The following is a 71,606-nucleotide window of genomic DNA, read 5'->3' on the forward strand; positions in this document are numbered from 1 at the left end:
ATGACCCCCGGAAGGGATAGCATGACTCTTAGGTGATGAGTGGAGCGGTAGGAAGAAAAGGAGCCTTACAGTCATGGGGGAATCTCATCCCGAGAGGTCAAAGTCATGAGGGACCACTATTATCCAGATGAACTCAGTTGTTTGTGACTTCAAAAGCATTTAAATACAACAGTAGACTCTCTCAGAGAACCTTTTGTGACCCGGGCCCTTTGTGCCGAGGTCTGGAGGGTGACTGGTTTCACTCAGAGCCGTGACAGGTCTGGTGCTCAGAGACGTATAAGCGTCTAATGTTACCCGAGCAGCTCCGGTATTAGGGCCTGATGACGAGCGAGAAAAACAGCGAGGCCGCTTCATTTACCTCTAACAAAAACACAAATAAGAATGAGCGGAGGGACACAACGGTTAAACAGTCTTCAATCTGGACTCCTGTTATTGGAAAATAATAGCTTTGTGAAAAGGAAGTAATCTAGAGGGCCTTTAATCAATTTCTGCTAGATGAGCGATCGGGATGAAAGCTCTGGGATGGGGTCGCCAGCTCCAGACATTGTGGGCTGGTTGGTGTAAAGGAAGGATGGGCTTTAATTTGTCTTTTCAGGGTGTCCAGGCATCTTTAAAGGCTTAATTGTTACCATAGACAGCCTTGATGCCATGTGTTTGCGGAAATGGTTTCAAGGCCTGCTGTGGTAAAATCACTGACCACTGACTAAACGGTGAGCGCTGTATAGGTTAAAAGCCCATTCCAGTGCCATTACGCAAATATTTCATCAGGTTCCAGTTTCTGTGTAACATTACCCATCCAGGCTGAATGTGGCTGAAGAAAAAAGCATCTGTGAAATTTTGGATCGATGTGTTTAATTGTTAACTTTAACTTTAAACATTATGCTGTGAAAAGGTTTGCAATTCATTTTGCTTTCTTCGTTTGGTAATGCAACAAAAAACGGCAGAACAAAAATGCATCTGACTCCCCGAGGATGATCATCTAATCGCTCAATCCTCTCTTGTTGCATCCACAACTAATGAAAGTCTAAGAAGTCACTTTATGCGCGATCCCGCAAGGTCCAGGGTCAGATAAACACGCTTTGTCGCGCATTGTTTGGTGAGACATCATTTCTTCCTTGTGGTTATGATGTAAACTCCCATTGTGGGATTTGGACTGAGAGGGGAAACTCAGCCTGGGTTTTGTTCAGAACACAGAAGAGCGGTAATCCCTGCACCTGAGGCCATTTTCAGGGAGGTTCCTGTAAGCCGAGAGCGATCCCAGAACATCTCAGATGAGCTGCTACAATACAGGCCTGCCATCTTGAGATCCATTACCAGAGCCGGCTCTGACAGGAATGTCAAGAATTCCGATGCTCTTTCACTTGAAGAAAAAAGGAAAAGCTGATAAGTCCATTGTTGTCTAAGTTTTATTTGCAATTCCACTGGCGGGAACTGAATATGTCTGCAGGCGTTTCTGATGACCTCCATTAAGTGACGTGATACGTCAGGTCAAAGCAATGCTTTGTAGTGAATATTTCCACATATTTCAAATAAAAAGCAAATAATTCTTATTATATTCCTGTGGCTGTTACTGAGATTGTCTACAAATGTTGTGCACATTTAAAATAAAAACCTGATAATTTATTTTTATTTCTAATGTTCACTGTCAGGACCTATAAACATTTCTGACAAAAACTATGATGCAATGTGGTAAGTCACCATAATTGAGAAGCAATCATTAGCAAATGTCCAAATTTTAAGTATAAAGCTAATAATTCTATTATAATGTACTTTTTTATAATCAATGCCAGAAATTAGGATTATTGAGATGCTTTTCAATAAGAATTTCAACATATATTTTAATGAAAAAGCTACTAATTCCTAATTTCTGCACTTCCAGTTGTGGAAACCTCAAATATCTGCAAACTTCATGCAACTCAAATGCGATGTGATAATTCAGTGAAATTGAGAAGAAATAATTACCAAATGATTTGTAGTGAATATTTCAAGTAAAAACCTGATGATCTCATAATTTCTTATGTTTTGTCTTTTTATTTCAACTGTCAGGAACTAACGTGTACAAATGGTAATGACGAAGACCATGATGCAACACAGCAAGTCACCATAACTGAGAAGCAATCATAAGCAAATGGTTTTACTTAAGTAAAAAGGTAATAATTATATTATTATGCACGTTTTTATATTTCATTTGCAGTAAGTGCAGCTTTTACATAGGTTTCTGACTAAATGCATGTGTGAAAGCCATAACTTAGGGTTATTGAGAAACAATAATTTGCTTTTCAATGAGTAATTCAACTTATATTTGAATGAAAAAGCTGATAATTGCTCATTTAAAAAAAAATCTTCAGCTCCAAAATGCAACATAATAATTCAGTGTAATTGATAAGAAATCATTAATAAATGATTTTTTGTGATTATTTCAACATATTTGAAGTGAAACGCTGATAAATTTTGCATTACAAACATTTGTGATTCCAGTGGCAGTAACTGCAAGTGTCTGTAAACGTTTCTGACAAACTGCATTCGAACGTAATAGAGAAGTAATCATTAGCAAATGCTTTGTATTGAATATTTCAGCGTATAAAGAATCGGGAAGATAAAATCATTTCCTCTCCTCCTGCCAAAGATAACATCACATCAACGGAATATACCATATCCATATTTCTTCTTAAAAGGACAGCAGAAGGGTACGTGAATAATAAAGTGAAATTGCGCCAAGAGGTGCTAAATCGTTTGTGATAGGTTCAACTAGAGGACACCTGTGAGTTTTGTTCCTCGCGAGCGCACTTCAAAGTTCTCCAGGCGGGCTTTAGGCAGGCTAAATGTGTCTACCTGATGGACGTGCATTCAAGGAACAGATGAAAACAGTAGCTTCTCTGTGTATTTGAGCAGCATGTCATGATGATCCCTAATGCGACAGTAATTGCTCCTTGATGCCTGGCTTGCCAGCACAGAGCAGGACCTTTCTCCCATGAGTCAGAGAGAAAAGACTCCGAAATTGGAATGTCAACGGGATAATCCTCATGTTGTTGCTGATGGATCCTCTTGACCTTTGACTGCCAAATATAAGGTGGAGTGAATATTTTACAAACAGCTTATGTTAACGATGCTTGCCTTTAATGAGAAATGAAACCTTTTAACATGTTTCAGGCTGCGCGTAAACACAAAGGAGGTGTTGCCGGAGGCGTTCAGCTCTTTTGAAGATGACCGCAGATGAGTTCGGCATGCCATCCAACAGAAAAATGTGGGGAGTCTTGCTATAGGGCGGCCTGAAGCATGTGGAGAACACTTGAATATATATATATCAGAGTATTTAATCAGAAAACAGTGTGGGATGTGGATCTTTCAATGGTCTGAATTCCTTCTCCATGTGTGAGAAATCTGCCCTCCACAACCTGCAGTTCAAAACTCTCAACGGTAACAAATGTCTGTGGATTAGTAGGCTGTAACCATGGCTATAGGAACAGGAAGGAACTAACTCCAAAAGCACTAGAAACTTCTAAACTTACACGGGCATGGCGGACATTCAACTGACACTCGATAAAGTGTGCGAAACATTCAAATATTTACTTTTATTCCTAGCTCGGAAACAAATTGACCATAGAAGCGTAAATTGCAATCCGTAAATCTTGTTTCCTGTCACTTCTTGCCTCAAGCATTGCATCTAACTTAAACAGTTTACTGTTGGTTTCTAAATGTCAAAACTCTAGCATCAAGAACAAATTAACAGTAAGCTATTCACCTTCCCAATTGAAATGTACACCTCCAAAATAAAACGTAAATAGTGGCATTTGCCAAGGCAAGCAAGTGACTGCAGGTTTTGCATGTTAAAGTAAAAGCAATAATATTTTCGGTTACACTTTATTTCGATGGTCCACTTTAGACATTCTACTAACTATAAGTAACTTTGCAACTACATGTCAACTACAAGTCATTAAAATTTTAGTAGACTGTTAAGGCCCATTTACACCAAGGATGCTAACTATAAAGATAATGATAAAGATATATTTCTCAATATTAATGAATAGAGTTCTCACCACAGCTATAACGATAACGGCACAGAGAAACGATATCGAACATTTAAAGCGGCAGACAAGCACACGATATCATCCACTGGTGTGAACGCTAATATTGTTATCTTTATAGTTATCGTTCTTGGTGTGAACAGGCCTTTAGGTTAGGGTTGGGGTTAGTAGAATAAGTTAACATGTAGTTGCAAAGTTACTTATATATAGTCAGTAGAATGTCTTTTGGGAGCATCACAATAAAGTGATAGCAGATATTAAGCACACAGTCTACTAATACTCTAAGGAGATTTAGTTGACATGTATTATTTTATAGTTAGTAGAATGTCTAAAGTGGACCATCGAAATAAAGTGTTACCAAATTTAACTACTAAGCAATGCGAACAAAAATAATTTGGAGCAGGATATTAAGGGGGCATCTAATAGCTATTCTGAAAATCTGTTTTTTTATTTATTAATCAGACAAAAAACAAATATTGTTTTTACAGCATTTATTACCTTTGATAATGTTAGTTAATAAAATGTTCATGTTCATGTTAGTTCAAATTTCATGAACTAATGTTAACAAATGAAACCTTATTGTAAAGTGTTACCAGTTTTAAACAGTTGATGTTGCAGCCCTACAGGATATTCTACCAAAAAAAAAAAAAAAAAACTATTTACCGCATTTCTTGAGGATCTATCTCTGTGCTGAGAGGAGCCCTCCAAAGTGATCTATATTTCAGCATGCACGGAGGGCTCTGGAAAGCCATGCCAAAAAATGTCAGGAGCTTGTCAGCAATTCTTCTGATTTGTCATCAGCCTTATCAGATTTTGCAGTGCATCTCCTTCCTGAGTGTGAATGGAAAAATGGAATTCATTCATTCAACATTGGAAACTGTATGGCCGCTTCGCTTCTGTGTGTCTTTGACTCTGGATAAACAGAAATGGATTTTGAAAAATGCCAGATCTCTTCCAGATGGTTTCACACAACACCTCGCCTTGCCGTTTCAGCCCTGTGTCTAAGATCGCGACTCAGTGTGGCACTGTGTGCGTGGTGTCCCTTGAGACATGTACAATAACAAATCATTTTTCACAACGATCTTTTGTTTACTTGCTACTGAGATATATGCGAACTACAACAAACAATTACAAACCATCTGAACATTAACTCATTTGTCATGGTGTTTAAACAAATATGTTGGCTTATTTACTGTCACTATGAGAAGTTAACCACAAAATTAGCATTATGTCATTTTTGGTTTGTTTGTTTGTTTGTCGTTCCAAATCCCTTCTTTCTTCCGTGGAATGTTCTGTTTGCTTTTTTTCTATGAAATTGGTTTGCAAACTTCTAAACGAATACAAAACACCCATAAAATTATCCTGAAAGTTGTTTATATGACTTTGTGTTTTCATTAACAAATCCATATTTTGAATCAGATCTTCAGTGAATCAGTTGATTATTATTATTATCATCACGAATGAATCTGGTTCTCCAGTTCAATTCACTGATTTATTGATCCATTTGCAATGGTTCTCAAGTTAACAAACCACTGGAGGGAAAGATTGTCAATTGTTCAGTCTGTTCCTCTTCCATATTACATAAGAATATTTGCCAAATTTGCATGTATGCATTTGTCAGATGTTTTTATCCAAAGCATTCAAATAATACATTTTATTAGTTCATGTATTCCTTGCGAATCAAAACCTTGCTATCTCCATCCTCTACTATTTGAGCTTCAGAAATACTTGTGTGCAAGTGGAATGGAAAGTCCTTAAACTTTAGTCCTCATTCAATGGGACAGTTTTGTAATTGCATGACCATTCTTCAAAAGATCTCCTTTTGTGTTCCACAGACTAACATCATACGGGTTAGGAACAACACGAGGGTGAGTAAATGATGACAGAATTCTCTTTAAATAAAACTAAACCTTCATCTTTTTGTATCACACAAGTTTGTGCCCAGATATAATCTTTGCAAGTGGCTCTTGTACGTTTTTGTCTCCGTGTAAAGTCTGAACCGTTTGCTGCAGTCACCACAGAGCTCTGCTAAAGCTGCGGTTTGAGCCAGACTGCTCTGGGACAGGAAATGTCTGAGCATCACTGGATGAGGGTTCGAACCTGCTGGGCTAAGCAGTCCAGAAGTATGAACTGTCTTCACTGCCTTTCCTCACTTCAGGAGCAAGTTAAAAAGGCTCTGGATTTATGATTTAGCACCGTAAGAATGTGCACATGTGTAAAAACAGGAATATTTATGTTCGCGTATAGCCGTGAAGTGATGTGTGACTGCTATATAAAGGCTTTGTTCGTTCACAACTGTAGCCATGTCAAGATAACATCACTAGTCTGGTCTTTTTTTTCCAACACAGTTTCACTGCTGCACCAAGAGTTTGGTGTAAAGCACGCAATTGGCGAAAGAAAAAAAGCCACTTTACTGAAGATTTTAATTATGGGGAAGCAGCAGCTCTTTTAAATCAATGGAAGCGGTATTATTTGCAAGCGTTTAAAGCAAAGCATGTTTCTATCCGACATGCAGTGCAACATGGAATATGGGAAACATGTGCCACCAGAGCTGCGCTCACGTGCACAGACGGCATTACACGAATTCCTTCCTAATTGTACATTTGACATCTTTCAAAGCCGAAGAAGTGGCAGTCCAGCAACAAGGAATCTGGGGATAAGGCGATATACGGACCACATCCGTCCCGCTTCTCCCGTGGGCTATTTAAAAGTACAGTAGGCTGTATTTTCCGCTGCAAAGCCAAGCACCCACCCTTCCGTCCTTGCACCATATTGGAAACAGATGCCGTTGGATGCAAGGCCCGGCTAATTTAAGTGGACAGGCCAGATGGAGGAGAATGATTGCACACTACCCCCTGTTGGCTTTCATTTCGTAAGGTTTCAGAAACATGGCAGAGGTCTGCAGAGAGGCAGTGAAGAATTGTTTTACTATTGAATGTTTTAGCCCCGTATAGCACTGGATCCAGCGTGGGTAGACCATTTCCTAAATTAGACAGTCACACGTACAGGCTTTCAAGCATTTAGAGACTAGCATGCAGATATGGAGAGAAAAGTTCCTGTTTTTCTATTCAAATAAATTGAAGTATAACCCACTAGTTATAGTGTGTATGTTATCACAGTTGTGTCTGCCAAACTTTTAGTTGGTAGGAATGTTTAAAAAAAGCATTAGTAACTAAAACTTTTAACAACAATTAGAACGTGTAGAAAGTTGTGTACGTATGGCCCGGTTTCACAGACAGGGCTTAAGCCAGGATTAGTCCTTAGTTCAATTGACCGTTCGCAAAGACCCGCCCCCTTTAGTTACTGTTGCTATGTCCGACAAGCGACGCTGCTCTCACGCCACACACCATGTTTTCACAGACCAGGTTACTTTTGGGATACTTTTGATATGAAACAAAGCCTCAACTTCCAAATGTGGTAATTTTTTAAAGAAATTTAAACAATAAATAGCGTTTTGTGGCTCTTTGATGTGTCTGACAGCTCGCTGTAGAGCCTCAGTTAAAGCTGCTCGTGAACCGATCATCTCTTCCTTCTAGTTAATTTATAGCATCAAATAAACATCAATGAACATAAGAAGAAATGTTGTTTTAACCGCGGAAAGACGTCAGTACTCGTCAGTTTTCAAGTTCAAAATCCACCAACATTAATCTTCTAACTCTCTTGACTGCTTTGTCGGACAAAAATGGCGGATGGTGGATTATGATTGGTCAGATCACCTGTCAGTCAAACTCCTTGCAAAGGGTCAATTAAGACATTTAAGTACCTTTTACAAACGTGCCTTCAAAAAAAAACAAAAAACATCACTGCATCTTAAAGGACAAGTTCGGTATTTTACACTTAAAGCCCTGTTTACAGATCGTATCTGATGAAATAGAACGGTTAAGATTAAAATTTGTACACATGCTGCTGTCCCGAGAATTTTAGGTTTATTTCGCTTCCCCCCACCACCCCCACAATGGTTGTCTATATGCACTGGAAGATTCCGTCCTAAAAACACATTAAACTTTCGTTTACAAAGACGTGAAACTCACCGAGTGGTCAGGGGGTGTTCACTGATATGTTCCATCAAAAATCGCTGCAAAAGATGCATTCCAACAGGTTTTATCGTAGTTTTTGTCCAACTCCATTGACTCCATTGTGAGACCGCAGCACCTTTACGGTATTACTCCGCCGCTTCTTCTTCTGCTTCTTCTGTGTATTCAATGAAATGCCCGTGGTTTGCTTGCAATTGGCAAAGGTGCATTATCGCCACCAACTGGGCTGGAGTGTCTATTATTCAAGCTCTCAACGGAAGAATCACGGGTGTGACGCGTTTGGCAAAATAGGTCCGCAAAATAGGTCCACAAAAGCGAAATAAACCTAAAATTCTCGGGACAGGAGCATGTGTCCAAATTTTAATCTTAACCGTTCTATTTCATCAGATACGATCTGTAAACAGGGCTTTAAGTGTAAAATACCGAACTTGTCCTTTACGAACTTGACAAAACAGTGGCACTAACAAATAAGACATGTCAGTGCAAGTTGCTTTCGGTCAAAACTAAACATGCATTTTAGTCTGGGACTAGACTTAAGCCTTGTCTGTGAAACTGGGGGTAAATGTTCTTATGTGACTTTGTTTTGCATATGAAGCCATATTGCAATAATCTGTCATCTCTTTGTTTTTTCTCTTGCAGATGTGGTGTTGGCGATTTCATTTAACGAAATTATTCATTTTTTAAAGCATTCACTGATGCAACACTAATGAAAATGTATTTTTCTCCTTTTCGCTGCAAATCAGCACACAGACTATTTGGATCGCAATCTTCTTGCAGGCTATCATTTTCAAATTCAGTCTCGCGTGTTTAGTTGTAAAACGTAGTTTGCGAACCAGACAGAAGTTGTCGGCCATTCTTTCTTTTGTAAAGTCATGCGAGAAAGTCGCTGATCCATCGTGCAGTGTGAACACACCAGCAACTGAATGTTACCCCAGATAGTCATGCAGTGTGAAATGAACCGTGACCCGACTACTTTGAAAATCGTGCAGTGTGAACTCGGCATGAGATTGTCTTGAGACTTTAACTTTTTCCCCGCCATTGACAATAACTTTTCGTCATTGATGAGACAAGCTGCAGTGAAGAGAAAGGTTTATTAGTGAATAATAAGTTGTGTGTATAATATATATATATATATATATATATATATAGGCTAGTACTACCATTCAAAATTTTGGGATCAGTAATATTCTTTTAAAGAAAATGATAAAGAATTTTATTTAAATTGATAAATAATTGTACTCGGCAAGGATGCATTAAATCAAACAAAAGTGTCAGCAAATACATTTATAATGTTACAAAAGATTTCTGTTTTAAATAAACACTATTTATGAATTTCTATTTATCAAAAAAAATTGCAAAAAATGTATAATTTTCCACATAAATATTAAGCAGCACAGCTGTTTTCAACATTGATAATAATAAATGTTTATTGAGCAGCAAATCATCATATTAGAGTGATTTCTGAAGGATCGTGTGACACTGAAGACTGGAGTAATGATGCTTAAAATTAAGCTTTGATCACAGGATTAAATTGCATTTGAAAATATATTAAAAATAATATTTCACAATATTACGGCATTCAATTCATTCGGATCAAATAAATGCGTCCTTGGTGAGCAAAAGAGAATAAAAAAAATTAAATAAATACTGACCTCAATATTAGACAGATATTCTAGACAGAATGTATTGAAATATAGTGGCATTGACTACTTTTATGGTGCTTTCCCCCCCTTTTTTTGAGCTTTCAGCCTGAATCCCCATTCGCTTTTGTGATATAAAAAAGAATAGCTGCAAAATATCTTTGTTTATATTCCACAGATGAAAGAAAGTTTTCCTTTTGCGTTGAACGATTGCTTCATGGGTTTTGTAATCTAAATATTAAACTCATCTAGCTGAAATTCAGTCTAGTGACCGAGCATGTATCATCATACGCGTGGTTGTACTATGTAATTTGTGCTTGTGTGTGCGAGATAGAGACAGTTAGCTCACTCGGTGAGGTCTGTGGAATAATTGTACGGTGTGCGCACATGCCAACGTCACTACAGCAAACATTTGCTCGCTTAATTCTATCGTAACCTGAGCCGGGCTTTATTTTCACTACAGGCCAGTAATATTTACTTAGCCAAGCCTGATCCGTGCACACAAGTGATCTCAACTGTTTCCTAAGCCATGTTGACATGTTTGACTTGAATTAAATCTGTGGCTGTAAATAAGAAATCTAGAGGGGTTCATCGCTAATCGAGAGCAGAGGCACATTGTAAAACTCAAGTGAGACACAAATAATGAGTGTGGGAATGTCGGGATGGCATAAATCAGTTTTAACTAGAAAGGACTGCACTGCTTAGAGTATGTAACCCGTAATTCTCAACATCAGCCCTCTGTGCACTACATTTGCACAATGCCTTCTTTACACAGTAAATGTGTTTTAGCTTAAAGTAATTAATTAGACTCATTTAAACTGGTCGCCATACGGCACTAAATGAGAATTCCGGAAACCAACAGGTTCAGTGCACTTTTTGGCTTGTCCATTTACTCTCTCTGTCTCCTGTGACTCTGTGCTCACGAGGGTTATAACGTTTTGACTATTTTTCAATTAAAAGATTTCCTGCATCATAAATCGATGAACTTTAGCTTAAAAACAATGAAAAAGTCCCTAATACCTCTAAGATTAAAAAAAGTCACCCCAGATAAAAAATTGGAACAACCATAATAACAAACGTTACTGCTTATAAGTAGCACTTCCTAAAACACTTTAGAACTGTTTAGAATTTTCTGGAATTTTCTAGTTCTGTTGAGGACTTTCTGGAACTTTCTAGTTCTGTTGAGGACTTTCTGGAACTTTCTAGTTCTGTTGAGAACTTTCTGGAATTTTCTATAACTCTTTTTCTAACAATCCAAATCTTGGTATACGCATATATATAGGAGAGAGGGGCAGAGAGGGAGCTTTATGAGCAAACAACTCAACTTGATACTTTTTAATATTTGTTTCAGTAGCATATAATGTCGCACAAGATAAGTGATACTAGAAGAACAAGGCTATCTGATCCAATAATCTAGTGAGATTTAAGCAATCACATAGAAGAAGAGGAAGTGTGCCTTTAGAAGAATCTTCACTTGAAGAAAAGTGCAGAATGCCACTCCAGATGCAAATTATTGGACGTTGCTGCCTTAAATTTTTAAGTACAATCAACTTGGACGTTTAAGTCATTTCAACTTAAATTACATTAAACTGACTTAAAAAAAATGTATATGCATAATAAATATAAAGTTCAAAATGCCCAAAACTATTTTTTTTTAATTTTGGGGTGACCTTTTTTAAAAGATATTGAAATGAAAGTTGGGTAATACTTTATTTAAGGTGACGTAGTTACATGTTACTACATGTACTTACTATAGTAATAACTGTAAATTATGCATAATTACAAATAATTAACCCTAAACCAAACCCTATAAATCTATAGTGAGTGCATGTAGTTAATTAATATTAGTACTTATTTGAGTAAGTACAATGTAACTAGGTAAAATAAAGTGTAACCGGAAGTTAATTTCTTTGTTTTTAGGCAAAACATTTTTGAATTAAAGGAACATGAAGTTGTTAAAAAGTTATAACCCCTGTGCTCACGCTTCATCCTGCTGTGGAAACTAACTTGGGCATCAAAACTCAAGTTCATATGGAATGACCTCGCAGAGAGGCCCTCCTGGCGTTCGTAATTATTAAAATAACATTTTCAAAGAATAATCTGCTGGGTTCGCAGGAAGAGCGTCTTTAAAGGCGAGAAGAGAAAATTAAAAGGCTGATGTGCAGATGGAGTGGCATCCATCACCCCTCTGAACTCTCAGGTTAAGAAGTTGTTTTGTTATCTCCCGCTCGCCCTTTGGGTGTGATTAAGCCTTGTTTTCCCTGTCCGCCTCGTGTACTTGCGCTTAAATGTCAAACTATGGCAGGAATGCTGGAGCAGAGAGGTCAAATGAGGTCATACGGAGGATGTAAACAACAATGTTTTCTTTTCTTTTTTCTTAATGGACTGATCCACTTAGGGAAAGAGCGCACCGCGAGCGTAGCTTGATCCCACTGGCCTCAGTGTGTGGATTCCTAGCAGGGATTTAGGTTTTAGATCGCAATCGGACCCGACCTGAGTTTTAACACTGGCTAGGGAAGGATCTAATCATCTGCACAATAGATTCTCTATTTGACACGCTGATGCCGCTGAGTGCCTGATCAAACTATAATAAACTGAGTAATTGGTCGAGTCCAGAGAAAAGGTCGTCTGTTTGATATACTGCCCCTTTCTTTATGATGAAATATTCCTGCTGGTGTTCCTGTAGGAATTTGAACACAAGTGTTAACGTTGTGCTTTTCAACTAGAAAACAAAAGATCATAAGCATTGGACATGGTTTGAATTAGCATAAATGTAAGAGGACACTTCTCCCATGGGAGTTTGCTTTAACGGCGCATATTTAGGGTCTTTAGGCTGAGCCTTGACATTTGATATTTTGGTCAAGTCCACATTCCCTGTAAGGTTTACCAAACCATAAAATAATGTCCATAGGGAGACAGAAACTATGTGAGTCTTTAGCCGAAATTGTGGCTAAACTCTGGCTGCACACCAGCTGTACAGCAACACCTGGTGTTGTGCTGGAGAAACGCAGTTGGGAAACATTTTAGGGCATTTCTGTAGTTTAAAATGTCACATGGTTAACTTTAAGTTTTTTATATGTGAATCCTGTAAACAGTCTGTCTGTTTCTCTGAAACTAATAATCTTCTCTTTATGACCACAATATGTGCCATGGGATGTCTCTCTCTCATCAGTGCATGGTATTGCATGATTACCATATTCATATACCATGGTATTTGCATGGGACTCCAATGTACTTCAAAGAATGCTATGGTGCATGACAAAAAAAAATCAAAAAAAAAATCAGGGCAAATCCATCATAGCATATTAGTATGCAAAGTCTGACCTCTGCTGGACAGATGAACTGAATGAAGACAGATTAATTTAAAAGAAGAAAGCAAAGAAGAAAGATTAGGATATAAAAATCAATTTTTATGGTAAGATTTATTTTTATTAGGCTATATAACACTTCTATATTGAAATGACAAATTATTCATTTAAATTCAGTTAATTGTTATCATTTTCTTATACTTTATCAGCATTTTAAGCATCAGTTATTGTTTAGCCAACATTTAGCCTACTTTTGTAAAATAATACATTAAAATGGTCAAATAGCCTACAACATTGGGACCAAATAACATGTGGCTTGTGCTAAACGTAATGTTTATTAGGCTATGGATGTTTAACAATGCTAACAAAATCTGTTTCTTAATATTAAAAGTGTAACCTATATAAAGTTTTCAAGCAAACCATTTCACAAAAAAAAAAAAAAAAAAAAAAAAACACAAAAAAAAACAGGGTTGACAGCTTGTAAGTTATAAAATATTCTGTTCAAAATTTAATTAAAAGGTGCGACTAACCATTTTAACCGTAGCTAACCTTCTGGCGGTATAATCCGGTTTAAATCTTTAGTTTTGTTGGCTGGAACTGGTTTAAAAATCTCACAGACACAGCGCACGAGTTAGTCATTATGTGGTCATAGTTTGGGCAACAATTACAACCTAGTTAGTGTTCAGGTATTTGCGTTGTGGCTTGTTTAGTCACTTCCGTTACGGGCCCTTCCTGTATTTCTATGGCACACCGCTATTATGCTACTATGGTGAAGACTGTGTTCCTAATCTTTATAAGCCAGTGACTAACAATGTTCATAAATCAAGCCTTGGCTGCTGAAATCGAACACCGTAACGTCACCGACAAGCAATTAACGTGCGCGAGTTTATTGGAGAGCTTGAGAGAGACGTGCGGCACGATTTAATTAATATTCATGAGCCCGGCCTTTGACGTAGTAGAATTATGGGCGGGGTTTTCTCCAGCTTGCCCACCTGGACAGGAGATCTGTGTTTCACTTTCCAAAGGGTAAATCCTCGGGAACACGTTCAGGTGAGGGGAAAAAATATATATTTTACTCAATTTAGATTATTATATAGCCTAACGGGTTTCTATTTCGTTTGCTCTGCGCTATTTTATTGGAGAAAATGGCTTAAAATGAGTTTTAACGATGCTAAGAGTTTGATATAGGCTAAAAGTAGATATGAGATACCTATTTAAGAAATGTTTTATATCATGTTATTTGTGAAAAACGTCGGATCGTAGGCCTATGCATTAATACATTCTGAACTCTTTCCTTTGGGAAAAGTAAGACATTTTGGTCTGTTCTGAGGTAAATACACATGCTTACATTCATTAATTTCTATCTATCACTGTATTTCGATCGAGATATTGAGCACAACAATTTTATTTGTAATTTTTATTTGTAATAGATATAGGTTATTATTCTTACCTATATGGTTTTAATTGACATTTGCAGCACCTTAGTTACAGCATATCTTGTATATAGGGTTATTCAGTTCCATTATGGGTCTTTGTAGATTAAAAGAGTTGTTGATGTCACAGTATGGATCCTTCAGATCAGCATATTGTAGCAGAGGAAAAGTGAATCCCTCTGAACTGCACAGCTGCTTTTATTTACAGCCCTCATTTAATTTTTGCATGATCTTCAAATGTAAACATGAGCTGATGAATTTATCTTGTATAATGAATTAAATGTCCTACTTGTTTATATCTGAAATCAAGTATCTGTTACATAGGGAAGAGTAGTTTTCTTTCTTAGCCTGCGGACATGTTAACCTGCTCGCTTACCAGCTTGGCCCTTGGGCTAGATAAATAGTTGTCCTAGTTCAGAGAGTGTGTTTTATCTCTAATCTAGCCAAACATCTCTCCCTCCCCCACACTCCTTAGTGAACATGGACAGACCTGGTTAAATAGAAATATTGAGAACTCAAATGCAACTTGTAAAAACATTAATGCTTTCCCATCTTAAGTCACACTAAAAGATCCTTAAAGTCTTGGATTGTGTATTACACAGCCGATCTTGACTCTGTGTTTTTGTGTGTAAGACCCGGGCTTTGTTGTTTATTGATGTACAACCCAACAAGACAGCAGGATGACGGCTCTGTGTGAGTCGTTCTGTTGTTTCTGACTGTGGTCTTGTCCCAGCTTGTCAGGAATTTTAAGCTGAAGTCTCCCTTGTTCTGTAATCACACATCCCTCCTCCACCCTAGTTCTCTGTCTGTCACTCCCTCTGATTTTGTGTAGCCTATGTAAACCTGTACTTACATCAAAAACAGAATGTTTACCCCTTGTTTTATTTATTCTTGATATCTGTTATGCTATATAAAACATTTTCCTGACAAATCAATAATAAAAATAGTGGTAAAACTTTACAATAAGGTCTGATTTGTAGTTGATACATTAGCAAACATGAACTGACAATGCACAAGCGATATGTTTTTTTTTTTAAGCATTTATTAATCTTTGTTAATGTTAGTTATGGTAACACTTTACAATATGGTCCCATTAGTTAACGTTAGTTAATGCCATAATAACTAACAATGAGCAATACATTTGTTACAGTATTTATTAGTCTTTGTTAACAATTGTTAATAAAAACACAATTGTTTGTTCATGTTAGCTGCGTTTCATTAAATAATATTAACAGATACAACTTTTGATTTAAATAATAGATCAGTAAATGTTGAAATTAACTGCGATTTTTAAATGTTTTAGAAGTATTATTCATTGATAGTTCATGTTAACTAATGTATTTTTTTTATGTTAACAAATGAGACCTTATTGTAAAGTGTCACCAATAAAGTATAAGATAACAAAACACACATTTCAAGCAAAACATAAAAAAAGGTTTGGTTTCAAATCATAAAATAATTCATATGCTGTTTGGAATGAAGAAAAAAAAGTATTGTGACACTGAATCACATGAATAGTCTTCTGGATCAGACTATATCATGTGCCTGTGGTGGTTCGTAACTGTGTTTGTCTGTGATTTGATTGCAGGCAGAATCATGGCCACTACCGTAGCCAACTCCTGGGAGCTCACCATCCAGGTGGACCAGCGCGAGGGAGATGAGGGCATGAAGTTTAAATTGCGGGTCAAGGGGGATCTCCACGTCGGGGGTCTCATGCTCAAACTTGTAGAGAAGATCAGTGAGTAATTTACAGACTTCTCTGTTGGAGAACCAGCACATGAGTATGAACACAAATTGGTGAATTGGTGTAGCTTTTCATTTCTTAAACAACCATGTAGGAAGACACATCATGTCCATATTCCAGGATCACAATGTCAAGATTCATCAGGCTCAAATTGTGAAAGAATGGTTGGGAGGGAGCATGAAGAATCATCTACACACCTTAAACTCATTGAAAGTCTTTGGGATGTGCTCTTGCATTGTCAATACAAGATCTTGACCAAAAATGTATGCACCTCTTGATTGAAATAACATCACAACATTTATTTCCATCAAGAGGTGCATCAATGAAATATCTTGTATTGACAATGCAAGAGTCCAGCACTCTGTAAAGTCTCCTCCAGCACATCCCAAAGACTTTCAATGAGTTCAAGGTCTGGACTCAGAGGTGACAATTCATGTGTGGAAATTATTCTTCATTCTCCCTCCCAACCATTCTTTCACAATTTGAGCCTGATGAATCTTGACATTGTCATCCTGGAATATGGTCATGATGTGTCTTCCTATGTGGTTGCTTAAGAAATGAAAAGCTACACACTCTATCACTTAGGGTTAGAAGAACTGTTGCCAAACATATAACATGCTAGAAATATAATCACTGCAATAATGATCCAATCATAGGCTCTTATAGGCCCACTGAGGTGCCTGGGAATGCGCAGCTTTGTATGATGCATTGACGTAATTTCCACTGAAACAGGAAGCTAAGGCGGGACATATTGAATGGCCCCTCCCCCTTTTCAAATAGCCAATAGCTTTTAGTTTACCTTACAGACTGCAAGTCGTACTTGACAGCACCATGGCATGGAAGCAAATCTGAGTGATGATGATACGTTGGATTCAATAGTAGAGGTGTGAATAAATTCTAGCCATTTCAATCTTACTGGGTTACCAACACATCTCCAACCCATATTGCTCCGTGGCGCGTCAACGGTCGCTTTGGCCAGGTGGTATTTATAGCATAGGAAGCGGGACGCTTTAGATTCTAGAGAGCATTTGATTGGACAGAAGATGTGTTGAGAAGCTGATCAGCGGTGATGTCATAAAAATCTGTGATCCATTTTAACGGAAGTGAGAGACTGTACGTTTTGAATGCTTATATCTCCTAAATGTGAATTTTGTCATTGTTTTGGAACAGACCAGCTTATTCATAACCTTAAGGCTAACATAATTATACTAAAAGCTAAAAAACTTAAGGGTGCCTTTAAACATTTGCCTATTTAAATCCAAACAGCAACTTTTTTTGGCCGGGAAGTAATGCTTCTGGAAATACTTCATATGTTGTGTGTATGATAACATATTTTATGTGTAATTCATACTAAAAAATGTATGTATTAATAATACTACACTTACCGCAGTAATGTCTTTAAATTTCATTCCATTTTAACTGCAGTTTTGTTTCAGGCCTTGGATTTAAAAGAAGTTCTGAGTGCAATTCTGAAAAGCTTTTTAAGAACACGTCCAAAGCTCTTCAAAGTAAGAATAGTGTTTTGTAAGGATGGGTTGAAAAAAGCATTTATGGGAAACCCCTGTTAAAAAAGAAACAATGTAACGAAAAACTAAGTATTCTGGATCCCACTCAAGTGCAGTTCTAGAGTCCTAAACACTGGTTGAAATGCGCAGGTACGCCCATGTTTGCCTTACGTGTCTTTGTATAGCCTCATGCTCAGAGCTATTGTTCTTTGACTCAGGCGTTGTTTGCCGACGCAGGGTCTGAAGTTCACTGTGTAACTGTGTTAGCCAGAGAGACGTTAGCAAAACATCCTGCTTTCCTCTACAGACTCATCAGACGACCCAGTTGATAATTACTATGCTTTGCCATGTAGCTCTTTAATTGTAAATGGTCTTTCTTGAAGCCATTTGAACTCAATCTGTTTATAGTCAACGTAATAGGTATATTAGAGTACAGGCACCCCAGAATTTCTCTAGTAGGTTATTACGGGGTGTGAGTCAGATGATGATCAGTGTGGAGGATGAAGGAAATGTGAGGTAAAGAAGAATCATCAAGGTTTAAATGAATTTGTCGTGTCATCAAACATTGCCTCATGTTTGTATTGCTCTGTGGCAACTGGTTTATATCATGGTTGTAGTTTAACTACACATTAAACCACTCCACATACATTTTTTCCTGTTCAGCTCTTTAATAATAATTTCCTCAAAGTCCTTTACTAACGTGCGCAAAGTAAAATAAAAAAGCAAATAACAGTATTATTTTAGTATTATTTATATAGTAGTATGTCATAATATTTTGTGAATATCCTTTTTTTTTCAGTTTTCATTTTAATTTAAGTTTGAATAATTTTGTTGTGTACCGTTTGTTCATTTCTTTTAAAATTATTTATAGCTTTCATTTATTTTTCAACTTAATTAAATTTGTTAAGGTAAATTTTTTCATCTTATATATTTTTTTATTTTTTATTTCAACTTTGTCAATGATTTTGAATAGTTTAAGTTAGCAATAACATTACTCACAATTAAACGATTATATATCCTAACCTGTTTAGTTCATTTGAAATTGGTGTTTTAGGGCTTTACATCAACTTTTCCACATAAACCCAATAATTACTCAAATTAATCCAATGTCTGCTCCGTCAAAATATCATATTACTATAGTTGTGTCCCAATTCAGAGGCTGTGGGCTTTGAAGGATGCAGCCTTTGAATTGGGACACAGCTTATGAATGAGAGAATGTGCAATGCACAATATGGCGAAATAAGTCCCGCCTAGAAACAGCTATAGAAACAGTCATGAGTTCTGAGATTTTTGTGATAACATAAACAGATTATGACTGTACTTCTTATGACTAGACATGTGCTGGTCATGATTTGAGTGTTTTCGAAACAAATTTTATGAGACAGTTGTTGTCAGATTTCATTGGTGATTTCAAATATGAAATGTAATCGTAAGCTTGGTAAACAGCTTTGGAGAATTTTATGTTTCCCCATTTAAAGAGACAGGAGCTGTACTTTCTACTTTCAAATAGCCGCCAGAGAGGCATTTCAAAAATGGCCGTTGAGTGAAATGACTTTAATGCCTTAAAGGGACTTTACCTCCATGTACTAGGTCTTAAAAGGTTTATGTTATTACAAAAATCTGTTTTACTATGGAATTGCTTGTGGGTGTTTTTACTTTTGGAGCCCTACTGTTGTGCTCTATATGTGTGTGTGGAGATAAATGGCATCAGAGCATTGTCTCAGGCTCATGTTCTCACAGTTTGACATTCTCTGTGTCAGAGGCTCCTCAGGACTGGTCCGATCATGCCATCTGGTGGGAGCAGAAGAGCTGCTGGCTGCTGAAGACACACTGGACTCTGGATAAATATGGAGTCCAGGCGGACGCTGACCTGCGATACACTCCACAACACAAACCCCTGTGTATCCAGCTGCCCAACATGAAGACCATCAAGCTCCCGGTTACCTTCTCTGGTGTGGTCTTCAGAGCCGTGGCTGAGATCTGCAAAGCACTCAGTAAGAACAAGTGCAAAGGAAAATAATGTATTTGTTATATTATTAAATATTATTAATATAATATTACATTGCAATTGCTTACAAATGTTTACATGAAAAAGAAATCGGGCTAATTTGGGATAATTGGGATTTTATTTTACAGTCATTTCCATGACAAAAGGGTCCAAATTTACCCTAATTCACCTATTTTTAAATATTGTGTCAAACGTATGAATGTGCTGTAATACTAATTCAGGTTTGTGTCATTTAGATACCACATTATATCATATGGACAATCATTAAAAACAAACATTTATGATTAACACTTTTGATTGAACCTGATACTAGAACTGGAATTGCCAAATTTAACTGCAGATGTGGCACAGAAGCACTTCTGAAGTGGCAATTAGGTGTCTTTACGCAACTGTTTAATGCTGCTCAGAGGTGGCATAAATGCATTTACACAACAATTTTAATTGCATTTACACAACAATTTTAATTGCATATTGTTATACTAGGGGCTGAGGTGGGTCAGAGCAGGCATACTTTAGTCTGACTTTAATGCAGCATTGCGTCAGAATTACACAGAATTTCGAGAAACTCAGCTGAATGAAGATGCCTCTATACAACTAAATTCGAAACTTTTAAAAATAGACAATTAATACATTTAAAACTAAAAAAATGGTTTAAAAAATAATACCTTTTTTACATGAAAAAAATGCTGAGTAATTAATTTTTCCATTATTCCTTTCTCTACATTAGTTGATTCTTTACTAAACTGTGTATGTTTTCATTCTTTGTTCTCAGACATTAGAAGATCTGAAGAACTTTCTCTTCTGAAACCAGTAGATGAACCAAAGAAGAAAAAGAAAAAAGACAAGGGTGCAGAATCAGCCATTGATGAGATATTAAACATGGACATCGCCAGCGGAATGGCAGGAGGTATTTATTTGCTGAACATTGCCATGATGATTTTGCTTTTTGTGGATTTTTTTATTACAATGAAAAAACAAGCATCAAAAAGCCAAAAAAAAGAAACACTTAATCATAACCAATAACATACAAATATACAAAACAATAAAACATTCATTCAAATAAATATACATTCTTAGACTGTTAACCATACATAATGTTTCTTCAAAAAAAAAAAAAACTAGGTAAATAAAGTTCATTTTAATTAAATGTACAGTGATTAAGTAAGCATTATGCATTTAGGCTTCCTGATAAAAATCTTATTATAAAACAAAAAATATTTGTATAAATGAATATTTCCTTTTGTACAAGTTTTAAACGCTTTAATATATTTTTTTTTATTCTAGAAAATACTGTGGATTGCTTCTGGATAGTTATCAACAGTTTGGATAAACATGTAAGTCTTAAACAAATAATAATTTACAAGTTTACATTTATACTTTCTACAGGAGCACTTGGTCTGTACAGTAAAACGATGACTCCGACCTATGACCCTGAGAGCGGCTCTCCTGCGTCTTCCACCAGTCTGTGGTTCGGAGAGAGTCCCCTGACGGCCAGCCAGCCCAACCTTCCACCGGAGGAACTGGCCAAACTCTACAAGCCTCTCACTGTGGATGATAAAGCAGCCATTAATGCTGGGTAAGAGAAAGACAGACAGGCACATTTACATTACCATTCAAAAGAGGTCTCTTACATTCACAAAGGCTGCGTTTAATTGATCAAAAATACAGTAAAACAGTAATATTGTGAAATATTATTACAATTTAAAATGTATTCCTTTGATGCAAAGCTGATCATTACTCCAGTCTTCAGTGTCATATGATCCTTCAGAAATCATTCTAATATGATGATTTGCTGCTCAAGATATATTTTGATTATTTTCAATGTTTAAAACTGTTGTGCTGCTTCATATTTTGTCGGAACCGATACATACATTTTCCCAGAAATCTTTGATGAATAGAAGGTTCAAAAGAACAACATTTATTTGACATAAAAATATTTTGTAACATTTTAAATGTCTTTACTGTCACTTTTGATTAAATTTAGCAAGGATGCATTAAATTACTGAATAAATGATAGTGTTTGACCCCAGACCTTATGTCTACAAGAATAGAGATTCCTTCAATGTTTTTATTAATAGATCTTCATAATTCAGTTCACAACACGTGTAGTTTTGTTTCTAAAATCTGATTGGACATTAATTAAAAAGCATTCAGCTGTGATTTAATTGTTAAAACTATATTACTCTATGTATACTTAATTTTTATTTATTTTTATTCAACATTTATTTTAGCATATTGCTGTTTCTACTGTTTTATTCAAGATATATTTCACCTCATTCCCAAAAACAATCATTTACTATGGTAAAATCACAGTAGCACACGCTTTGAATAATGAATTGCCTTAAAGTTGTGATAGTCGTTGTGACGTTTATCCAAGCAAAAATGAAGGACAGGACTTGCTTTTTTCTATTGGGAATTGATTGGATTGTTGGATGGTTGTGGTTTGCTATTGGTGGATCTCATGTGAGTGACAGGTTGTCCCGCCCTCACGCCAGTAAACACATCATCAGAGAAGAGAAGAGATGTCGCTGCAAGAGGGAGGGGAAGTTATTCTGTTTACGAGGCACATGCATTTAAAATAATGTGCACTATTATAAAAACCCTTGGGCAACATAAAAAAAAATGAGACTTGTCATGTTGACTAATATATTGCTGTATTTATTGATGAGTTTTTGTGAATTTGTGTATTCTAACTGAGACGTTGATCTGCAGGTGGCTGGATTCCTCTCGCTCGCTGATGGAACAGGGAATCCAGGAAAATGACAGACTCCTGCTGCGATTCAAGTACCACTGCTTCTTTGACCTCAACCCAAAGGTGAGAGACCAACTATTCCTTTAAATTATGCCACATTATATTAAAGAGGACCTATTATGCTTTTTTACATGTTCAACTTTCTTTAGTGTGTAATGTTGCTGTTTGAGCATGAAAAAGTTCTGCAAAGTTACAAAACACAAAGTCACTCCGAAGGGAGTTATTCTCTATATCAGTGAGCACTGTTTCTGAACACCCTGAAATGCCTCAATTGTAGTCTTGAGTTTTCTTCCAGGAACAAACACGTCACACTATTCCTCGTTTAAAGGAACAAGCCGACTTTTTGGGACTTTAGCTTATTCACTGTATTCCCCAGAGTTAGATAAGTCCATACATACCCTTCTCATCTCCGTGCGTGCCGTATCTCTGTCTGACGCACCCACCGCTAGCCTAGCTTAGCACAAAGACTGGATGTAAACGGCTCCAGCTAGCATACTGCTCCCAATAAGTGACAAAATAACGCCAACATTTTCCTAGCCGTTTACCTCCAGTCTTTCTGCTAAGCTAGGCTAGTGGTGGGTGCGTCAGACAGAGTTACGGCACGCACAGAGATGAAAAGGGTATGTATACTATGGACTTGTCTAACTCTGGGGGATACGGTGAATAAGCTAAAGTCCCAAAAAGTCGCCGTGTTCCTTTAAATAATAACTTGCCCAAAACATATGCAAAAAATGGGGAAGCCTGGTTGAGTAGAGTCAGTAGTGTGTTGAAACTCAAGGTTATGGTAAGGAGCTTTGCGATTGGTCAACCACTCAAAGCAGTTGACCAATCACAACACACTGGTCCAGCAGCCAGTCAGAGCACATCGCACTTTTCAAAAGGAGGGGCTTCGTGTAGACTGGAACTAAAACAGAGCGTTACTGACAGACTGGGAAGAGAGGAGCTGCAACAATGTTAAATATGTGAAAAATTATGTTTTTGAAAATTCAAGCATAACAACCTATTCCAATAGACTCCACAAACAAAATCAAGACTTTGTAAAAGGCATAATATGGCATCTTTGAGATGTGGCTCATATGTTTATGGATGACAACGTTAGATGGCCCGATGTGTCTAAATGAGCTTTTTCTTCTCGTAGTATGATGCTGTGAGAATCACACAGTTGTATGAACAGGCCCGCTGGGCGATACTGCTGGAGGAGATCGACTGCACTGAAGAAGAGATGCTCATGTTTGCATCCCTGCAGGTACAGGACGACTGTTCTCAGTTCCCCAGCTAACAGGGAACAATCTCAGAACTTTGGCTAACATTCTGGCAAAGTTCTCTCAAAGTTATGAGCAAACTTTAATAGAACATTCACTCAGTTATCTGGTCTTTAAAAATGTTCTCAAAATCTTTGCACAAAAACGGTATTATAGATCATTCATGGGACTTTTTTTTTCTAAACCGTTTTAGTTGGATGTTCATCTTACATTTTTAAAAAGTTACTACTTTAACATTTTTGAGTTACTACTGTTTAACTACTGTTTTACTAGTTACTACTGAATGTTTCAGAGAACATTCATAAGTAACGTTCCCATAATGTTTGCAAAATGATAAAATGTTATGTTTCCTTAATGTTTGCATAATCAGATTTTGTTTTTTTGTTTTTTGTTTAAAAAAAAAAAACTTTCAGGAGAAAAAAAAATCAAATATAACATTTCCATAATTAAATGAGGATGTTAGCAAAACGTTATTAGAACAATTTTTTTTGTTTTTGTTCATTATTTTATTTCAGATTAATTCCAGAATATTTATTCCAGTTCCAGAAAGCAAGAAAAGTTGTTTAGACATCCGTTGGCTCCAGTATTATTTTAGTATCATTTAGATACTATTATAGTTTTTATTAATATTTTGTATTAACTTTTGTTTATCATTTAAATATTAGTTAGTTTTTGTAATTTTGTTGACATTTTTATATTAATGTCTCTGAAGTAAAAAAAAAAAAAAAAAATTATTTTAGTAAAAGTTAAGCTAAAGGAAAATAAGAAATGTTGGGGGAAACAAGTTTTTTTTTTTTTTTTTTTTTTTTATTATTTCAAGGAGAGTAAAAAATAATTCCAGTAACAAAGTTTTTTATGGCTTTAGTTTTTGTTAATCATCTGACAAGATTTTGTTAGTCATCTGACAAGTATGCTCTAGTATTTACTGTCATGACATATCTTAAATGGTTTTGAGTTACACTGAATTCTTTAGTGTCGTCCTTTCTCGCCTGAAGCCATGAGATATCTTACTTTGAGGACAAAGGATGTGACATTCCACAACACAAAATAGCATTCAGTTACGCAGTTTTGTGCTGGTAATCTATATCTATGATCAGTGTGAGATGGGAAATCTGGCTAACTGTGTCACTGTGGGATCAGGTCAGGTGGTAATTGGGGCAGGAAAATCTGTTTTGAATGCAGGATGATGGGAGACATGCCTGAACAACAAAAAAAGACAGAATATTACATGACAGAATAATGCTTGCACAGACAAGCATTCTCCCACCTTTTCCTCCCTTTTTAGCACATTATTTGTTGCTAAAATTATGTGCATTGAAACTACAAGGTTTTTTCTGTAATGCTAGCATGTAGTAAAGTTTGTAATCTACTTCATTAGTTATTTAAAGAGAACTCGCCATTAAAACTCTATTTATATTCATTCTTAGGTGAAATGTATATCAGTGTCTTCTGAGTCTTGAACTCCGTTATTGACTGACCAGAATGAGTTTTGGGTGCTAGTTTTTGCAATTCATCTTAATTGGCGTTTCAAATGTATAATACTTGAATCTTTTCTAGTATCACATCTGTAAACTGACCTTGTCAACGGAGCCACTGACTAATTCCAATGAACCAGAGATTGATGAAGTCGAGGCTGCGCTCTCAAACTTAGAGTCTACCCTGGAAGGACGGAACGCTGATAAGATCCTGGTATCTGTGATTTTCATGATATTATGATTCGATTTTTTCATAAGGATGTTAGCTTTATGACTGATATGAGGTTGCCTGGTATAATAGCCAGCTTATTATATCTGGAATGAATCTGGCTGATATTTAAGGTAGTTTATATACATTACTGTTCATAATTTTGGAGTCAGTAAGATTTTTTAAAGAAATTTAAACTTTTATTCAGCAAGGATGCATTAAATTTAACAAAAGTGACAGAAAAGACATTTATGGTACAAAAGTGTTTGATATCAAATAAATGCTGGTTTTCAAAACTTTCTATTCATCAAAGAATCCTAAGAAAAATGTATCACCTTCCAAAAAATATCAGCATTGATAATAATAAGAAAAGTTTCTTGAGCAGCAAATCAGCATATTATAATGATTTCTGAAGGATCATGTGACACTGAAGACTGGAGTAATGATGCTGAAAATTCAGCTTTGAATCACATGAATAAATTACATTTTAAAATATATTCAAATAGAAAATAGTTATTTTAAATTGCAATAATATTTTATAATATAACTGTTTTTGATCAAATAAATGCAGCCTTTTTTCAAGACTTTCCTTACAAAAAAACATTACAAATCTTTCCATCTTATGAATATTAACTTGTGCTTTTCTTTCCAGGAAGATATCACTGATATTCCAAAGCTGGAAGATACACTTAAACTGTTTAGGTGAGTTTAAGGTTATCAAAATTGTTAGAGAAAAATAAATCAACTGACTATTTCAGTATAAAAGTCTTGGTTGTTACAGATTTCTCTTTAAAAGCAAAGCAAATTATTAACAAATAATCTTTTGAAAAATAGTTTATTTGAGCTAAACAGACGATACATGATACAGACGATAATACTATGTTAATTAGATGCGTATCATGGTACTGAATGATAGCCTATTCATATACCATGGTTCCATGTACAAAACAGTACTTTTTGTCAGTAAAATGTTGTTTTTTGTGTCTAGAACTGCAATAATCTGCAATAACTATACAGTGCATATTTACTTACCTGTTCATTTGTGTGCTCTACAGGCCCAAACGATTGACGTTAAAGCCGTATAAGGAGTACTGGTTTGTTTTTAGGGACACCACCATTTCTTATTTCAAAAACAAAGAGTCTGCCAATAAGGAGCCCATTGAGCAACTCCATCTACGAGGTGAGCGGCCAATCAGAGAGAAGATCATTCATTTTAATATAGCCAATGCATCAGTGTGATAATGCATATCATTAATCATACAGGATGTGAGGTCATTCCTGATGTCAACGTCACCGAGAGGAAGTTTGGCCTGAAGCTGTTACTGCCAGCAGCTGATGGAATGAACGAGGTTTATATTCGCTGTGACAATGTGAGTTTTATATTTGTGTTTTATATGTAGATTTTTGCACACGTCCTTTTGATTTTTTTATAAAGTGAACATAAGAAACGTATTGTTATTAATATTTCACAATAAACATTTACTGAACTGAAGAAATGTACGTTACTTGATTATTATTATTTTTTGTTGAAAAATCATGTTAAATTGTCAAATATAACACTAGGCTTTCGAGGAACGTTTATTGGTTAATTTCTCAATCATCATTGTAATTCATTACATTACGGTATATGTTTTGCTTAGAGACTAAATAACTTTTATCATAAAACTAAGCTTCATATTATTATGACGTATTATGGGGGGAAACAGAGTGACAAATACATTTTAAATGCATTTTTTGTAAGTAGTCTGATGTTAAAAATCTGATTTTCATCTTACTTGTTGGCCATATAAATCACAACACCAAATTGCATATTTCTGTTCGGTTTGGGTCTCTGAGGAAAAAAATCCTCCTCCTCAAATGTGAGCTACATATTCTCACTATAAAAGTATCAGATATGATACAAAACATAAAACATGTTAACTTATTTTTTTATTATTATTTAAAAAAATAAATATATAATGCATTAAATTGGTCAAAAGTTATACAGTAAAGACATTTAAGGGACAAAAGGTTTTGATATCAAATAAATGCTGTTTTTTTTAAACTTTCTATTCATCAAAGAATCCTGAAAAATTAAAAAATAAATCACACCTTCCACAAAAATATTAGCACTGATAATAACAAAACATGTTTCTGAACAGCAAATCATCATATTAGAATGATTTCTGAAAGATCATGTGACACTGAAGACTGGAGTAATGATGCTGAAAATTCAGCTTTGATCACAGAAATAAATTACATTTCAAAATATATTCAAATAGAAAACAGTTATTTTACATTGTAATAATATTTCATAATATATATGCATAAAAAGGTTCAATAAACTACTTAAAAAAATTGATTTTTCTGACTATTATGTCATATGTCATGCTTTACAGGGTTAAATTACAATCAGAAGCTTTATGAGCATTTGCATTTATTTGTTTCTTCTGCTAAAACTAAATGAAAACAGGAAACGCAGTACGCCAAGTGGAAAGCTGCCTGTATTCTGGCCTCTAAAGGAAAGACGATGGCTTACAGCTCGTACCGCACCGAGGTGAAGAACATCCAGTCGTTCCTGCAGATGAAGAGTCTAGCGCCCCCTCCTGGCCAGGCAGCGCCTGACGTAGAGTCCATGGAGATGAATGCCGAGTGCTTCGTTTCTCCTCGATATGCAAAGAAGTACAAGACCAAACAGGTGAAATTACATCTCGACACAGGATGGCAGGATATGGCTCATTTTCACTATCATGACATTACATCATTGGCTATCTGAGATCTGTTACAATAATAGCAACATTTTTATGTATTCTTCTTATTTTAGCTGACCACACGAATCTTGGAGGCCCATCACAATATATCCCAGCTTTCCCTCATGGAGGCTAAAATGCGTTTTATCCAAGCTTGGCAGTCCCTGCCTGAATTTGGCATCAAGTACTATATCGTCAGGTAATTTTGCTGAACAACAGATTGATTTATGCAATGCATTTTTAGGGACATACTAAGGCTGAGTTTGGTTTTGAACCCTTCAACCATGAATTATGATTAAGATTGTAGTTTTCTTTGAAGTTGTGGACTATAAGTGCTTTTTAGTTCAGTTTTTTGAAAGTTAAATGAGTTTACATCGAAATGTCTAGTCTTGTTTTCTGAAAAATGAAAATGGTCATTTAATGAGAGTTGTCTTTCCATTTAAAGGTTAAATATTTTAAGATGTTTTTTTTAATTTTTTTTATTTAGTATTTCAATAATACTAAATGCATAGGACTATTCAATTATTCATTTAGTACAGTCCACTTTCGACTTTCTGTTAATTTCATTATTCAAATATACTACAGATACTTCACAGCGGTTTGTACAGATTATATAGTCACGGAATCATTCAAACACATGCTGAATATGATTTTTTTTTTTACTAACAAAAATTAGACATACAACTTCCAGTGTCCAGTACTTTTGCTGAACAACAGGTTAATTTGTGGCTGTTCTTTCTCTGGGACATTTCTAGGATTTCTGAGCCTTTAAACAATGAAATATGATTAAAATTTTTAGGTTTCTTTGACGTTGTGTGCTCCTAACTAAGTGCTTTTTTCAGTTCAATTTTTCAAACAATAAATGAGTTTACATTAACACATCATCAAAATGTACAAGTGCGTTTGCCTATTTTTCTAACAAAAACAAAATTTTTATTGGGATTTAATAGTGTTGTCGCTCCATAGTAACTTTGTTCTCATTGAGATGAAATGTCAACCTTCATTATAAGGTCCAATTTTAACTTTTTGTCAATTTCATAATCAAGCACTGATCATTTTTGGTGCTTGAAATGCAATATACAGATACTTCACATGCAGCTGTGAAAGTCTGTTTGAACAAACTATAGTCAATGAATCATTCAAACGCATGCTGAATAAGATTTGTTTCATAAATTACACATAATAGTAGTCTGAATATGGTTTTTGAGCCCTTCAACCATGAAATAAGATCAAAATCATTTCACTTTGTCTTTTGCGTGCCACAGATTCCGAGGGAGCAAGAAAGATGAGCTCCTGGGGATTTCCTACAACAGGCTGATCCGCATCGACATGTCGACCGGTTTGCCTGTGACCACCTGGAGGTTCTCCAGCATGAAACAATGGAACGTCAACTGGGAGATTAAACAGGTGAATAAAATAGCCTTAGTAACCCGTGTGGCTGGTGCAAAGATGACTTTTTTTGAGTGTGTTTATTTGTGTTACAGGTGGCCATTGAGTTTGACAAGAGCGTGTCCATTGCGTTCTCCTGCCAGAGCTGCGACTGCAAAGTGGTTCACGAGTATATCGGAGGATACATTTTCCTTTCAACGCGCTCAAAAGACCAGAATGAAACATTAGATGAAGAACTCTTCCACAAACTCACGGGAGGACAAGACTGACCTCACATCAACACGTCGGGACTCTGACATGGCCCTTAGTGTTGCAGGAAAGCAATTTGTATAGTGTTTTTTAATTTTTTTTAATCTGCTAAAGTCGTTTTATATTTGTATTAAGACACACAAGCCTTGTGCTCAAAAGAGAAAATAAATCGGATTATTCAATCCATATTTTTGATCTGAAACAGTACATTTGCTGACTCTTGACATCTTTATTTTTGTTGTTTTTGCATCTGAACAATATACATAATTTACTGTGCACATTTCCATACGTGAATTTGTGTTATAGATATGTGTTACAGTAGGGTTACGGTGGGGTTTGGATTTAAATGAGTTGCTAGTTTACCATTGTAGGTTTCTTTGAAGTTGTGTACTAATAAAGAGCTTTTGACAGTTCAGTTTTTGAATGTTAAATGAGTTTACATTAAACGGATGTTGGGGAAAGTTACTTTTAAAAGTAATTTACATTTACGCATTTGGCAGACGCTTTTATCCAAAGCAACTTGCATTGCATTTCAAGGTACACATTTACATTCTTATCAATTCTTGCTTTCCCTGGAAATCAAACCCACGACCTTAGCGTTGCAAGCACCAACAGGCTACTGTTTGACCCACAGGAAATAAGCTAATGGATTGCAATATCTTGCAATATTAATGGATTACAATCATTTTCACCTGGGCTGGGCTTGCTTTTTTGTTTTTTAATTACAACAAAAGTTATATTTTTGGCAAATTTTAAGGCCCTTTCACAACAAAAGTGAAATGAATACGCCTCAGACTGAAGGAAATGCACATTTACGCCTGTACAGTAGAGGGCGACTCTCAAACAAACCTTTCAGCTGCTGCCATTCTGGATTAAAGAACATGAGAAGGAAGTTCAACACTCTTATTTCTAAATCTAATCTAAATAAAGGTTTTGCTTATTAGTATGGTTGAATTAGATCACTGAAGGTCATCAGCAAAGACATTGGTTAATAAAGTGTTTTTATTAAAAAATTGTTTTACTGTTTTTATTCATTTTGAGGAATACTGAATGTTTTCGTGCAAGTGAGATTTAGTCTAGAACTACAATAACCATCATGTTTACACAGCGCACACAACACCTCACTTTATTTCTCTCAACATGGGAGTCTCTCAACTGTGTCTCTCAACACAGTCAAAAAGTAACTAGCGTTACTTATTTGAAAAAGTAACTTAGATATTCTGTTGTAAATTGAACAAAATCGCAGTAATGCATTACTTTACTAGTTACTTGAAGAAGTAATCTGATTACATAACTCAAGTTACTTGTAATGAGTTACCACCAACGCTGCGCATCACCAAAATGTCTCTGTGCTTTTGGCTTGTTTTCTGAGAAAAAGGTGCACATTTTTTTTTTTTTTTTTTTTTTTAAAGTTATTTTGTTTTTATTATGTTGGCTGGAAAATCTTAAAATAGTCTAATTAAATATTCACTTCCATTATGAGATCTAATGTTGTCTGAATTTCATAATCAAGTACTGATAATTTATCATACTTGAAATGGAAAGTACTTAACAGCTGTTTTACGAATGTTCGTAAAAACTAACGTGCTGAATATGAGGTATTTTTTATAAATTAGATGTCAAATTAGCCTTTAGTTTTTAATAATAGAACCAAATGTGATCTAACTGTACATTAGTGATTATAGGCTACTATACATATGCAGTAGCTGCAATACATGCACTATTCTGTTGGAAATATTGGTATTTTAGATAACCATAATAGCGCATAAAACAAACTTATAAAGTACAATCGCGGTACCATAGTACAGAGATAATTCCATGATTATAGTCATTGTACGTGTCAGACAACCATGGTAGCTTATGTTTACTTAGTTTCAAGTTTAATTAATTTATAAAGCACATTTAAAAACAGCCACAAGTCTGACCAAAGTGCTGTATAGGCTACAAAACATCTAAACACAAATCCTAAATATAAACACTTAAGATAAAACACAAATATATTTTTTTATAAAGTTTTTATTAGTATAAACCAAATGTGAGGTTTGGTCACTTAAAAATGAGGATATATATTAAATGTACACGTTTATTTTTAAGTGACTAAAATCGTTTTTGATCTGTGTTCCTGACAGACTGTGGCTCTCGAAATCAGCACTCGATTAACTGGCCTCTCAGAACAGGAAGTGACAGAACACAACACACGTGGGGAAACTAGGGAGCAAAGCTTGTGTGTAATCGTGTGTAATTGCTGTTGTTTTCAGACAGAAGCTGCCACTTTTGCGTCGGGTTTGTTGAAGTGTAAACTAGTTTTAAACATTCTCCGGGCGATCTTTGTCCACGCTCATCACAGTAAATGGCGGAGTGTGTAAATGACAGTGATGCTGAGAGCGCTATAAATTACGGAGATTATGTAGTGCTGAAAAGAGGAGATGTCTTCAAATCAGTGCAGGTCGAAAATAAAAAGTGAGTTTAACAACTTTTTATTAAATGTCATCTTTCTTATAAGTTATAAGTCTTGCAGGTTCAATGGCTTGAGGTTTTGTATACGCCACCTTGAAACCACATTGAAAATCGACGGGATTAAAAAACGAATTAAACCTGCACATCAAAGAAGAGTTAAAATATTACAGTTATCAGACATGTATTGCTTTCTGCGCTATTTCGGTGTAATAATCTGCAAAAGGTAAACATGACAAACTTAGACTTCATGTCGGTCTTTAAATTCATCTTTACACTTAAATTATTGTAAAAGTTGTAGAAGATTTTGTCGTTGTTGCTTTTTTCATTAGTGGTCTTAGACTTGTGAAGACCACTGCTTATCTTTAAAGCCATAATATAAAAAATGAGCTAATAATCTTATCTGTTGTAAATCTGACAATTGATAGTATAAAGTATAATATTCACATTTCATTTTCACATTCACAAAATTGACTTTATCACTTTTTTTTTTATGGAATATTATGGCAACCTGTCACTCACATGAGATCCTTAAATAGCAAACATCAAGTCCTGCCCTACATTTTTTCTTGTCCAGGAAAGCTTTCACTCGTTACAATAAGGAAGGAAATACTATAACAACTTCTGTCTCATGTCGACTTTAAAGGTAGGGTAGGCAATTTTTGGAGCGGCTAGCAATAGCAGGGAACTACACTGCGACCTTTTGAAATGCCATTGCGACCCTAATTTTTAATGGGTCGCAAATGTATCACTGATTATTATTTTTGTACCTACCTTATGTTTTAGGCAATATGCTATGATTTACTATGAGCATTTATTAAAACAGAAATGTGTATTTTAAGAATACGTTTTATAACGTGCTCTGAGCTTTCGGTTCGGTTTTCGGAAAGCATTTTCAAACCGAACCATTTGGACCATTTTTCCAGCCGACCAAAATTTCGTTATTTCAAATGTAGGCGCATTGCGCGTGGCAAGCGCGCTCATAATGTAAGAGACGCTGGCGCGACCACAACATTGCCCAACATCAAATGGCAAACGTAATGCAAGCGGAACGAAACTACTCGTTATTGTGTGGTTGAAGGACCGTTTATCAGTTTGGACCAGAGCAGTGCGGGCCGATCGTGATCATGCGACGCTACACATCGCTAATAAGAGATCCAGTAAAGAAAGCATTTGAATTTGCCACAGAAGTAATAACATCGCTGCGAGATCTAGTGAGAAACATTCACATTTATCCTGTAGTACCACTAACCATGGAAGTTTGGCAGGCATAGTAGGCTATAATGCCTTCAAGTAACATTACATCGGTTTTATTTTGACATTATGAATACACTTGCTGCCCTCAAATGTTAATCTGAACTAAAATAAACCTTTGTTTATAACTACTACAATATTACATTTCATTTTTTCCAAGGAGCTGTTTTGTTTTATATGCTCCTAAGAAGAGTCAATTATAGCTCTAGAATTGCTCAAAGTAAAAAAAAAATATCATACTTTATGATGTTAGTTTTAATAATAAAAAAAATTAAATCAAGGAAACTTCTCTGGCATTTATTTATTTTTGCTGCGTACCGAACCGAACCGTGACACAAGTGTATCGTATCGAACCGTGAATTTTGTGAACCGTTACATCCCTAATGAAGAGGCTGAGAAGGATTCGTCAGGAAAAGCACACGCGGGAAAAACGATACGGACATATGAATTTCGACACCAGTGGCTCGAAGAATACCAGTGGTTAAGGTACCAAGACGGAGCAATGCACTGTGTGTACTGTAAATTCTGTGGGCCTTCAATTGCAGGACTGTCAGAATTTGTAACTGCGTCAAAACAATTCAAACACGAATCATTGAAGCTTCACAATGACAGTATGAAGCACGCGAAGTGTAGAGACAGGTACATATCCCGTGACACAGCAGCACTTACTATAAATAATTTGTGCGACCAAATCATGTTTTGCGCCAGTAACTGAAAAAGTTAGTAGCGCAAGTGCCACCAGTGGAAAAGGTTAGTGTAGTTCCCTGAATAGCATGCTAACTTTGAAACCATGAGATCCCACCGTCCTTTCAGAGCGTCTACAAAGTCATGCCTCCTTCAAAACACATACAAACGCGTACAGCAGGGAGCAAACTAAACTACCTCATGTTTCAAAGCACATAACATTACAGTAATAATCAACTTAAAGAGCTCTGACCTGTAACACCTGACTGCTGCAGATTCATTTCGGCATTGATAGTGTTGCCATTGAAAGGCAAAAATTTGAGTCACAAAGCGCTTTGAGTATAATGTCACGGGTTTCCATGACATTCTGTGTATTGTGTGTTTTAGGAAAATGATCTTTGAGAAGCAGTGGTTCTTCTTGGACAATGTGGTTGGGCAGCTGTACGGGACCATGTTTGAAATCGAAGCCGGCGGCTCACTCAAACCCAAGGCAGTAAAACGTGCAGGAGACTCTTTAGGTAATGATATTACAGATTTGTGTTGTTATTTGTGTATTCATTTATTTTCTCCTGGACGAGGTGAATTTGTTTCTCTTTTCCGCTGTCATAGATTCTAAAGAAGCAGGCCAGGATAACAGACATATAGTGGATGATGGCAGATCTCAAAAACTGACCAGGGATGATATTGAAACACTGAAAGAGCAAGGGTTAAAGGGGCAGGTATGTACCCGAGTAAAGGCTACTTTTACAACCGCATTTACTTCGGTGAGAGTCTTGAAATGTTACATTCAAAAAGCAACTTATAGTAACGTCTTAAATACTGTCTGTATGGGGAATCAAACCTGTATTCTCTTACCAGTAATCATAGCAACAGTGACCAATATCTGTGATTACATGAATCCCTGGCCAAAATGATTCTGTTGGTGATTGCTTTACTGTGGTTGACCCTCGGGTTTTGAATGGCTGTACTAAAATTATTTTCTAATTTACGTTGGGTGGCCGTGATTATTTGCTAGCATGGATAAGATAAAAGCTTTCATGTTTGCAGTGTGAATGCAGAATGGTGTTATTCATACCTGTATAGAAGGTATTTAGGTTTTCATATTTGGTTACAAAGACATTTTTCTCACATGTCCTTTCATGTGCATTTAAGGAGATTGTTCAGCAGCTCATAGACAACAGTACAACATTCAAGGACAAAACTGAATTTGCTCAAGCGAAATACATCAAGAAGAAAAAGAAAAAGTGAGTTCAAACAGTTGATAAACATTTTTAATTCCTATTGTATCAATCACTCGAAAAATATAACTATTAACATGTACTTTGCCTTTCTGCACACAGGTACGAGAGTGACATAACAGTCCTGAAACCCTCCGCTCGACTCCTCGCCATGATGTACCACGGCAGAGAACCAGGAAAAATATGGTATGGGATCTAGGAAGATTAGTTCACTCAAAAATGAAAACAGTCATCGTTTACTTACACTTTTTCAAACCCACAAGTTCAAGGGTGTAACTTTGGTTTGAGAAGTGGGGGGGACACACACAAAATGGGGAAAATGTTTTTTCGATTTTTTTATTTTTATTTGAATCCCATATCCTGCATTTACATACTTTTAGGGACTATTGTGATACAAAATCAAGGAAATAATTAAGTTGATTATAATGATAAATTCGGCCAAAAAGAATAGTAGGCTACCTAACTTATGTATATGAAAAAGATGTCTTACTTTCTTTATTGTTTAATAGGGGCCGATCGCCAATACTTGAGAGAATCATTTTATAAAGTCAAAAATGTTCACCATTAACGTTTTGTGTGTGAATAAAATTTAAATAATGTGAGACTCAATTTCCACTGTAAACAAACTTTTATTTCGAACTAACCGCTGTACCTGAAAATGTCAAATAAATCACTTGCTTCACAGGGCGTTTGTCAGAGACACATCCGCAGGTGTTTACAATAGAAAAAGCAAAAAGCTTTTATGTACTGTTTTGTAATATCAATTGCAGATAGACAGCAGCAAAATTAATATGAAATATGTTAATAATTATGTGTTAATTAATATGATCATTAATTATTGTCTTTCATGCATAAACAACCACCCTTAGTTAATGAATAAATTAAAATATTTACATTCATGGTGCTAATTTTCTGTACAGCACAAATAGGCCTACCTTTAAAGTAGATCATTTCCAACACTGTATTATATCAGGGTAGGAAGTAACGATCTGTAATCTGTTTCTGGCGTTTCATCGCTGACTGTGCCGTGAGACCTGCTCATGAGAACTCTCAGTGAGCTATTGTGTGTGCACGCGACGTTCCTGGACGGCTCTCTGTGTCCTGCTCCTCCGTGGCGATGACGGCGTGCGTCTGGTTAAAAAATAATAACAAACAAACGACCTTGAAAGTGTGGGGGACACAAACGGGATTTTGAAAAGTGTTCCTTCAGGTTATACTTGATATGTATATACTAAAATATGTTTTGTTATCCAAACCTAAAAACATTTACTTGAAGATTTTAGCTTAATATTTTACTTCTTTAATGACATATCCACATGGTCACAGTTCTCAGTGTTATTTTATTATTATGTATATACTATTATGTATTAATAGTATGTATTAATATTTTGAATTGGCTTTTATTCTTTATTTTCAATTTTATTATGTGTCAAATCGATTAATCGTGATTAATTGCATCTAACATAAAAGTCTGTATTTATATAAATGCCTCGTTTCATTTCAAGTAAACGGGTAAATTGTCATTTTTTACTGAGTGTTTTATTTTGATTGCTTATTTTACATTTTTATGATTTAATTAATAGCTTGAACCCCAGTTTGAGAAACCATGTATCAGGATTTGAATGTTTCATAAGCATTTATAGTATTTTTTCCACTCTTTTAGTCACCTGCGGTACGACACATTGGCTCAGATATTGACTCTGGGTAACATCCACGCCGGCAGTAAAATCATCGTGTTTGAGACCTGTGCTGGTCTTGTGTTGGGCTCAGTGATGGAGAGAATGGGGGGTAATCACACTTTACTTTTCACTCTTTTATCTTCATACAATAGATCTATTGAAAAAGCTATATCAGCTGAGCACTGTTACACTATGCTGATGATCTAAATGTTTTCTTCCTCAGGTTTTGGCTCAGTGATTCAGATGTATCCCGGTGGAGGGCCAACGAGAGCCGGCATGGAGAGCTTCGGCTTCCCGTCACACTTCCACGAGACGCTGCATGACTTCCCTTTATGCAAAGTCAACGCTCTGCTGGCGGGAAGCCTGGATTTGACGGAGAAGGACGCAGATTCTCAGGCCAACGGCAGCAGGATCGGTGGATCTGACGCTCCTCAGGAAACCTCAGGTGTGTCTGAGGAGAAGAAATCAGAACCTAAGAGTATGGAGGTCAGCGTCGACCCGCAAGAAGAAGTGAGGAGAGCGGAGAGAGAAAGACTGCGAGAACATAGGGTAAGAGAGTTTAACATTCATATATCGCTTCGTGTTTGGGTGTTTCTGCAACTACTATTATGTCCAAGGGGATGATTTAAAAAAAACATATATTGTTAACATTAATGAATTGGAAACATATTTCAATGTCTTCATTTATTTTTTGCTGCTTTTGCTTTTTTGTATAGATTTTATTGTTTCTAAATTTGAAAACATGAATATAAAACTTTCAATTCTAAATTATGAATATCATTTAAATTATTATACATATTAATTATTACTTGGAGATCATTTAAACAAAAAGCTAAAAACACAAAAAAGTCCAAGACCAAACCTCGCCATTTTTAAATATTATATGTATTGAATAATAATCGAATATCAATTATTATTTTGTTCAAAAAGTAATTTAAACAAAAATATCAATAAACACAAACTATTTAAAACTATTTATACTTTGTCCACAACCAAACTTTTCCATTTTAAAATATGAATATAATTTATATAATTATAAATATTAATGATTGCCTTTAAAACACTCTCTATCTATCTATCTATCTATCTATCTATCTATCTATCTATCTCTATCTCTCTATCTATCTCTCTATCTATCTCTCTATCTATATCTCTATCTATCTCTCTATCTCTGTCTATCTGTCTATCTATCTCTCTATCTATCTATCTCTCTATCTATCTCTATCTATCTGTCTATCTATCTATCTATCTATCTATCTATCTATATATATATATACACACTTTATATATCTGATCATTTAAAGAAAAAGCTAAATGTCCACAAACCATTTAAAAATGTGCTGTATTTATTCCATTTTAAAATATGAATAAAATTTACATAATTATAAAAATGAAACAAAAGCTAATCAAACTAGCTTGATAAAACTAAATGGTTTTGCCCTCAGTGAAGTGTTTTCAAAGGTCTACTTGGTTACCAAGGAGACAAAGGTTTAAATGAAGAGCAGCTTGAGGTGAAATGTGTGAAATAATATGTGTGAAGAAAACAGGGAAAAAAGCACCAAATTAAACAGTTGAACAATGTTTGTGGGTAATTTGAACTAGTCAGGCTGGTAGAAGTGTCTTTTAAGAGTTTTCCTAAAATCTCAGCATGAGTCAAATACTTGAATTCACCGTTCTAACCTTACAGGCTCAAGAGAAAAAGGTGAAGTTGGAGGAGAAGAGGAAGAAGTTGGCCTCCGCTGCTGCTCTGTTAGAGGGGAGAAATGCAGATGGGTGTGTGTTTTTGTGTAGTTAAAGGCTTGTTATATAGCTAAAATGTTAGTTTGAACTTTATTGTCCAGCCCTAAATGCATTTAAAACCAGCTAACATTTTAGATGTCCTGGTAGTTGACTGTGCATATTATATATTGTAATATTGATGATCTTGTCATGTCATATTTTGTATTGATTTGTATGCAGTCTTCCAGTGATTCGCTGATTTGAATGTTTGTTTCAGGTTGGTGATTGCTTGTCGGTTCCACCCCTGTCCCGTGTTAATGGGTCTGCTGAAGTTCCTAGCACCATCACGGCCGTTCGTAGTGTACTGCCAGTACAGAGAGGTAAAGAGTTTTAAAGAGGCAGTTCACCCAAAAATGAAGATTTTATAATCGCCTACTAATCGTCATGTAGATTGTCCTGGACTTAATACAAGCAGAATGCTCTTTAATGAAGTTACCTCACTTAAGGACTTATTTAGTAAGATTATGCCTGAAAAGGTTTTGGATTTTTTTATCATGTGTTAATTTAAAAAATCTTGTATAATATGATTTGCTGTTTTTGTTTGTTTGGTTTTTATTGTATTTATATGATATTTGCATTTTTGTAATTGAATTTTTGCCATGATAATAGCTTTGAATGCTGACATGGCACTAAATAAAATAATCTGAATCTAATCGTCATGATGTTGAACACAAAAGTGGTTATTTTGCAAAATGTCAATTTTTATTTCAGATTATTGCCAGGCTCTCCAAAGACCATATAATCAAGTCAAGTCACCTTTTTTATATAGTGCTTTATATAATGCAGATAGTTTCAAAGCAGTTTTAACAGTGATAACAGGAAAATGATTAATTTTCAGCTGAAGTCAGTGTTGATTCAGTTACGTTGTAAATCAGGGAATACCATTGTTTTAAAAAGATTTGCATATTCAATTTGAGAGGAGTGTTTTGATAACTGCTTCCAGTAATATTTCCTCTTTGATCTCTTCCGGACAGCCGCTGATTGAGTGCTACACAAAGCTCAGGGAACAAGGAGGAGCAATCAGTCTCAGATTAACAGATTCCTGGCTCAGGCATTACCAGGTAATTCTTCATCTCAATGAAGAATATTCATTTTACACAGTTGATTTTACTCTAATGCCAGGCTTTGATTTATACTTTTTTTTTTTTTACACTACTGTTCAAAAGTTTGGGGTCAGTAAGATTTTTTTGGCAACACTTTACAATAAGGTTACATTAGTTAACATGAATTAAAATTAACAATACTTTTACAGCACTTATTATTTTTAGTTCATGTTAATTTCAACATTTAATAATACATTATTAAAACCGAATGTTGTGTTTGTTAACATTAGTTAATGCACTGTGAACTAACATGAACAAACAATGAACAGCTGGATTTTTATTAAAGGACAAGTTCGGTATTTTACACTTAAAGCCCTGTTTTCAGATCGTTTCTGATGAAATACAATGGTTAAGATTGAACTTTGGACAAATGCTGCTGTCCCGAGAATTTTAGGTTTTTGTGTTAGCACCCCCCACCTTAACAATGGCTGCATAGGTGCACTAGAATAATCCTTCCTAAAACGAATGATTTCTGAAGGATCATGTGACACTGAAGACTGGAGTAATGATGCTGAAAATTCAGCTTTGCATCACAGGAATAAATTACATCTTAAATATATTCAAATAGAAAACTTGCTTTAAATTGTAACAATATTTCACAATATTACTGTATTTTTGACAAAAACAAGTCTTATAAACCCCAAACCTTTGAATGGTTGTATACATCTATCAAATTCCATATATATATATATTAAAAAAATCAACATTTGTGATGCATTTAAATCTCTGGATTTTCCCAAAATTGCCATTACCATGGTTTATGTAAAAACATTTTTTGTTGCGTTTCCAGCTACATTGTTATACAATTACGGTACTATTATATAAGACTGTGAAATAAGATTTTGGTCATACCGCCCACCCCTAGAAAGACTTTGATGACTTCTTCACTTCTGTATCATTGTTCCAGGTGTTGCCCAACCGGACTCATCCAGTGCTGCTCATGAGTGGAGGTGGAGGGTATCTGCTGTCTGGAACCACGGTCGCTACAGACGCTGCCAAAGCTAGGAATCAGCACAAATCAGAGGAGCCTGCCGCCAAGAGGCTGAAGCTGGATGAGATTAGTTCATCTTGTGACGGCACTGCCAAGGCAATTAGTTTAGTTTAACTTGCTTAAGTGAGAAGAAACCAAATAAGTGTTGACTCACACATTCAGGCAGTGCTTTATTCTCTGTATGGTTGCATGACTTTATTATTCAAAGTCTACTTTCTTTTTTTTTTTAAGTTTTGCCAAGATTTGCATTTAAGAGCTACAGAATGTTCCCTTCATCGTTATTTATTTTATTTTTTTAGCAAGATGTGGGGGATGTAAAAGATGCATTTACTTTTGTAAAAGACGCCATCCTCTGCACTTGGCGAATAACCAAGTTTTGCTCACAATAAAGCTTAGTCAATCATTCATCGCTAAGGGAAACTGTATATTTATCGGTTTTTAATAATGTTCAAACGGCTTCCAGCATCAAAACACAAATGATAACTGCATCCATTAGCTTTGGTCCCATAATTACACATTTTATTAAATGCAAACAATGCAGGGGTTCTATTGAAGGCCATAAAGAACAACAGGAATTTTTAAACACGTACAGCATCTTTCACGTAGCATGCTCTTAAATGCAGTCCAACAGTACATTGGCATTTGTCTTTGTTATTTTAGATTATGTAATAAAGAGAAAAATAATTCACATGACATTTTCGAGCTAGATTTGCTTTTTATAGACTGTCTTGTTTCTCAGACTCTCACATTAAATATACACTGACTTACACCAATAACAAAAGTCTTATGCAGTTGTAAATGGGTACAACATATAATGCATTCATTTAAAACAGCCCAAGTGAGCACACATAAAGCTGATGGAGAGTCAAATCAGGCAGCAGAGGAAGATGATGTTTCAGCTGGTTCTTGGAATGGTTAAGTTGTCTCTTTCATCTGTTGATCCACAGAGGCCAGTTTCTCAAGTTCGGTTAACTGATGAAAGAAAAGAGCAGGAATTAAATGTAATACTTCTGACTCTTAAGTGATGCTTATAAACCATTGCCTTTTTGTGTTTGCAATCTGTTTACAATCGTTTTGTGTTTGCAATGTTTTTTTTTAGACTGGGTAAACCCAGCCTGATCTGCCGGTGATTTGATTCCTCCCTGCAGCTCAGGCTGGAAACCTTTACATTTATCTCTGCTGCTTCCTTTACAAATTTTGCGGGAACCAATCACAAACTGGCTTATCCACTTGGCGTGCTATTGGCGGGTTTAATCCAATCCAATTCCAGAGCCGTTACAGCTCTGTCCAATTCCTTTTAACCTCTCGACGATGCTCAATTGCTTCTTTTTAGCAAACAAATCTGTCGAGTGGGTGTAAATACCACTAACTTTTAGTTTTTTTTGTTTGTTTTTTGCATAACCTGCAAAAATCGCTCGATTCCATTGCTGCTTCTGCACACCGCTGATCAACACGTTTGGTTACACATTTCCTGCCTGGAGTTTTTGCGTTGCTCTGCAAAATTCGTCACCCGGATCATTGGTCTGATTGGTTGAAGGACTATCCAATTGCGTACAGAGTCATTTGAACTAAGGGGCAGTTGATCACGCCTCTTGTGCAGTAGAAAATGCATAGCAGACTCCCCAGACTAATGTTCAGTCTTAAAAGATTGAGCTTGGTCTGGTGATAGCCTGACTATGTTTTTTTATGAACGAAAGACATTTCGTTGCTCTAGTCCAGGGGTGTTCTGAAACTCTGTCCTGGACTGCCACTGTTCTGCAGAGTATAGCTACAACTTGCCTCAACACACCTGCCTGGAAGTTTCTAGTATGCCTAGTAAGACCTTGAATAACCGGTTCAGGTGTGTTTAAATGGGGTTGTAGCTAAACTCTGCAGGACATTGGCCCTCCAGCAGGATTGGACACCCCTGCTCTAGTCAATGAAGTATCCTATTTCCACAGTCTCAGTAGAAAAGTTAAAAGGAAGTACCTTTAGTTATACAATATCCCTGTCATGATGAGGAATGATGCACTTAGCACGCTCTCTCTCTGAGCATACAGAGTCAAGCTATCCCTCTACACCCTCAACAAAAAGTAATGTTACTGCATAGCTTGGAGGAATATCAGATAACTCAAATGTCCTTGTAATAGGAGAACATTTGACACAAGTAGTCACCAGAGATACTTTTTTGCTGGGTGGTAATTACCACTTTTTGGTGCAGTTGGAGTTGCATGTAATAAAAACTGAGAAAATGGTTATAGTCTACCCACGTCCTCTCTTGGTAACTCAACTTGCCCAAGTCCAGCAAGCAGAGATACAGATAAGCTACTTCAAGCAGAAAAACTGGCCTTGTTTTTCAAGAGCTCCATGGAGCAACGTTTGATTGCATTAATGTCATTGTTTGCTTGCAATGCATCCCTGTCTATTCATAAACATCTCAGGTCAGTCCATGGTTGTACTAGGAATGTAGGCTTTAGGGCTCGGTGTTAAACTTCCCAAACCAATTCCCAAAGGTTCCCCAGCATTACACATTTTGGATATCTTTCTTATCTGGCACACCAATTCCAGGACTTGGTGTCTCTACATAAAAGTTTAATCAAAGTAGGAAGACACCCAAAATGGGTACATTGTCAGAAAAAATATATATCTTTAGGGGTAGAACAGCTTGTCAATGGGGCAGTAACCATAAAGGAACAACTTTTTACTTGTATCTACTCCTAAAAGGTGCATATTAGAGTTGTAATACAGTATGTATCCTTAAGGTACTACACTCTTAGAGAGAAGTTTGATGTTTTTCTATATAGAACCCTAGGGTTCATGACTAAGTTTTGAAGAACCCTTTATGTATCTATAGCAGGAGAAATGTCTGTTGCATAATACTTTCATATTTAATGGGTTATTTAAAATTTTCTAGTGATAAAGTATGTTTACCAGCTGTTCAATCCAAAAAAATGAATTAATCTAAAAAATGAATTAAAACTAAATTCATAAAATGATTCCATAATGGGAACCCCTAAAAGTTCTATATATGAAGCACTTTACACAATCCTTTAAGGTTCCATATAAACCCCCTTATTCTCCTTTTAGTGTACTGTGAACCTTTTCTGGGGTAAATAAGGTATGAAGATGTCCCTTTGAGGGTACTGCCCCCTAGTGACATGCTGTTGTACCCCTAAAGATCAAATGTATGCATACAGTTAAGGGTAAACTATCAACCTTGACCAGACAAGTAACCTTTGGTAACTCTCGGTGGGCAATCCTGGTAATACATGCACTGTCTGTTGGATGAAACTACCATACCTCCTTTGGTGTGAAAAGCTTCTGTTGGGAGACATCCTTTTCCTCCCCAGGTGACGACTCCTGAGAAGGCAGGCCCCTTTTGTAACGGAGGGTCTCAGCGACCTCTTCTAGTTTGAGGTTGGGGTGTTCAGTGCTTTCACCCACCTTGTGGCTTCTTTTATACCAGGCTGGATGGTAGTATCCTCTGTAAATCCATGGGGAGCGTTTCTCATAGACATCGCCTTTGTTAAGTAGACGTTCCTCTAACTCATTTTTTTTCTTTGTTAGGTACCTCAACGCAGCCTCCCTGTCCTGCTTCTCCTCTGCCAAACTCTTGTGTCCTTTCTTCAGCTCATTTTCATTAAGCTCATGGACAATTTCCTTTTCCTCTTCTTCAGGTGAACGGAGCTTGATGGCCTTGTCTATTGACTCATGGAGACTGTGAGTCTTCTCTAAGATGGGTTCATCTTCATTCTCGAGCTCTATGGAGTCGCCACGCTTGTGGTTATGCTTCTTATGGTGGTATCTATGAGTGGGTTTCCAGTATCGTTTTGCAATATCCTCGTCTACCTCTTCGAATTCCTCAGACCTCTTTTCCTGAGAGTTCATGTCCTCAGATTGCTCGTTCAGCAAATCCTCGATTTGTTTTTGGTGCCTGCCATTTCCATAGCTCCTTTTGTTAGTGTAGCTTGGGAATTCTTCTTGACTTCTGTCATAGTCTGGTTCTTCAAAACCCTCATTCTCACTGCGTTTGTGGTGCTTTTTCTTGTGGTGGTATCTATGAGATGGCTTCCAGATCCGCTTTTCTCTCTCCTCACTCTCTTCGTCCTCTTCTTCTCCATCCCCGTAGTTTCTTTTGTGGGTGTAGCTTGGGAATTCTTCTTGACTTCTGTCATAGTCTGGTTCTTCAAAACCTTCATTCTCACTGCGTTTGTGGTGCTTTTTCTTGTGGTGGTATCTATGTGATGGCTTCCAGATCCGCTTTTCTCTCTCCTCACTCTCCTCATCCTCTTCTTCTCCATCCCTGTAGTTCCTTTTGTGGGTGTAACTTGGAAAGTCCTCTTGGCTTCTATCATAGTCTGGTTCTTCACGTTTTTCTCTGCTGGCCAGAAGATGACTCCTTTTATACTCGTATGGAGGGAATTCCTCCTGGCTGCGCTCCTCATCGGGGTTATCACGCTTGTAAAGGATGGAAAAATGTCTTTTCTGGGGAAATTCCTCTTGGCTTCTCTCATCATCATAATCTTCTCTTTTATGCTTGTAGCCTCTTTTATAGAAACTTGGGAAATCTTCCTGGCTCCGTTCATCATCTTGTTCCTCACGTTTTTCTTTGATTCTTCTCTTCATAAAACTAGGAAACTCTTCCTGGCTCCGTTCATCATCCTGTTCCTCACGTTTATCTTTGATTCTTCTCTTCATAAAACTAGGAAACTCTTCCTGGCTCCGTTCATCGTCCTGTTCCTCACGTTTTTCTTTGATTCTTCTCTTCATAAAACTAGGAAACTCTTCCTGGCTCCGTTCATCATCCTGTTCCTCACGTTTATCTTTGATTCTTCTCTTCATAAAACTAGGAAACTCTTCCTGGCTCCGTTCATCGTCCTGTTCCTCACGTTTTTCTTTGATTCTTCTCTTCATAAAACTAGGAAACTCTTCCTGGCTCCGTTCATCATCCTGTTCCTCACGTTTTTCTTTGATTCTTCTCTTCATAAAACTGGGAAACTCTTCCTGGCTTCGTTCATCATCCAGTTCCTCACGTTTTCCTTTGATTCTTCTCTTCATAAAACTAGGGAACTCTTCCTGGCTCCGTTCCCCATCTAGTTCCTCACGTTTTTCTTGGATTTTTCTTTTAATAAGACTTGGAAATTCTTCCTGACTCCGTTCATCATCCATTTCCTCACGCCTGTCTTTTAATCTTCTTTTCATAAAATTTGGAAACTCTTCCTGGCTCCGTTCGTCATCCAGCTCTTCGCGTTTTCCAGCTTTGAGAAGATCCTCAATGAGTTCCTCCTCCTTGACTTTAGACTCTCCTCTTGGTTTTTTCAGCTCCTCTTGAGCCAGTTGTAAAACATCTTTCTGATTTTTCACAACTGTGGAATGACCTGATCCTGAATTCAGGGAGACATAAAAATGGGCACAAAACACAAATGCAAATGACTCGTAACTCATTTCCACTCCATTGCTTATGCATTGCATGAATACATCCAATTATTATTCCAGTCTTAGAATGAAACCACTGACCCATAACTGTCTCCTCCACCAAACACAATGTACTGAGATTAGAATTTATGACGATAATGTAGTCTGACTGTTTTCACGTTATATGTCATTTTTAATGAATGTATAAGTTCACTCTGCAAATAGTGCAATGCTAGAATAACCTTTCATAAAAAGTCACCTTTGAGTTAATCCAATAAAAAATCAATGTTCTTTTACCTCAAAAACACATTGAAGCAACACAATACGAACAGTGCAAAGTAACAACGTACCTGGTGTAAGGATGTTTTTGCATTCTGGATGCACTGGATTATCATCAGTCTTGTAGAGCACCTTTGAAAGGATCTGAACTAAACACCGGGTAAGCTGAAATGAAAGTGTGTACATAAATAAAACGAGTAGAGAAATAAATGCTTTAGGGTTTTTTTTTTTTTCTTCTCATAAACAGAAGCTACAGCATACCAGATCCTCTCTTCGGCTGTCCTGCTCAACTGGTATGGAATCTCCATCTGGGATAGTAAAAGCCTTGTATCATATTTGTGCAAATCGTAATGCAAAATGTTTTTAGGCTTATTCATCTCGACATCACCAATTATCCATACGTTTTACTTGTGCAAAAAACGAAAACTCCCATTGTGTTGTACTATTTGTTTCTGCAGCATAACTGTCGTGTCGCTGACCATGGTGCTGAAATGATTTATGCAATGATTCTTTATGAGAATTTCACTTACCCGCAGCGAGGAAAACAACCAAGCAGACCAAAGCCGCAAACTTCATGATGCACACAGATGCTGTCTGCTGTTAATCTTATCCGGAAAGGTCTTTGTCTTGTTTTGCAGACTCAAGAGGCAGAGACAAGCTCCGTTCCGCGTGCTGCAGCTCGGAGTGCGCGCTGCGTCTGTTTTGAGCGCGCGGGACACACAGGGTATGAGCTCGTGAGTTCGTGGTTGCTTACGTCACGCCTAATGTGAAACCATAATGAGACCCCCACCACCCCCACTTAAATTAAATTATCTAATCTTCCTCTCCAGCCTGTGTATAGTATTGAAGGTGCATTTATATCGGTGCATATATACTTATTTATATATATATATATTTTATTTTTTTCTGTGTCATTTATCACTTTCCAATCCAGGAGTTATATGTGTTGCGTTATATTAAGCAGGATATCGGGGCAAGTTGTCACATAGGCTTTCAAGTTTTGAGTCAAAAGTCCAACTTCAAATGCTTGTTTTCTCTAGCAGCATTTTGTGTTAAATTCAAACACATTCAAATAAAGAGATAAAATTTACTTTTTTTATATAAACTTTATAAATATTAACCCTATGGTAAACCCTATACGTTATGGAGACAAAATGTCCACACAAAGATGGCAATATCTGAAATCTGTGTCCTTGTGGAGACATTTTTTGGTCCCCATGAGGAAAACAGCTTAAATAATACTAAGTTATGTTTTTTAAAAATGTAAAAATGCAGATTTTTTTTCTGTGATGGGTAGGGTTGGTAGGGGATATATTATACAGTTTGTACAATATAAAAATCATTGTGTCTTTGGAAAGTCCCCATAAAACACGAAAGCGCAATGTCTGTGCGTGTGCTGCCTTCCAGTCATATGGAATCTGTCAGTCCAATATAGCAACAAGAAACGGTATAATGCCAAATCTAGTTAAATCCCTGCAAGATCTTGCAATATTATTAATTTAATTTATTGTTAATTATATCTGAATAATGTCTATTATCATACAATATTTGAATAAAAGTCTCCTTTCACTTGAAATCAGACAGAATGTTGTGCAACTCTCAGACAGCCCACTTCATTCATGGATCGTATGTGTCATGAGGGAATTGTGAAACTGCAAACTAATGTTTGGTACAGGTGCTCTGAGTTTCAGCAGAAGGATTGCACCTGGGATGCTGTAGTTGCTGTGGTAACGGGACCATCATGGGGCGGTTGGAGTTTTTTCAGAGCTGCAGAGGCTTTGATTTATCATCCACTCAAGCAGAACAAGGAATGGGCAACATTTTAGCCTGTCAAAACCAGGCAGAGGAAGCAGTGGCTGGAGAAGGATCAGTAATGTGGCTTTAAATTTTCATGTGAGACCGTGACGGAGTGTACAGGTAGAAGTGTAACACTAAAAAATGAACATTTCAGTCCTCTCTATATCTGCCAAAATAATAGAGTTTCAGTAATGATTAACATTGGTTAAAAAAAAGCTACAGGTCTTATTGGTTTTAGAGTCATAATTTTTATAATAACTTAAATCATACATTGTTTTAGGCATTTATCTGTACTTTAAAAGTTGCATTGTTGTTTTGGGCTTGATTTAGTAGTAACAAAACATCTGCTTTATTAGCATTGTAACTATCTTTTTGTGTTCGCATGCATCACTGTTAAAGTCTGTCTTTCATTTTCTCGCGTTTCTAGTGTTTCAAGATGATTTGTTTTGAATCAAATTAGTTTGTTGCGTTTATCACATACAGTAGCCTACATCTGCTATTAAAATGTGTGGGTGTTATAACATGGCCTTTGTGAATGTCTGGTTGAATTGTATTTGAATTCAGTTTACCACTTTTAACTTCCTGTTTTGCAATTGCACGACATATTATGAGATATCTGACTGAGCTATATGATACTGTCAGACTGGCTCTGAAAAGCATTGATACATGTATTTTAATTAAATATAGCATAATGAGTCTCATGAATAAATAAGTGAGAATTGCATAGCCCTGTCTGAATATTTGTCACCATAATACTAATGGATACAAACATGCACTGTTGTTTAATGTTCCAAACTGCAACACGAACCAAGTAATATCCCAGAATTGATCATATTTATCATCTCTCCCCCTCCCCTGGGAAATCCAGACCTTTGGCACGCTTAGGAAATATTCCACATCCCTATCTATCATGCTTGTATCTATTCAGCTGTGAAGCTCGAATGCAATGAATTATAGAGACATCTTGACTCTAAAGCCAAAACCCCTGTTCATAATTTATTCAGTCAAAAGTGAAGATTTTCGAGTCAAGCTGTGCATATTAGCTTAGGCTATGTACTTAATTGAGTAGAGCTCGTATGGGTTGTCTGGCTTTAATCAAAGGCATTTGCATCCAGAAACAAAGGACGGAGGGAGGCCAGCAACGGCACACGCGAAGACTCTGAGGGTTCGTTTCTTTGATCTTTTTTGAACCCACGGCATCATAAAACGAGATATGTATTTCTGAATTTGTATCCAATATTGCCGGTGTTCCGAGGGTGGGAGGTTGCATTGTAAATATATCTTCCCCAAAGCGCTGTCAGCATACACAGCACAGCAGATATGTCACAGTCAATGAAACAATATAACACTCCTGGCACAGAAATTACGAGTTAAATGATTGTGGAATACAAAATTGCACACCTACTCATATGTGTTAAAAAAAAACATTCAATGAAAGATAATTTCTGTAAATTTTAATGAAAGATTAGATAGCCTATTAAGAACAAACTGCCTTAAAGGTATACTATTTTTAAAACAAAATTACCCTGATTCACTGTTGTACGCCTGTTTTAAACCTATTTTATTTTTTAGACCTGTCGGCATATTATGGTTTTCGCAGGAAATTGTGTAAATGTCTCACTCGCCTGTGTGTGGCAAGTCATACATAGAGAAAAGTTGCTCTGGTTGCATTGGCTTGGCTTTTCTGAGATGGTGAGAACTGAGGTGAAATGTTGTTAAAGCGATGCAGAGATTGCATTTTCATTATTCAACAGGTGAGTAATATACTTTATTGGACAGATAAACTGCCATATTCAGCTCTCCTCTCTAACAGTTGTGAGGGTAATATATTCCACACAGTCACACAGAGCCATAGAACAACCAAAACAATGTTCTTGCATTTTTTCTAGCCACTAGAGGGCCAAACGTTACATAGTGTACCTTTAAAAATCACAAACACCTCAGGACAGTTGCCATAATAGCCTTGCAAAATAGTATTATTTAAATCATGCTTAGTTTTTAACTCCACTATAGGATGTTTGCGATATCAAACTAGTATTTCATATGCGGGCATGGCACAAAACAGGAAAATGCACCTTCAGGCTTTGTATAAAAGGCCTATTAGACACATAGATCATATTCTTGTTGTGAGCATTCAATCTACATCAAACAAGTATCTTATAAATGAAAAAATAGGTAGATATTAGCTAACGGAAACAGTGACCGCACAGTTTGAGGGAGTTTATGTCTTTTGAAAGGTTGTATATTTAAAAGAATTAAAATAGACGGGCAGTCTATTATAGTTGAAGCACTCCTGCAGGTGTGCAGTGAAAGCACGCTGCTCTTTTATGTATTCACTGCTACCGAACCTGTGTTGACCTGGGACTGCATCAGCTCTCTTGTCCCATAAAATACAAATACAGCAGCATCCTATTTATCATAAACCAGGACCTCATCATAAGTATCCCCAGCCAGATCCATAATTTAAATTAAACCCTAATATCTTTTGTTCAGCGCATCTATGCAAACAGCAATCAATCACTACACTGATACTTGTTCATATTTCTGTTGGTAAGATTTTAATGTTTTCGTCTAAAGTCTCTAATGCTCACACAGACTGCATTTATTTGATATACAGTAAAAACAGTAATATTGTGAAATATTATTACAAATTAAAATAACTGTTTTCTATTTAAATATATTTTAAAATGTAATTTATTCCTGTGATGCAAAGCTGCATTTTCATCATAATTTATGTTTTGATATTACATTGCTCAAGAAACATTTCTTATTATTATCAATGTTGTAAAACAGTTAATAAAACAGCTGCTTAATATTTTTCCTGGAAACTGTGATGCATTTGTTCTTTGATGAATAGAAAGTTCAAAAGAACAGCATTTATTTGAAATAGAAGTCTTTAATGTCACTTTTGATCAATTTAATGCGTGCTTGCTGAATAATAGTATTCATTTAAAACAAAAGGTTCTGAAATCTGAGGTTAGAAAGCGATTAGAAACACAAGGACAAAGCTGAGAAAGAGTGCTAACATCTGCGCTTTTCCAGCTTTGAGTCCTGTTCTCATTATGAAATCCTCTGAGAGGAATATGTGTGAGACCTGAAGCGTTCAGACAGTCTAGATAATGTTGAAACTAAAGGAGACAGCAGAAGTGCTCAGTAGAGGAGTTATTCTCCCTTTACCCACTGAAATCGCTTTATAATTCATCCAAGACACAGGCAGAAGTTCAGTTTCAGGACAACACAGCAAACATAAAGTGCAGCATCCAGAGAGAAACACTCAAGCTGACGGTAATGGGGCATGGAGTGTTTATTGAATAGAAAGTTTGACACTTGGGAACAAACAGCTCAATCCTGGGAACATCACGATATGGACAGTTTTTTCATTCACGCAAAAAAAAAAGATTTTTTTCAGTAACCCATTTGGTCTCACTGCATATCTACTCAACATGCACTATAGTTGCAAGAATAAAAGGTTCTATATAGAAGCTTAAAGGGTTCTGTCATGGGTTTTAGGATTTAGTTTCAATAATAGTTTCAATAATTATTTTATTTTTTTTACATTTATATTTAATTGTATGATCTTATAATCTATGAGCTTAATTTTAAACAGATCGCAAACATACTTTATCCCTAGAATTTTTTTAAATAACCTGTTAAACATGAAAGTATTATGCAATCATCATTTAAAATATTTCTCCTTGTAAAAATGAAGGTTCCCATGGAAGAACCATTTTGGCTCCTCTCAGTGAACATTCTTAAAATAACCAGTTTTTTTTTTCTTAGTGTGAAGAAACATTTTCCACTATAAATAACCTTTTGTGAAATGGAAAGGTTGCATGGATGTTAAAGGTCCTTCATGGAACCATCAATGCCAATAAATAACCTTTATTTGTATTTTTCGCATCAAATAATAAGTTAGAAGAGTGATATTCTGCATGTGAGAATGGATAACTAAAGTCTCTGTGTTTCACAGACAGACTGACAGACATACAGATCATCAGTTGTGATGATCTCAGCCTCCAGTCTTTCAGATAATCAAATGAGAGAGTGATGAAATGAGAGATGCTGATAAGCGCAGACTGCCTTAAAAGACAATACCAGCCAATTTAGTGACTTAATCCAATCTTTCCAAAAGTTTCCACATCAAAGATGACCTGCTGATCAACTTTAATTGATCAATTACCCTGCGAGGTCACACTTGTCAGCTGATCGCACCCCCGGTGCCCTATCTGAAATCGATCAGACGTCACACATGATGATCCCGATGAGAACTCACAGTGGCAGAGCTGTTTAACTGAGATCTGACATTTGAACACTGTGCACCAGACTGATCCCTGATGCCTCGGGCTGACGTGATCTCTCATTTGGATAATATGATCTGAGGAGGTATAACCATCAGCCTGGTGTTCCAGCATGACCAGCGGCATTCATTGCGGTGTGAAACTAAACCATAGAGAGGTAAATGTTAGACTGCACCGCTCAGTTAAGATCTTTCAAAGATGAATGTCAGTGAGGCTGACCAAACACAGCCCTGTGGCTCTTTTCTCTGAAAAAAACTCTGAAGAACTCTGAAAAAAAGAGACAAGGACAAGAATTCAGACTGACACCGCAATGTGATGGACTGTTTTCATCAGGTAAGCATCATAACTTTCGAAGTTTACAAAAAGTCTAGTCACCTTTATTTCTATAGCGCTTTATACAATACAGATTGTTTTAAAGCAGCTTTACAGCAGAATCAATTCAATTCGGTAGAAAAGCAACTCTAAAAAAGACAATAATGTCATTATTCAGCTGAAAAAGAACAACTATTTATGTGACAGTAAATATGTTTAATTATAATGTTACAAAATATTTCTAATTAAAAAAATTCTGCACAACTGTTTTCAACATTGATAATAATCAGAAATGTTTCTTGAGCAGCAAATCTGCATATTCGACTGATTTCTGAAGGATCATGTGACGCTGAAGACTGGAGTAATGATGCTGAAAATGCAGCTTTGAATCACAGGAATAAATTAAAGTCCCCATGAAATCAAAATTGACAGTTTTTTTGGCTTTTAGTATATGTTAATATGTTAGCCTTAAGGTTATCTACAAGCTGTGCTCTAAAACAATGACACAATTCGCATTTAGAAGGTATAAGCATTCAAAACTTACAGTCTCTCACTTCCGCCAATATGGATCAAAGGTTTTGATGACATCACTCTGCACTTCAGCTTCTCATCAGATTTTCTGTACAATCAAATGCTCTCTAGAATCTGAAGCTCCGCCCCCACTCTATAAATAGTAGCTGAAGCAGTGGCTGAAATCAGTTACTTGTTCACACATTCACTGTCTTTATGTGGTGAGTGGGGTTCACGGGGTGACCGGGGGATTCGGGCCCCTGCCCCTTTAATAGCTTATAGTAAAGTGCCCTTTCGATCGTATTGAGATTTGAACCCCCCCTCCCCGGAACGCAATTTCATCCGAGAGGGTTGAAATACAACAACAATATTTGCTGCGATACAAGGCCCAGACAGCATGGTAACATTGATTCAATGTTGAGTTTTGATCCAAACCATCATTTTGGTTGACATGTTGGATCAGCAATGAATTTTTGATGAAAGGGAACAGCACACATGGTTGAAGACAGTGACATTGAACTAACAGTGAGTCTTAGTTTATGAGCACAAGATCTTGCAGGCATGTATCTGTGCAAAACACTGGGTGCAAACATAGCCATGGATGTCTTGCATCCGTCAGTGCTTGCATGCAGAGCACATTGCTCCTTTAGGAGTAAAGGCAGATGAAGATGGACAATTAAAAAAAAGAGAGAAGCACCCTCCTGATAATGCTTGATTATACACTGAGTTGTTGTCGAAAGCATAATCGCCTGACCTGGGACTTATCACTGCTTAATCAGGTAATCATTCATATTCCTGAATCTGTATTCAATTTGAGAAATGTAACTGATTTCCATTCCCACTGAAACACAATAACAAAAAAACATCTTGTGTTTATTAAGAAAGTGACTGACATGGCTATTTTGTGATATTTAAAGAGATTAAGGTCTACATAAGGTGAATCTGCAGCTGCAAGGGGATAGTTCAGCCTGAAATTAAAATAGTCATGTATTCACCCTCAAGTTGTTCCAAACCTGTATGGATTTCCTCCTTCTGCTGAACACAAAAGATGATAGAGTGAAGAATGTTGGTAACCAGACAGGTTATCAACGGCCACCGTCAACTTTCTGGTTACCAACATTCTTTAAAATATCTTATTTTGTCTTCAACAGAAGAAAGAAACTCATACAGGTTGGGAACAACTTGAGGGTGAGTAAATGACAACAGAAAATTCATTTCGAGCTGAACTATCCCTTTAAAGAAAAACGAAGTTATTTTATTCTACAAGATAAACTTGTTACTTGAATGCTATGTAGTTTCACAGAAAATGAACTGAGATCTATTTAATGGCTATAGTTCACAGGTGTTCCTCTTCATGAAGAGTTTAGCTCCAACACCTGCCTGGAAGTGTTCATTGATCCTAATGACCTTGATTAGCTGACTCAGGTGTGTTTAATTAGGGCTGGAGATAAAATCGGACATCCCTGCCATAGTGCTTTCTTTTGATATTGAAGCATTAATAGATTTAAGAAAATAAATTAAATTAACAGAATTTAACAATACTATAATCGTAGTTAGAATATTTTGTGTTCAGTGACTTTAAAAATTGAGTAACATCATGCTTTGAATAACAACCCAAGGGAAAAGAGGCAGTAGTCTGATGTAAGACAGATTTTTATAAAAACCTGAACCATTGGACCACCTGTAGTATTAATGACATCAGACTTCTGAAGCCAATGCTTTTGTCCTATTTCTCCCCCTTTCTTTTTTTTAAAGAATGATCTTTTAATTTATGTTTTTGTCATTGATTGATTGAATAAAATAAATTGACTCAACTGCTGGAAAGGTGTCATTTATATTTTAAAAGGTTTTCGCCAAATTTTGATATGGTCAGGAATTTGTTGACGCACCATTGAAGTGCAGTTGAAATATTAATGTTGTTTCAACATTAACTTGGTACATCAGATGGCAACATTGGTTGACATTCCTTTTCAGCGTTTCAACAAAAATGCATTTAGAATCAACATCACATTGTAACATTGATCAAACCATATTACCAAAGATTATTTTTGTTAATTTCAGTGTTAATTCAACAGCAGTGATGTAGATTCAACATCATAGTGTAACGCTGATTCAACAATATTATCATTGATTATTTTTGTAAATTTCAGTGTTGATTCAGCATCGGTGATGTAGAATCAATCATAGTGTAATGTTGATTCAATAGCATTACCATTGACTTTTTGTTCAACATAGTCAACATTTACTGAGGGTGCAAAAGTGCTTGTTGATAAAATATCACTTTGTAATGTTGAATCAGTACTATTACCGTTGATTTTTGGTTGAAATCTCAATATTATTTCAACATTAACTGAGGGTGCAAAAGTGACGTTGAAACAACATCACTTTGTAATGTTGAAGCAATAAACACTATTGATTTGTGGTTGAAATCTGAACATTATTTCAATATTAACCGAGGGTGCAAGAGTGATGCTAAAGCAACCTCACTTTCTAACGTCATTTCAATGTAATCAGCGTTGACGCATCAACACTGACTCAACATTGTTTCAATGGTTACATGTTATCTGGGGGGGGCACCAGGTAAAATCTTACACAGGGCAGCAAACTGGTCAGGGTTAAGCTGGTCAATTTAAGCTAGTCCCAGACTAAAATGCATGTTTCAGCTGTTTAGCAACTTGCACTGATATATCTTACAATAAGTCAGTGCCATTGTTTTGTCTCAAGATGCACACCAGTAATGTTTTTTGTCTAAGGCACGTTTATAAAAAACACTTAAATGTCCTATTTGAACTAAGGACTAATCCTGGTCTGTTTGTGAAACAAAAAAGTGCTTTATAACAGAAGAAACTTAAGAAAAATAAATTGGCCATTCAACTTATTCTCTCGAAACAAAATTAAGATTGAAAGGAGCCCTCTAGCTTGTCCTTTTTATTCAATTACATGAATACCAGTCTAATTCTAATTCAGTGAACAATCAACATCGGTAAGTCTTAAATATACAAATGGCAGCATCAGAGTTAATCACACCACTCGTTCATGTAAATGAACGTGAACTGTATTTAATAAGATCTCATTTTCTGATATCAGCCCTTTTTTTGCATATCATTATTTGCCTGATGTTTATTTGTGCGTTTCACCAATGACAAAAAGTGCATGGGCGGACATGCTTTTGTTTCTGTTATTCTGGGCTATGTGAGGACCGTGTTTGTTTGAAGCCTCCTCTCTTTGCCCCACTCAAAATAATTGAAATGTGAAGGTCACATATAAAGGCTTGTCATCAATGTCTAGCGTCTGATTTGCAAATGAAGCAACCCGCATGCGGCCCTGAAGTGCAAATGGCCTCTGAATGATGTCAGATCCATTATAATGGCATCTGATCTACATTAAAACCCTTATGCTGTTGTTCACACTGGCAGCGCCTCTGTCTTTGATTGATGATGACATTATTCGTGGCAGCCCATCTACTGGATCTATACAAATAAGAATTTGATTAAGGGTCCTAAAACACAGAGAAACACAGTCAAACTCTTTGACCCATTGGGTATTTCATTATGAGTTCTTTGGAGAGTAGTGCACTTGGAGAAGTGCTTTAGTAGACTAACTGGGTAGCGCCATATTTAACTTTTAACAGGAATCAAAATGAGGTTGTGATGGATAAAAGGACAGCGCGTTCAATGGATTATACTGTTGTTTAACAATGTACAAAATTCAGCTGACGAAATGTCTTTCCGAAAAGACTTTCAGTAGACAAAAACTCCATAAAACAGTTTTGAATGTTGTGAGTTGTGAAAATGACGTGATCTATGACCTTTACAGTGCGTGCCATTGTAAATACTGTACTTCCATCCCTCACAGCCTCAGACTACATCCAAAATCACATACTCTTTTTTTGAGTATTGAGTAGTAAATTATTTTGTATAAGTAATACCCCACAAACGCTGAAAAGTACGCTCTAAACGGTATGAGTATGTGTAGTATGAATGTAATTTGGACGTACTATATTCGCCATGTTGTCAATATCATGTGACCTACCAGCGTCAGTTGCGTCGCTTCACTGCCATTCACAAATCCTCTCCCGTGGTCCATTGTATGCACACTTCAGAATCTCAGGTACTGTTTGCCTACTTTTTTATGAGTACTATGACAGTATCACTGAGTACAGTATCACATACTATTTTTTGCCTAGTGTATAGAAGGGAAGTATGCAATTTTCGGATGCAGTCTCGGTTTCATCTGCGTTAAATTCGATATGGCATCTAACCTGACCTGAGGTCTATAGCAAGATCCTTAATTGGTTCATATGGAGAGATGGACTACATCATATAACGTCACAACATCCAGAAGACTTTTAACTGTGTCAGCTTCTACTAAGTTTTGCAGAATTGAAAATCCAAATTTGATGATTCATAAGAGGATCTTCTCTATATTCAAAAGAGCAAATAAGCTTTATAGAATGACTCAAAATGGTTTTTGTTCCTGTTTTGTACAACTCAGTCTGCATGTCCAACATACCCTGGTCAAGAATCAGCAACTTTTTAAACTAATAGTCTGCTAACAGGACTTATGTAGCCTATAGATGATGAAACCGTTTTCCCCTACTTTGTGGGATGGCTTAAAATGATGGCTGAAGCTCAAATTGTTATAAAACTGAACACTGAATAAATGAGTCATGCTTTTGTTTAAAGGCATCAAACCATGACCCTTAATCATGGTACTGGTCATCTCTAAAAAAGATCTTGTAAACATTAGCATGGATGTATAGGCTAACTGCAGTGTAGTACAAGTGTGTGCCACTAAGTGGAGCTACTTTTCCCACTTTGGAAGCTAATCTGAAATCTTTTACATGTCTCTGATTTAAAGTTTTTCATTGTACAAAAACCACAACCTCCACACTTGTGTGATTAAATGTGTGTGATTAAAGAATGTTTATGCATAGATGCTTAGGTTTACACTATCAAAAGTTTGAGTTCAGATAGATTTGTTTTTGAAAGTCTCCTCTGCTCACCAAAGCTGCATTTATTTGCTAAAAATACAGTAAAAACAGTAATGAATATATATTTTTATACTGTAATTTATTCCTGTGATGTAAAGCTGAATTTTCAGCATCATTTCTCCAGTCTTCAGTGTCACAATCATTCTGATTTGCTGCTTTCTTAATATTATCAATGTTGAAAACAGTTGCTTAACATTTTTGCAGAAAGCGTGAACATTTCTTTTCCAGGTTTCTTTGGTGAATAGAAAGTTCAAAAGAAACATTTATGTGAAATAGAAATCTCCTGTAATATTATAAATGATTTCTTTACTGTGTCAATGTTGATCAATTTATTGACCCCAAACTTTTGAACTGTGTACATAACACAAATCATTTCTATTTCCTTGAAAAATCTCCTATAATTTCCTATAATTACCAAAATAAGAAACAGATCATGCACTGCATATTTAAAATAGGAAAAAATCATATAAAAACATGTATGAAATAAAAAAATAATCATATTAATATTATAGTTCAAATTTAAAGAGGGAATTAATTATGTATTTAGATATATTTTTTTACAACTATTTGAAGAGGGCAAAAAAAATGTCTTAAGGTCTTAATGACCAAAGTTTTATGAACGTTTCTTTGTTTTGTGTGAAAAGACGTTTAGATTTAGAAAAACCCTTAATCATTTCCCAGCATTTTTCAGGGCATTCCTGAAATGTTATGTGCAAAACTCAGCATTCATTAACCCACCAGCACACAAATCAGCTAATGAGAAGTTGTGCAGTGTTCTCGCTTCCTCTTCTTCCTTGAAAATACAAGCAAGAAAAATAGTAACTTGTACAAATTGCGTACAAGGGGTGTTGTGGAATTAACACTGTACTTATTCACCACCTAAAAGGAGTTCTAGAGACACACCTTATTCATGATCTCTCTATTATCTTATCCACAGACAACAGCAAATGGTGGGTGAATACGGGGTAAATAGAGAGAAAGACTGACTCATTAAATATTTATAATCCTGCAGTCTCATCCATTCAGTTGTGCTAAGCACTGCCAAATACAAATGCAGCATTCACCATTCTGGGAGCAATAGCCTTCATTTCAAAAGAACAATTGTATTTTACCTCTCAATGGCTCATACAGCAACAGGAAGAGCTACCGGGGGCAGCAAACATCCCTCATAAAGAAATCAAGGACTAAGCTAAATTAATTTATGACTGAAGATATGGTTTATCTCTGCATTGCATGAATCCGGGTCATGCTGTTCTGAACTTTCCTACTCTCTCTATCACTATTTCCCCCTAATTTTTTTTTTTTTTTAAACATGCGTGTGCCTGTCTGACCTCTGTTATGCAACATGTTCTGTCTTGCTGAGGAACCTCATTATGCAACCAGTTCCATTGAAAGACAGGCCATGAGATAAATCAATGTGTCTGTTATTCTCATTTTATAGCAACAGTTCATCTGTCCTTTCTAACCTTTTAAATTTAACATGCATATACTATTAAATTGTCATTAAAAACATTGCTTGGCTTGTTTATTCGAGTAGGCCGTTAAGTTTATCTGCTCCATTCATTTATCGGCTCACCAGCCATGAAATTAATCTATTAGCCTCAATATGGAAATTCTTTCCTGTTAAGAAGACCTTTGACTTCTGTTCAGACTGATAGAAGTATCCAAGTTTCCAAGTTTAATGATGGATGAAACAGAAGTAGGCTAGTGCAAAACAGCAATACAATTATAAAATAGACAATAAACTTTTTTGGAACAAGGTATAAATAAACATAGGCTACTTGATAATGCACAAAATGTACAGAGAGTTTAATCTCAATATAAACAAATCCTAAAATGAGTAATGACTCTATATACAGTCTCTACGCGGATCTAGATTATGTTTTTTTTTTTTTTTTAAGCTAAACTTCTGCTCAGCTAAAGGGTAAAAATAAAAAAGTCAATTTATTAATTTACTGTATACTGCATCGTAACCATATCAGTTTGTGTCGATGAACTCCACCCAACAAGGGTCAGTGAGTTAAACTCGCCTATCAAACGTCAGTCACTTCTTCCACCAATCATATGCGTTCAGAAAACGCAAAGAGGAGGAGTCAGTTGTCCGCGTCAAGCAATAGACAGACAACAAGCCCTCCCTCATTCTCATTTCCTATAACAAAGTCACCTTCTCAACGCTATTTTAACCTGTAAATTTTTTTGTTTCTGTTTAAACAAGTACACATACTCATAATTGAGAGACGTTATAATTTTAACCCTGACACCTCGATAAAGTTATTTTAAGAAATGGTCTACTACACAGTCAACAGTGTCGCATTACCCGGGCTCTCAGATCCGCGTGCATGTAAACGCTAAACATAACATGGGCACGTCAGCGCGGGATTGACGTTTCTCGGTACAGCCGTACAAAAGGATGAATTGTTATCTTTAAACTCAGGTAACTTGTTACTTTATTATGTTTTGAATGACTTTATAATTGCCGGACTCGACACCGAATGCACGGTATACATTTCGTTTTACGGAAAACTTGCACGTTTTCGCGCAGTAAACAGTGAGCGTCTCAAAACCTCACTGGGCTCCCTATCTAGATAGCATTTTAGACGCGTGGTTAGAACCGGTTTGAACGGAACAATGTTGTCTATGTAAGCAGCTTACTGTGTTTGAGCAACACCCTTGGATCGGAGACCGGGTGTTGTTGTCACCGACAGTAACCGGCTTCAGCCGGTTCAGATCGTCTGTTTCCTCTAACATTACATGATTTGTGTGTGATTGTGACCGTGTGCTTCCTCTACTAAACCAGTTGAGTTTCATCGCATGTGTTTAAACCGGTTGTTCAACTCTCTTAAGACCGTTTTTTACATTCAAGGATCTGACATAGAATTCATTTTCTTATATTGTGATCAGGGGCAGTTATGTTTCCGTTGATGCAACGTATAACGTTAATGTAATGGGATCTTAAAGAACCAGGAGCAGATTGTGCACTGCAGTTCTGCAGTCAGGTATTACAACACATAGGAAGTCTAGATCAACTGATGCTGTTAACACAGCTTAGATTTGTTTTGCATTGGGAAACATGTGTTTTTTCTTTCCCTCTGTGTTTTAGGTCTCTTCGTTCTCCTCTCCATTTGCCTGTGTGTCAGTCATGGACAGCTCTAGTGTGACTCTGACTGTGAGAGGGACCACAGCACGACAAGGTAAGAGAAATAATTCAATAAAAGAGTATAACACAGTGTACAACTTTGGTTACACTTTATTTTAAGGTGTCTGTTACAGTGCAATTATACATTTACTTGCATGTAGTTATGCTTAATTTATAGTAATTACTATGGTGACTATGTGTAACAAGGACGCAACTTTTAATAAAAAGTAAAAGTAACAATAATTATATTGAAGTGCAACTGTGGAATAAGGTTTCCTTTTGGCCACTTACATGATATGATCAAGTTAAAGCTGCACTGTAATCTCTAAAAAAATCAATGTGGTCTAATTAAAATTCTGTACACGTTTGTTCAGTTGCTGAACACGTGTCTAATATCCCGTCTAAAGCTAATGTTTTAATGTTTTGTTTTGCTGTTTGAATAATTTTGAGGTCATTTAGATTAAAGGCAAACATAAGTTACAACATGATACTTTAATCATAGATTTTTGAGTTTGAACTTGATGACACAAGTATTTCCACAAAGGAAGACATGCTGTCCCTAGTCCGTTGTACATGGTCTCTTTTAATCCAACCAGTTTTACAGTGTTTTATGGTTGTAACTATGTAAAGCATTAAATCATTTAATAATGTGTCAATGATAATAAGGAAATGTATAATGTTTTACATTTACTGCGTATGCATTCATTTTCATTTATCCAAAATGACTTTCAAATGAGAAGTACAACAAGCTGCCCATGTTTTGTTTTCGTTTTAAATAAAATGTTATTATAAAGCATAAAGCATAACCAATTATATGTGAGAATAATAAAGTAATGTTTAGTTAATATTAAGTGGTCTTCAGTCAATATTAACTTTGAGATGGATTAGCAATCTTTTTACTACATTTACATTAGTGCATAATGTAATCATTTGGTATAATAGTAATACAGAAATGTTTTGTTAATAAGTGTGTTTCTTATTAAGTTCATATTGACCACGTCCACATGTATTTGTATTTATTTATTGTCTTTGTTGTGAGATTTTTCCAGTGTTGACATATGATACTTATAGGCAGGGTAGGCGATTTGTTCCAGAAATATTTTTTTAATGGTGGTTGAAAGTCTCTTCTCTTCTTATATATTGTCTGTGGAAGGCGTAGGACCATAAAACATTCATCCAGTTGCATTCGGTCCTTCATGCCTGTCAACATGTGTATTTTCATACCTCCGCACACCTGCTCACACAGCAGGTTCCTTGCCACTGTTGCCTTTGGCTTGCTCAGTTGGGGATATTTTGGGGATATTTAATTTTATTTTATCAATCAATAAATTCCACTAGAAACAAACCTTGTTGTATTATTTTAATTTAATACTGTGAAGCTGCTTTGATACAATCTGTATTGTGAAAGGGCGCTATACAAATATACTTGACTTGACTTGACACAGATATTACACGTCATCAGCGCGTTTCAAGCTATAAAGAGATAGACAGAAATCAGTCAAAGAGCCCCACAAACAGTAGCTGCTTTTTACAGGTCCTCCTGAACCAAAACAACGAGTTCATGCTGACGCTCTTGTTTGCTCCCTAGCTGTACTCGTTCATGTGTTTTGAAGGAGTGGCGGATTTGTAGACGCTCTTAAGGGAGGGTGGGACCTTATGCTTTCAAAGCTAGCATGCTATAGGAAGCCTCTCTGAAAATACCATTATATCGCCTGGAGACACATAACTTCGCTTACCACACAGGAGAGAAATAATAAAGTATTTTGTCTTTTTTTCTGTGTCAGGTGAGGTGATAGCAGTGGTTGGCAGTTGTGAAACCCTGGGCAGCTGGTTTCATCAAAATGCCGTGCCCCTACAGCCAGCGGACGAGGATGGGTACATGCAATGCCATCTTACGTTTGTCTTTCAGAACAATCACAGTTACCCTTGACACACATATTTATCTTCTGTGTTTTGCTTGTCTCGTCTCACCCCAGCACCCTGTGGAGTACTACCGTTCAGGTTCCTAGAGGGCGTGAAACCAAATATCGCTATTTCAAGGGATTCTTTTTTGAATCTAAGGTGAGATCTTCTTTTACTAGTAAACAAACATGATATAAGGCATAAACAATCTTTAAAGGCCTGATGGTGAATTGATTTCCCAACACCTTTAAAGACCAGTCTCAGCTTTATGTATTTATAGATGTTGTTTAGAACATCTTTTTTTATCTTTCTTAAAGACTCATCATAATCTATGCAGTATCTACTGATGTTGTTTAAAGTTTTGTGATATTCATGATGATTATATTCAACTGTTTTACTATGCATGTATGACTGCAGATTCTCTTTAGAGAGTTATTACACATGTGGAATAAGGGCTTTCTTTTATTCATCATTAATTCTTAGGGTACTTTAAGAGTGTAGTTTTAAGAGTTTGAAATTCTTCTGTGTGTGGGCTGGGTTTCCAAGATTTTCTCATCACAGCTGTTAATCTCTTTTAGCTGACCTTGACTCAGTTCTTGGTAGTTTAGGTTTTGTTTTTTTTCCTGGAGAATGAAGTTTCTGGAACAGTGGCTGCAGATTTCCTGCGAGCTTCTCCTAACATGCTGTGTCTCTCATACATAATATTTACACATCAACTATCTCACAGCCAGACATATTCTTTTAAAATTTAGAAGCAGAATTAACAAGAACAAGATTTAAGAATTTAGAACCATTTTCTCATAGTTAAGCGTATCAGCAAACTATTAGAGGAAAACTAATCTTGTTAAATAACGTTTTAAAGCTGCCGTCGGCAAAATTTTTTTGATCATATTCAGTGTAATCGACACTATAATCCGACAGAACAACATAAATAAGCTGGTTTTAGAAAAAACCCAGAGCTTCTAACTCCACCTGGAGCGTGTTATTTGTTTTGCAAAAATCCAGCGCTCCCGCTTCATCAGGTCCAATCAGCGCAGGGGGGTGTGATATCTGACTGTCAATCACAGGTCGTGCACACGCCACAGATCCCCCTCACTCGCGCAAGTTAATATCACATGCACACGCCACGCCTGAAGTTCGCCTAGAGATTGCATGAAGCGTGATGGCGGAGAGAAAATCTATTAACAAGCTTCCAATTCCTCGGTTATTGCTATCTATGGATAGATTAGCCAGGGCTGGCTACCTCCGAGTCCATGGTGTTGATCGATGCTGAAGAGACGGACGCGTTCACAGAAAATCAGGTACACACGCACAGTGACGCACTGACGAGCACGACCTCGATGGGAGGGTGCTCGCTGGTAGTGGGGAGGGGCATGAGAGTTGTAAACATTCAACATTTTGGCTAATCGACCCAATCTGCCAGACTTGCCGACGGCAGCTTTAAGCTAAATGATAAGTACAGGGATTTTCAAAGCATTTTTTAACGTATAAATAACCTGTTTATCTGTAGTTAAACACTAAAAAATGCCAATTTGTTTCTTCTGACTAATTGGTCCACTTTCCAGATGTCAACCAACTGGCTGGCTGGCAAGAAAGTGGTGAATATGCCTCATGTTCTTTTTTCAGGAGTGAAACTTTGGTTTGAATGGCCAAAGTGGGCTTTGTTTTTCCAAAATCTGTCCATAATCTTAACCCCCATTTGGAATTACAGAACGATGGTGGTCCATGTCAAGTCATAGTCAATAGATGGGAGACCCATCAGATGCCACGCTCATTGAGTCCCTCAGGTATCTGATCCCAGAATAGTGCACGTGTCTATTATGAACCCCTAGACTCCATCCTTCATGCTTATCACATTCAGATCAGTTTGTCCCCTTTAACTATAAGCGTACATTATCAATACATGTTGACTTCAACTTTTTAAAGACAACAAGAAATATTCCCAACACATTTCATATTTGTAATATAATGAATTTCCAAGTTATTGAATCTAGTGGAAAGTAATGTGATTTGGGACTTGTATCTCTCAGAACATTACTGGAACTTAAAGTGATCTGATTGTTGTTAGTTAAAATAATTTTTCCCTGCCTGCATTATTTTCTTTAGACAATGCATCAATGAATCATGCACAATAAAACCAGCGACATTTATTTAGGAAGTAAATAACCCTCTTAATACCCTTCCCAGCAAGCAATAGCCGTCATTTCACCGTCTAGGTTAACTATAGACCCGATGTAGTCCAGCTAGGAGTAACCCACTTCTAGCCAAAATAACCTTGAATTTGGTTATGAATATCGTCGTTTTTACAGAATAACTTAACTTAAAGTCAACAGTGATTACAAGGTGTTTGGTTTCATTTCTTTGACATGTTATCTAATTGATGACTAGTCTATTTTTGGGCTATAGTTAGACGTCTGGTAAATTTTCACTGACAGCCCAAATTTTGCCTTGTTTTAGCCTAGATGTCAGGGCTGTGTTTGGACGGCTATTAGATGTCATTTAAACACAACATTTCTTCCTGGGTGGTCTTGTTGTGCATGAATCATGCATGTTGCATGTTCTAAAGAAAATAATGCATTTATTTCATGTTGTCTTAAATGTTGATTTCAGTGTTATTTTGTCATGGACAGATGTAATGTCAATAAAAGCCACTTAAGGGAACCTAATGTATCAATTATTAGCAACCATAATATCTAGTGGGCTATTACCCGTCTTAGACAAACAGAGCAAAGCTGTTTCCGCTGGCGCATTCCTGGGTTTATTAGCAATGCTTTTTTTTTTTTTTTTGCTTTTGTTGCGTGCACCTTATCTATTCTTCGTTTTTTAAGCAATTGCATTAATCATTTTGAGTTCGTTTTTACACTTAAAATGATTAAAAAACTATTTTAATACACACACACATTTAGCGTTCCTTTATTTGTGTGCACAACACACATTTAGCACATGCATTTAACAAACTATTCAAAACAATACATTTTAAGGGCATCTATACTATTTTTATTTATGTTTTTTAGTTTTTGCTAGGCAGGATCTATCATTTTAATCATGCAACTGTTTGCTCCAGATTTCACCACTTCTTTGTGCTTGTGTTGCCACAAAAACAATTTGCTTGCATGGTAATTCTTGTTAAATTCTGCATTTTTTATTTTTATTATTTAACTTTTTATATTATTTAATTAAGATACATTTAACCAGTTAATAATCTCTAGTGTTCTTCTTAAATTTTAACATGCCCAGTTTTGCTTGTATAGAATATAGGCTACAAGTGTGTAGAGCTCCAGTACAGAGCAAACTAAAGACTTATTTTATCTTTACATTTTGATTGTTTAAGAATTAAACCAGGAAATGAATGTCTCATGTCGGCACTAGCAAGTGTGTTGGTGTCTGTTTACTCTGTACTGGTGACTATCTTTTGTAGCATGAGTGTTTGACCTTCCATATTAATTTCGTATTCTTGTCTCACAGAACCAGAGCTCATGATTGACGATGGACACTTTGGAGTCCATAGTAAGTTTGGCCATTTAAATTACTTAAACAGTTTGAATGCACCCACACTCAAATTCAAACCAAATTTTTATATCTTATTATAACATGCAAATAAAATTTGTTTTATGTACAGATGGCGTTGAATGTGTGGACTCTGGGTGGTTGACGTGCCAGACAGAAATTCGTCTCCGGCTTCATTACTCCGTGAAACCTCCAGTATCTATTACCAAGAATAAATTTAAGAAGTCACGCTTCAGGTAACATCCTTCACAGAAGACAGAACACATATTTAACCCTACAAATTAGCTCAGGAACATTTAAGCCTTGTTCAGACTGTCAGTCCAAATCCGATTTTTGTGCATATCCGATTGGATTCCGATCCTATTTAGCATGTGTGAACGGCATTTTTTTTTTTTTTACAAATCACATACATTCATATGTGGTTTGAAATCCTATTCAAATCTAATTTCTGGAAATCCGTTCAGTCTGAACCGATTTCGCATAGCTTTTTTTTTTTTTTTTTACTTGTATGTCACTTTCTCATTTATTTGTCTTTTTGACTACACATTATACTGTTTTGATGTATGATTTCACTTTTCGAGAACATGCTAAAATATAATTTACCCAATTAATGGCTGTTTTAGATTGAAGCTGATGCTGGAAGGCATTGAGGAAGAAGCAGAGGATAGCCCTTCATCATGGCATGAGATGATCACCACACTGGAGACCAGTATGATCAGTGATGTCGAATGTAAGTCTCGTCATTCTCAGCCAGAATGTGGATACTCCCTGGTACCCTCCAAGTGGACAGAATACAGCATTCACACCATGGACCCTGACAACCTAGAGCTCACCTTTGAGTTCTTTGAGGTGCGTGAACGATGGTCTTTGGTGTTGCTTCATATAAAGATTATGACCACAACTATATCAGAAATCATTTTTATGCTTTTTTAATTGATTGACATACATTCTGCATGGATCCTCTTAGTGAATCATGGCTATTCTGTCCTGTCTTTGTGGTTTAGGAGGACTTGAGTGAGGCTGTGGTTCAGGGCGATTCCCATCCAGGCTACGTGGGCACGTCATGCCTCTTGTCGTCCTCTTTTGTGGAGAGCGGCAAAGATTTGGGTGTGGTCACCCTGCCCATCATGAGCCGAAACGGTAGACAGACTATTGGAAAAGTCAGAGGTATAATCTGTACCACACTGCACTGGTGTTATTTTGTCTGGTCTCATTTGTTTTACACCATAAAACTAATGTACATTCCTGTTGCCCATGATGAGACATGTTCTTTCGCTGCTTGCACACAACATTTTCCTCTGTAAAACATTTCACAGACAGCAAATATAGTCATGTTGGCAAGATCCGCCCTGCTTGAATTGTTGCTTAGTAGCTAGATAATGTGATTATATGCCAGTCATTTATTGATGTGCTAAAGTTGAACCATTAAGTGTTGACTTTACTGAAGTGAACACATTAAGTAAAGTAAATGCTTTTTGTTCTTGATGCAATGTCAGTGGATTACCTGGTGACGCGTCCTATCCCAGGCCCTCAGTGTGACATGAGTCAGTCTTTTGCCAAATACTGGAAGAAAAGGAGCGCTTTGCATGTTGGACACAGAGGAGCGGGGAGCACACATGCTGCCAAGTGAGTAACAAAAGTGTGGTTGTTGTGCTACAAGAGTCCTGAGCCTGTCCTCTTGGATTAAGTGTTGACGAGGTGTCAAGAAACCACAATAAGCTCACCTGATTTTGCTGCATAAACAAACCATGAAAAAGTACATATGTCGATCTTGTATTTCAGGCATCACAAGATCAGAGAAAACACAATTGTCTCATTTCTAAGTGCAGCCAACCATGTGAGTGTAAATAAAGACTGCAACTGTACCAAAATGCATAAAGTTTTGTTAAATAATATGAAAGGCTAAAGCATATCTGTTCTGTTTTCATCACAGGGAGCAGCTTATGTAGAGTTTGATGTTCATCTGTCTAAAGATTTAGTTCCTATCGTGTACCACGACCTCACCTGCTGTATTTCTACTAAAAAGGTAACAATGGCGTTTGACTCACTTTGTGCAGTGAGAGATTACTTGTATAATTTGAACGACTCCCATTGTGTCCTTCAGTACAGCTTTTGATTTCACTCTGACTGAATTATTTTACATGAACAGTCGTAAACACGGATTTAAATTGCAAATCATAAGAAAGAAAGATCTCTTCTTCAACTTTTTACATTTTTTTGTGTCCTTTTTTAGAAAAATGACAATAATTCATTGGTGTTGTTCGAAGTTCCCGTCAAGGATCTTACGTTTGATCAACTTCAGCTTTTAAAAGTAAGACTTATTTCAGATTCTTTTGCCTTGTTTGAACAATGAAATGCAATTATCTCCATGCTGATATTGATGAGTATGATATGAATGTGTTTGTCTTTTTCAGGTGGCCCATACAACTGCCATGGAAGTTGATGACGACAAAGGTACAATTGCCCCATTAATTCATGTCACAAAAGTGCAATATGATCAGTTATCATATTTAACAATACCTGATCATTATATAACAGTCAGGTACCAGGTACCATAGTGAAAGACTTTTAGCGATAACATATAAATCTTTCAAGACAGATCTATCATGAACTCTCAGATTGTTAAACGATGTTTTATCCCTATTTCACTTATCATTAGTTCATATAGGATGTGGTTGCCCATAAAAGAGAAGTGTTTTCTGATAATTTTATTGCATAATTTGCAATACATAGGATAGTTTATTAATAAGCACTTTAAGAAAAAGGTTCAAATACTTAGTTTTCTGTAAATAAGTGTTTTATTTTTAATGCTAATAGCTTTAAAAATACTTGACAAACACAGGCCTCTGTTTAGCTGTATTGAGCTGAATAAACAGTTAACTGTTGAATAGATAAAAATGATTGCTTTTGTGGTGTTTTGTCTAGACTTGCAAGATGAAGAGGAGTATATATATGAGCACCAGCCTTTCCCTTCACTTTCACAGGTGTGACAGCTTGATCTTTTCTTTTCATGTTAATGTGTTAGCCCATTTTATATTTATTTATTTATTTATTTATTTATTTATTATTATATTTATTATTATTATTGTCTTTATTTTTATAATTTTTTGGAGCAACTCTTTTTACTAGAACATTATTTTAGAACATTGTGATAAATATTTGTTTATATCGCCCACCCGTCCTGGTTGGTTAACTTCTCTTCTCATTTGACATCATGTTCCAGATATTCCATTCTGTTCCAGAACATGTGGGATTCAACATTGAGCTGAAGTGGATCTGTCAGTTTAAGGTTTGTGTTTCCTCACGCAATATGTGATGGTTTGATCTCTTTGTTAACGGAGAAAGAAAACACCCTCATCATATCTGTTCCTCCAAACAGGATGGCTCCTGGGATGCAAAACTCTCCACCTACTTCAACATGAATCAGTTCTTGGACATCATTCTCACATGCGTGCTGCAGAACGCCGGCAAAAGGAGGATAGTCTTCTCATGCTTTGATCCTGATGTTTGCACGATGTAAGAGGCCTAGTTCACGTGCATGTTTTGATGATGATGATGCACTGATTAGGAAAAATAGATATATTTTTACGGAAACATTTACAGTCTCATTTGTTAACATTAGTTAATGCATTGATAAATATAAACTAACAAGGAGAAATATATTTTTACAGCATTTATTAACCTTTTTAATGTTAGTTAATAAAAATGTTCATATTCATGTTAGTTCACACTGCATTAACTAATGTTACCAGATACCATGGTTGATCTTATTTTTTTTTTTTTGTAAATGCTGAGATTAACATGAATTAAGATTAGAAGTATTATTCATTGTTAGTTCATGTTTTCCGGAGTGATGCCATAGAATCATTTTGGGTTCTCCAAAGAACCTTTCAGTGAACTTTTCTTAAAAGAACCATTTTTTTCTTAATGTAAAGACATCATTTTAATAATCCAAAAAAACCTTTTCAACTATAACGAATCTTTTGTGCAATTAAAAGGTTGCATGGATGTTATGGCACCATATAGAAACCAATAAAGAAACTTTATTTTTAAGACTGTAGGGCAGCCAATTTAAACACAAAATAAACCAACAATGTATTTCTTGTTAGTTGCACAATAAGTTCAGGGACATTTATTAAGAAAGTAAATAGTCAATCCTGATTACATGTTGTGTTTAAGTTGCAATAATTTCTGTTCTCTTCATCAGGGTGAGGAAAAAGCAGAACAAATATCCCATCCTATTTCTGACCCAAGGAGTGACAGACCTCTACCCTGAACTCATGGACATCCGCTGTCAGAGCACTAAGATCGCCATGAGTTTTGCCCAGAGTGAGAACATACTGGTGAGAGAACGCACACAGCCAGATGGTGCAATAGCACAGCTGTTGATACTTCAGAACATAGTTATGAAATAGCATGGCGAGACGCCCAGTTTGGCAGGGTAATAAAATGTATTGAACTTTTAAGTGAAAAGAGATCTAATCATGTTTTTCCGCTTCTGTGAGTTTTGTTTAAACTGCAAGAGGAATGTGGCT

General features: G+C 36.3%; 4 protein-coding genes and 1 long non-coding RNA gene across 8 annotated transcripts in view; 4 read left to right on the forward strand and 1 right to left on the reverse strand.

Annotated features, from left to right (window-relative positions):
- The first annotated feature begins 2,093 nt into the window (after positions 1-2,093).
- Positions 2,094-4,189, forward strand: LOC309483045. The gene is made up of 3 exons (XR_014200477.1): positions 2,094-2,150; positions 2,893-3,070; positions 3,151-4,189. It is a non-coding gene; the product is annotated as an uncharacterized lncRNA (long non-coding RNA).
- A 9,771-nt stretch (positions 4,190-13,960) lies between these two features.
- fermt1 (FERM domain containing kindlin 1) lies at positions 13,961-30,176 on the forward strand. Of its 3 annotated transcripts, XM_082148560.1 has the most exons (15): positions 13,961-14,057; positions 16,029-16,178; positions 19,450-19,683; positions 20,470-20,604; positions 21,084-21,273; positions 22,410-22,512; positions 23,588-23,695; positions 25,269-25,400; positions 26,047-26,096; positions 26,450-26,574; positions 26,658-26,764; positions 27,847-28,071; positions 28,198-28,322; positions 29,389-29,530; positions 29,608-30,176. In XM_082148560.1, exons 2-15 carry the CDS (start codon positions 16,037-16,039, stop codon positions 29,779-29,781), a joined length of 1,992 nt encoding a protein of 663 aa, XP_082004686.1. In that variant the 5' UTR covers positions 13,961-14,057; positions 16,029-16,036; the 3' UTR covers positions 29,782-30,176. The 3 variants fall into 3 exon arrangements, with proteins under 3 accessions (XP_082004686.1, XP_082004687.1, XP_082004688.1); XM_082148561.1 differs by lacking the exon at positions 23,588-23,695; XM_082148562.1 differs by lacking the exon at positions 13,961-14,057 and having other exon boundaries at positions 16,039-16,178; positions 19,452-19,683.
- A 1,751-nt stretch (positions 30,177-31,927) lies between these two features.
- trmt6 (tRNA methyltransferase 6 non-catalytic subunit) lies at positions 31,928-41,636 on the forward strand. Its single transcript, XM_082148629.1, has 11 exons — positions 31,928-32,221; positions 34,541-34,671; positions 34,763-34,872; positions 35,306-35,397; positions 35,494-35,577; positions 37,055-37,179; positions 37,294-37,619; positions 38,758-38,843; positions 39,067-39,169; positions 39,824-39,910; positions 40,860-41,636. Exons 1-11 carry the CDS (start codon positions 32,112-32,114, stop codon positions 41,055-41,057), a joined length of 1,452 nt encoding a protein of 483 aa, XP_082004755.1. The 5' UTR covers positions 31,928-32,111; the 3' UTR covers positions 41,058-41,636.
- Positions 41,637-41,780: 144 nt separating this feature from the next.
- chgb (chromogranin B) lies at positions 41,781-47,313 on the reverse strand. Its single transcript, XM_082148577.1, has 5 exons — positions 47,147-47,313; positions 46,878-46,924; positions 46,688-46,781; positions 44,223-46,306; positions 41,781-41,915 (listed from the first exon to the last, which is right to left on the reverse strand). The coding sequence occupies exons 1-5, from the start codon at positions 47,190-47,192 to the stop codon at positions 41,859-41,861; spliced, it is 2,328 nt and encodes a 775-aa protein (XP_082004703.1). The 5' UTR covers positions 47,193-47,313; the 3' UTR covers positions 41,781-41,858.
- A 13,341-nt stretch (positions 47,314-60,654) lies between these two features.
- Positions 60,655-71,606, forward strand: part of gpcpd1 (glycerophosphocholine phosphodiesterase 1) — a 17,138-nt gene continuing 6,186 nt past the window's right edge. Inside the window, exons 1-18 of one of the 2 annotated variants that reach the window (XM_082148604.1) lie at positions 60,655-60,960; positions 61,627-61,717; positions 63,447-63,537; positions 63,639-63,723; positions 65,276-65,351; positions 67,030-67,071; positions 67,184-67,307; positions 67,695-67,920; positions 68,076-68,238; positions 68,568-68,697; positions 68,854-68,908; positions 69,005-69,097; positions 69,305-69,382; positions 69,486-69,525; positions 69,997-70,055; positions 70,295-70,360; positions 70,451-70,587; positions 71,279-71,414. In XM_082148604.1, the coding sequence (XP_082004730.1) occupies positions 61,666-61,717; positions 63,447-63,537; positions 63,639-63,723; positions 65,276-65,351; positions 67,030-67,071; positions 67,184-67,307; positions 67,695-67,920; positions 68,076-68,238; positions 68,568-68,697; positions 68,854-68,908; positions 69,005-69,097; positions 69,305-69,382; positions 69,486-69,525; positions 69,997-70,055; positions 70,295-70,360; positions 70,451-70,587; positions 71,279-71,414 (1,653 nt within the window). In that variant the 5' untranslated portion in view covers positions 60,655-60,960; positions 61,627-61,665. Of the gene's footprint in view, positions 60,961-61,455; positions 61,523-61,626; positions 61,718-63,446; positions 63,538-63,638; positions 63,724-65,275; positions 65,352-67,029; positions 67,072-67,183; positions 67,308-67,694; positions 67,921-68,075; positions 68,239-68,567; positions 68,698-68,853; positions 68,909-69,004; positions 69,098-69,304; positions 69,383-69,485; positions 69,526-69,996; positions 70,056-70,294; positions 70,361-70,450; positions 70,588-71,278; positions 71,415-71,606 lie in introns of those variants that run through there. The other variant, XM_082148605.1, reaches the window with a different exon arrangement.

Source organism: Leuciscus leuciscus, assembly GCF_965113295.1.
Source record: "Leuciscus leuciscus genome assembly, chromosome: 19".
Classification (NCBI taxonomy): Eukaryota; Metazoa; Chordata; class Actinopteri; order Cypriniformes; family Leuciscidae; genus Leuciscus; species Leuciscus leuciscus.

What these genes read in the sequence shown, in the direction of transcription:
- trmt6 (XM_082148629.1), top strand. Translation starts at nt 32,112, where the DNA reads ATGGCGGAGTGTGTAAATGACAGTGATGCTGAGAGCGCTATAAATTAC. An exon ending in AGCAAGGGTTAAAGGGGCAG is followed by an intron (nt 34,873 to 35,305) that starts GTATGTACCCGA and finishes TGTGCATTTAAG; the next exon opens with GAGATTGTTCAGCAGCTCAT. An exon ending in AAAGACTGCGAGAACATAGG is followed by an intron (nt 37,620 to 38,757) that starts GTAAGAGAGTTT and finishes CTAACCTTACAG; the next exon opens with GCTCAAGAGAAAAAGGTGAA.
- chgb (XM_082148577.1), bottom strand. Translation starts at nt 47,192, where the DNA reads ATGAAGTTTGCGGCTTTGGTCTGCTTGGTTGTTTTCCTCGCTGCGG. An exon ending in ACAGCCGAAGAGAGGATCTG is followed by an intron (nt 46,782 to 46,877) that starts GTATGCTGTAGC and finishes CTTTCATTTCAG; the next exon opens with CTTACCCGGTGTTTAGTTCA. An exon ending in AGCTTTTCACACCAAAGGAG is followed by an intron (nt 41,916 to 44,222) that starts GTATGGTAGTTT and finishes TTCTTTCATCAG; the next exon opens with TTAACCGAACTTGAGAAACT.
- fermt1 (XM_082148560.1), top strand. Translation starts at nt 16,037, where the DNA reads ATGGCCACTACCGTAGCCAACTCCTGGGAGCTCACCATCCAGGTGGAC. An exon ending in TCTTTGACCTCAACCCAAAG is followed by an intron (nt 22,513 to 23,587) that starts GTGAGAGACCAA and finishes TTCTTCTCGTAG; the next exon opens with TATGATGCTGTGAGAATCAC. An exon ending in GATACACTTAAACTGTTTAG is followed by an intron (nt 26,097 to 26,449) that starts GTGAGTTTAAGG and finishes TGTGCTCTACAG; the next exon opens with GCCCAAACGATTGACGTTAA.